At 43.1% G+C, this 72,089-nt stretch overlaps 2 protein-coding genes and 1 long non-coding RNA gene across 4 annotated transcripts; all 3 read right to left on the bottom strand.

Annotated features, from left to right (window-relative positions):
* Positions 1–6,674: 6,674 nt before the first annotated feature.
* LOC308081133 (uncharacterized protein) lies at positions 6,675–7,895 on the bottom strand. The gene is made up of 3 exons (XM_080457527.1): positions 7,809–7,895; positions 7,450–7,609; positions 6,675–7,062 (listed from the first exon to the last, which is right to left on the bottom strand). The coding sequence occupies exons 1-3, from the start codon at positions 7,848–7,850 to the stop codon at positions 6,899–6,901; spliced, it is 366 nt and encodes a 121-aa protein (XP_080313653.1). The 5' UTR covers positions 7,851–7,895; the 3' UTR covers positions 6,675–6,898.
* Positions 7,896–13,042: 5,147 nt separating this feature from the next.
* Positions 13,043–23,318, bottom strand: LOC308081135 (uncharacterized protein). 2 transcript variants are annotated; one of them, XM_080457528.1, is made up of 10 exons: positions 23,181–23,318; positions 22,765–22,917; positions 22,334–22,407; positions 19,310–19,514; positions 18,800–18,899; positions 17,921–18,594; positions 16,663–16,862; positions 16,344–16,503; positions 14,746–14,899; positions 13,043–13,959 (listed from the first exon to the last, which is right to left on the bottom strand). In XM_080457528.1, exons 4-10 carry the CDS (start codon positions 19,503–19,505, stop codon positions 13,956–13,958), a joined length of 1,488 nt encoding a protein of 495 aa, XP_080313654.1. In that variant the 5' UTR covers positions 19,506–19,514; positions 22,334–22,407; positions 22,765–22,917; positions 23,181–23,318; the 3' UTR covers positions 13,043–13,955. The 2 variants fall into 2 exon arrangements, with proteins under 2 accessions (XP_080313654.1, XP_080313655.1); XM_080457529.1 differs by lacking the exons at positions 22,334–22,407; positions 22,765–22,917; positions 23,181–23,318 and adding an exon at positions 21,143–21,281.
* A 36,415-nt stretch (positions 23,319–59,733) lies between these two features.
* Positions 59,734–60,610, bottom strand: LOC308081136. The gene is made up of 4 exons (XR_013932802.1): positions 60,548–60,610; positions 60,275–60,366; positions 59,955–60,073; positions 59,734–59,846 (listed from the first exon to the last, which is right to left on the bottom strand). It is a non-coding gene; the product is annotated as an uncharacterized lncRNA (long non-coding RNA).
* Between the last annotated feature and the right edge of the window lie 11,479 nt (positions 60,611–72,089).

Below are 72,089 nucleotides of genomic sequence, written 5' to 3' on the forward strand. Positions count from 1 at the left end.
ATAGCTTTTTGGTCTCCTCGTATGGAAGTCCATAGGTCCAAAAATTAAATAATAAATACCACAATGAAATAAATAATAAACACAATGATATAAATACAAAATACAATTAAATAAATACAAAATACAATTAAATAAATAAATGTATTTATTTATTGTGTATTTTTTTATATATCATTGGGTTTTCTATTTATTTCTTTGTGGTTCTTATTTATTTCATTGTAACTTTTAATGTCAACCTATATATATTACATGATGCCACTTTTAGCTATTTAATCAAGTCCATTGGTCCAAAAATTAAAAAATAAATATCGCAATGAAATTAATAAAATCCACAATGAATTAGATAAAAAACACAATGATATAAATAAAAATACAATTAAATAAATAAAAAATACAATTAAATAAATACATTTATTTATTTATTCTGTAATGTTTTTTATTTTATTGCGTTTTATATTTATTTCATTGTGACTTTTAATGTCAACCTATATATATTACATGTTGCCACTTTTAGCTATTTCATAAGGTACATTGGTCCAAAAATGTTATAACAAATACCACAATGAAATATATAAAAAACATCATGCTATAAATAAAAAATGCAAATAAATAAATAAATACATTTATTTATTTTTTAGTGTTTTTCATTTAATTGTGCTTTTTATTTATTTATTTTGGTATTTATTAAATGGGTTTTTTATTTCATGCTGTCTTTTCAAAAGAATGGCTTCCATTTACCCAATCATGGTTTGACATCGCCGTCTGTCAATCAACAGGAACGGGGCGGGACCATAGGGCGGGACCTAATTTCTGATTGGGTAATCCCTGGCTCTGGATTACTTTGGTCTGTCTGTAAAACTGAAGCCAGCTCCGCCATTTTTAAATCCCACTGAATATCACTAGTGTTTTTATCTGTAGATAAAGTAGGCCTATTATAATCGATTTGTAGTAAAAGTTATGGCATAATGTGAATGAGAATGACTTGAGGGATGTGATGTTTACTTTAGATTAGATAGTTGTTGTTTTTTTCGCGGACCCCCCGAGGACCCCCCCGCGATTTCCTCCCTCACTAAAATGATAGCCTACTTACTTGTTAATGTTTTTTTTTCTTCACACATTTGGTAGAGAGAGAGAGAGAGAGAGAGAGAGAGAGAGAGAGAGAGAGAGAGAGAGAGAGAGAGAGAGAGAGAGTCAACGAGGTGGTCAGCAGTGTAAATGGCTCTTACAATTTAAATAAGGCTACAATGACCAGTTACAGATACACTTCATCCACCTGAAAGGTGCGAATAGTTGCTAGGCTACTATACTTTTTGGGAGAGATGTTCAGCAATAAAAATGACCCAAAAAATTACAGTATCAGTATGCTCAGGTTTAAAAACGTGACAGTGCTTACAGACAAATGATATGCTTGGCTTGATTAATAAGCTAAATTGAAAAAAGAAAGAAAAAAACAGATTACAGGACAACAATATCAGATATCCCCATCATGCAAGAATAAAGACAGTAAACTCAAATAGCATTCAATGTGGGTTAATAATGAAAAAATATGTAATCAGTTACTTCAACTTGATTATCTATACAACCGTACTTTTCCATATGCTCACATTATGACATTATTATACAACATTTTATTAGCTTCGAAATAAGTCTAAACAGTGATATGTCCGACGTTGTATGAATGATCTTTATAGTTAAAGTTACTTAATAAATGATGTCGTCATTAACCTCGGACTTAGACACAGAATGATCATATTATCCCACTAAAGGGTTTTCCCTCGGCTATTTTACTAAAACGTAGTCCTATCTATCTGTGAATCTTAGAACAGACTAGTATACATTTTATTATAAATCCTGTTGGATTTACTTCTTGTCAATCTGCCGGTTGAGAGAGGCAACTGTCTTAATGTCAACAGACACTCTCGCATAATATGTGTGGTGTGGTGGCCGGTGGTGTGGTGTCTTAGGTTCGCACCTAAGACAATAGACAGGATAGCTAGAAGTGTTATCTTGATCAATTCACTGCAGCTGGCAGTCACCGCTACAATCTTCCCAAATAGCTTTTTGGTCTCCTCGTATGGAAGTCCATAGGTCCAAAAATTAAATAATAAATACCACAATGAAATAAATAATAAACACAATGATATAAATACAAAATACAATTAAATAAATAAATGTATTTATTTATTGTGTATTTTTTTATATATCATTGGGTTTTCTATTTATTTCTTTGTGGTTCTTATTTATTTCATTGTAACTTTTAATGTCAACCTATATATATTACATGATGCCACTTTTAGCTATTTAATCAAGTCCATTGGTCCAAAAATTAAAAAATAAATATCGCAATGAAATTAATAAAATCCACAATGAATTAGATAAAAAACACAATGATATAAATAAAAATACAATTAAATAAATAAAAAATACAATTAAATAAATACATTTATTTATTTATTCTGTAATGTTTTTTTATTTTATTGCGTTTTATATTTATTTCATTGTGACTTTTAATGTCAACCTATATATATTACATGTTGCCACTTTTAGCTATTTCATAAGGTACATTGGTCCAAAAATGTTATAACAAATACCACAATGAAATATATAAAAAACATCATGCTATAAATAAAAAATGCAAATAAATAAATAAATACATTTATTTATTTTTTAGTGCTTTTCATTTAATTGTGCTTTTTATTTATTTATTTTGGTATTTATTAAATGGGTTTTTTATTTCATGCTGTCTTTTCAAAAGAATGGCTTCCATTTACCCAATCATGGTTTGACATCGCCGTCTGTCAATCAACAGGAACGGGGCGGGACCATAGGGCGGGACCTAATTTCTGATTGGGTAATCCCTGGCTCTGGATTACTTTGGTCTGTCTGTAAAACTGAAGCCAGCTCCGCCATTTTTAAATCCCACTGAATATCACTAGTGTTTTTATCTGTAGATAAAGTAGGCCTATTATAATCGATTTGTAGTAAAAGTTATGGCATATGTGAATGAGAATGACTTGAGGGATGTGATGTTTACTTTAGATTAGATAGTTGTTGTTTTTTTCGCGGACCCCCCGAGGACCCCCCCGCGATTTCCTCCCTCACTAAAATGATAGCCTACTTACTTGTTAATGTTTTTTTTTCTTCACACATTTGGTAGAGAGAGAGAGAGAGAGAGAGAGAGAGAGAGAGAGAGAGAGAGAGAGAGAGAGAGAGAGAGAGAGAGAGAGAGTCAACGAGGTGGTCAGCAGTGTAAATGGCTCTTACAATTTAAATAAGGCTACAATGACCAGTTACAGATACACTTCATCCACCTGAAAGGTGCGAATAGTTGCTAGGCTACTATACTTTTTGGGAGGGATGTTCAGCAATAAAAATGACCCAAAAAATGACAGTATCAGTATGCTCAGGTTTAAAAACGTGACAGTGCTTACAGACAAATGATATGCTTGGCTTGATTAATAAGCTAAATTGAAAAAAGAAAGAAAAAAACAGATTACAGGACAACAATATCAGATATCCCCATCATGCAAGAATAAAGACAGTAAACTCAAATAGCATTCAATGTGGGTTAATAATGAAAAAAATATGTAATCAGTTACTTCAACTTGATTATCTATACAACCGTACTTTTCCATATGCTCACATTATGACATTATTATACAACATTTTATTAGCTTCGAAATAAGTCTAAACAGTGATATGTCCGACGTTGTATGAATGATCTTTATAGTTAAAGTTACTTAATAAATGATGTCGTCATTAACCTCGGACTTAGACACAGAATGATCATATTATCCCACTAAAGGGTTTTCCCTCGGCTATTTTACTAAAACGTAGTCCTATCTATCTGTGAATCTTAGAACAGACTAGTATACATTTTATTATAAATCCTGTTGGATTTACTTCTTGTCAATCTGCCGGTTGAGAGAGGCAACTGTCTTAATGTCAACAGACACTCTCGCATAATATGTGTGGTGTGGTGGCCGGTGGTGTGGTGTCTTAGGCTATATCCACACGGAGACGATTTTAGGTGAAACCGCATAAGTTTTTAATCGTTTGCACGTTTTGGCCACACGGAGCCGGCGTTTTAGGTCTGCAATACGCTTATTTTTGAAAACGGGTCCCAGAGTGAATAAATCTGAAAACGCCACCCTTGCGTCTCCGTGTGTACAACCAAATACGGCAATACGCATCTTTCCTGAACCGATGACGCTATAGCTCCACCTCTCGCTTAAACCCGCCCCCCCCCCCGTGCCCCCACCCCCCCCCCCCCCGTGCCCCCACCCCCCCCCCCCCGTGCCCCCACCCCCCGAAGACGCCACCCTTGCGTCTCCGTGTGTACAAACAAATACGCATCTTTCCTGAAACGATGACGCTATAGCTCCACCCCGACACCCCCCCCCCGACCCTGCATGCGCCCCCCCCGACCGACCCCCCCCCGACCCTGCATGCGCCGCCGCCCGCCCCCCCCCCAACAACAAACACCCCGACCCTGTCAGCGTTGCGTTCGTTTTTAACGCGATGGGGCTTTTACAGCACTGCTCCTACACTACCACCTTCAGCAACAAGTGGACATGGAGTAAATGTACTTAGTTACTTTCCGCTTAGTTACTTTCACGTGCATATAAATGAGCCATGCGGTCTTATAAGAATGAAAACAAACCATGGCCATGGATCACATGACGGTCGTCTGTTACGACGATCATGGATGAACTTCACTTTGTTTGCACTTTCTCCATTTATAACCCGTTCATCTACATAAACGTTCATATTTCTAATATAAAGTGCTGACCCCATGGCCACGGATGTTACAATTATGTATGGGCCCGCATAAGTACACCTATCTTCCGTATTGTTCAATAAAAATCATTTTAATCCGATTGGTGGCCATTGACTTCGATTTTTTTCCATTGACTTTCATTCACGCGACCCTACCGGTTGGGAGGAGTATTGCACTCTAATACATTATAACTCTATGAGAAAATGGCTGCCGATTGGATTAAAATGCTTTTTATTGAACAATACGGAAGATACGGGTACTTATACCCACTCGAAGTGAATTTTAACATCCATGGCCATGAGTTAAGCACTTTATATTTGAAATCTGAACGTTTATGTAGATGTACGGGTTGTAAATAGAGAAAGTACAAACACCAGGTTGAATTCAGCCAGGACGCTAGTGACGACGGTCGCAACCTAGCTGATGCATCTCGACAGTGGTGGAAAAAGTACTCAAATGTTTTACTTGAGTAAAAGTATCAATACTGCAATATAGAAATACTCCCAGCCAACATGTCCATCTGGGCCCCAGGTGGGTTTTAACTGGGCAGATGGGCATGGGTTACATCTGGTTTTGCACATGGGTTCCACCAAGCACCCACTTGTGGTAGCCCATATGGGCTTAAGTGGGTTTCTAACTGGGTCTTAGGTGGGTTCCAAATGGGCAATTTTATGTCGGAACCATGTGGGCGCCACCTGTGTTTGCCTATATGGGCTTGAACTGGGACCTGAATGGGCCTTAAGTGGGTTCCAGCTGGGCAAAAGTGGGTTTCTGACTGGGTCTTAGGTGGGGTCCAAATGGGCAATTTGATTTCGGAACCATGTGGGCGCCACCTGTGTTTGCCTATATGGGCTTGAACTGGGACCTGAATGGGCCTTAAGTGGGTTCCAGCTGGGCAAAAGTGGGTTTCTGACTGGGTCTTGGGTGGGGTCCAAATGGGCAATTTGATTTCGGAACCATGTGGGCGCCACCTGTGTTTGCCTATATGGGCTTGAACTGGGACCTGAATGGGCATTAAGTGGGTTCCAGCTGGGCAAATTACATGTGACCCATGTAGGCCACACTTGTGTTGGCCCATTTAGGGCTCCAACTGGTTTTGTACATGGGTTCCACCAAGCACCCACTTGTGTTAGCCCATGTGGGCTTAAGTGGGTTTCTGACTGTGTCTTAGGTGGGGTCCAAATGGGCAATTTGATGTCGGACCCATGTGGGCCTCACCTGTGTTAGCCCATATGGGCTTAAGTGGGTCCTGACTGGGTCTTAGGTGGGGTCCAAATGGCCAATTGTATGTCACACCCATCTAGGCCTCACCTGTGTTTGCCCATATGGGCTTGAAGTGGGATCTGAATGGGCCTTAGGTGGAGTCCAACTGGGCACGTTTGAGACCCATGTAGATCCCACTTCTAGCAGCCCAAGTGGGTAACATCCGGGCCCTTTGCCAACATGGGTTTCAAGTTGGTCCTGAAGGGATTTAAATAGGAGAATTAAACAGTATATTGACAAGAACCATATTTAACTACTGCTAAGTTTTACCAGGGTGAAAAAACAATATCAGACAATATATCTTTTGACAATGTTTATTTCTTTTAACTTTCGGCCTCCTGGTTTTTAATAAACCAAATACAAATGTAAAAAAAACAAATACAAAATGCTTTGGTAATTGTAAAATATAAAATGTATAAATGAAAATAAAGTGCAAAAGCTTTCAGAAATTGTGAAAAAATAAATAATAATAAAAATAATATATATAAATGAAAATAAAGTGTAGACAGTATTATTGGGCCAATATATCTTCAACTCTCGTAAACAATCCCTTTAACTCTCGTAAATTATCATTAAGATATAACTCTTGTAAAAATGACAAATAACAGTGCAAACTCTAAAGTAACAACTTAAATGTTCTGGACACAAACTAATGAGGAACCCATATCTCTTAACTCAACTTCAACAAAAGGAGGGTTCTTCTCATGAGGTAGTTAATTATTCCAGCAGAGGGCCATTTCAGCCAACAAATCCTGAATGATAAACACACCACAAACTCTGTGTGTGTGTGTGTGTGTGTGTGTGTGTGTGTGTGTGTGTGTGTGTGTGTGTGTGTGTGTGTGTGTGTGTGTGGGCCTATTGGGCCTGTTCCTGATTTTCCTGTGTGTTTTCGAGGGATCTCCTAGCTCGTAGGGTCCGGTTTCCACCACGGTCTCGAGCTCCGGTGAACCATTTGGACACGGCCAACTCTGCATCCTTCTGGTTTATATGCTGCGTGACGGCGTTCTTCTTTATTGCCCCTAAAAATAAATGACAAGAAGCCAACTTAGTAATGCTGGCTTGATTTTTACATTATGAAACCTTATAAGACAGACTTTTCAAAAGTTTTATATCGCTGAGAAATGTGTATGCTTTTTAAAAACAACCGAGTCAAATCTGAGAACAGTTCAAGCTATTCACACGGCCAAGTGCTACAGGAAAAATGCAGGATTATGTATAGAACCTGACAGCTAAGGTGGCTAAGATGTTCTGATGCATTATTGAGGATTCTTTGCTGAACAGAAAAAGAAAACGGAACAATAATTTTAAATGTCTTGAGCTATGGTGGCAATTTAGTTTTCATGTAGAACAACAAAGTTCAGGTGGCACCATCATATGTTATGGCAATAACACAAAATCTAATTTACCATATAGAACCTCAAAAAGTGCCAGTCCTCGGAACTCCTTCTTGCCACTGCGTCCGAAAAGGTTATGCTCGAGTGCCAGCTTATTGGTCAGGAGGAAACCCATCATCCTCCTGACACAACGGTCCACGGAAGTCCCCCCAATGTCTGCAACCATGGCAACCTGAGTATGATAAAAGTCACAGGAAGGAAATTCTGTATTAAGTGAACAGCTAAGATGTCAATGCCCGTTGTGTGCATGCACTCAAAGGGCAGTTTAACAGACTACCAATGTGATTAGAAAATACAAGCACATTTTGAAGTGAATAAGAGATTTAGAAAATACAAGTACATTTTGAAGTGAATAAGAGATTTGAACTTACAACTGCAGACTTAAAGTCAGGGTCACCCAGCTTTAAGTTCATGGACTCGAGATCTGCCACCGTGTCCAGCGGGAGGGAACACAGCTCCTTCAGGCAACTCCAGCGCTGGCAGAGATTGTTTCTCCTTCAGCAGTATGTTCAGCATCTGCCCATGGACCTTCTGAGTGCTCTTTACTTGCTCTAGGAGTCTCACGAGCTGGGTGAACATGTGTTCTTCCATGCCTGGTGCTCGTGGTGCTGGACTCGGGCTGCTCATCGGGGTTCCAGCTGTGGGTCGCCTTATTGGGGTTCCGGCTGTGGGTTGACTAGGGGTTCCAGTGGGGTGGCTCATTGGGGTTCTAGCTGTGGGTCGACTCATAGGGGTTCCAGTGCGGTGGCTCATCTGGGTCCCAGTGGGGCGGCTCTGTGTCACAGTTAATAATAATAAACTTTATTTGTAAAGCACCTTTCATGACATGAAATGCAGCTCAAGGTGCTTACAATTACAGTAAAGTAAAACTAATTTAGCGATAAAGCAAAAAAAGGTAAGCAAAAGCATAAAACCACATTTAAAAATCAACCAAAAGCCAGAGTGAAGAAATAGGTCTTCAGCTGTGCTTTAAAGCTATTCACAGAGGCTGCCTGCCTCAGGTGTAATGGGAGTTTATTGGGGTGCTCACGTTTGTGGGTTCAGTGGGGCGGCTGATCAGGTTTGCAGTTGGGCGGCTTGCTCTTGGTCTTCCAACTGGGGTGTCCACACTCTGGATTCCAACGGGACTGGGGGTTCTTCTGGGACTCGGGGTTCCTAAACATAATGTAACATTTCAAGATGTTAAATTCTCTGTATATTTTATAAAAAATTACAAAATCTAATTCCATACTTTACATCAGAGGTCTTCAACAGGGGGTCCGGGACCCCTAGGGGGTCCTCAGAGTTACTACAGGGGGTCCGCCAAATCTTTGTGTGATTTTTACATTAACCACTTCACCCAAGCATCCCTATTCTGAGGAGAACTTTAGCCAAAAATAGCAGATCTACAAGCGCACAACGCCGTTGTGCGCTTGTAGATCTGCTATTTTCTGCAAAGTGGTTTGGTGTAGGGGAAAAAAAGAGCAGACTAAGTACAGAGTGAAAGGTCAGGTTTACTAAGTATTGTTTAAGTGCATGGTTAAATGTCTGGAAATACACATTAACATGAATCCAACATGATAGTGCTGTGAAACAAGTCTATGCAGCTGCCGATTAAATCTATGAAAAAATTAATATTTACACAATATATAATGGGGGTCCCTGCTTTATCTCGCTCTCAGCTAAGGGGTCCTTGGCCTGAAAACGTTGAAGACCCCCTGCTTTACATACTTGTCTGAGAAGAGGGAGATACACCGGGGCTGCTGCTTGGGCTGCTGCTTGGGCTGCTGCTCGACTGCGGCTCCTGTGTCTTTTGGGGGGGGGGGGGGGGGCGGGCAGCTCACTTTCTTGGACAGTGCACAGGGAGGTGTAGGTGGTAGCTGGTCATCATCGAAAGCTTCCGATTCCTCCTCACTCGTAAGTGCCTCCCTCTGTTTTGGCGTTGGCCTACATTCAGTTAAAAACATAAATTTTAGCAAACATAAAAAAGTAACTTTAAGCAGTAGTTCTCAAAATGGAGTCCGGGGACCCCCATGGGTCCTTGAGGGGGTTCCAGAGCATTCCCAGCAAAATCTATTAAAAAAGTACAGGCAAGAGGGACAAATCAGTTTTACCATGCATACATCAACCATTTGAAAATTGCTGATCTACATGCTCACAACACGTCGCAATGCAAGGCGTGGTGAGCTTGTAGATCGGTTATCTTCATTTCTTTTGTAACGATGAAATAGGGCATTCATTTACGAAAAAACTAAAAGTTTAATTATGGAGATACAAGGTTTCTGCCCGACGGCAACAATATCATGAATAACAGTGATCAAAGCTACAGAAACAACACATTAAATAATGAGTTGATATTTAATTTATACAATCATGCTGTTTGTTGTGCATGGTGAGGGCTTGCATGTCAAACAGCTCATATATGAGAAATATAGCATGACATGACATGGAGGAGCGAGCGAGCAGGAGTGTGAGGAATTGGAATGTGGTCGTCAGTCTAACCTGCTTGCTTCCTCCGGACTCGCATCTAATCTTCACCTCCTGGCTCGGAGGTGGGACTAATGCGTCTAATAATTATAATGGGTTAGATACAGGGGGAAATTCCAGGTTTCAGGGGTCCTTGAGGGGGTCCTCAGATAAATCCCCAGATAAATGAAGGCTAGTTAGGAACCAAATGGACCCTTATGTTGCTGTAACTCTCAGGGTTTATATGGTGGTCCGTGGTCTAATGCAGGGGTTCTCAAAGTGGGGTCCGGGTCGACCTCCTGGTGGCGCTATAATAGGGCAATGTTAAAAGGGTGGCATTTGTTCCTCAACGTAGCGCGAATGTGCGTGCAACGTTTCACCGCAATCGGACGCTGCGTGTATGAAGGCTTAATATCAAAATACTTGTTTTACATAAGTCGGCCTCCTGGTGGCGCTATAAAAGGCATATGTAAAAAATGCAGGGCAAAGGTTTTTCCTTGGCCTCTAGGGAGTGCGCATACAAAGTTGTACACAGATCGGTGCAATTATAGGCAAAAACAAGAATCGGCCCGATTATAGCGCCAACATGAGGCTAATTTGAAAAATTGCAAGTTTCATTTCTTCCTCGGCCTAGTGGGAATGTGTTTTCACAATTTCACGGAAATTGCACGCTCTGTTCATGATTTGAGGCATTTTGTTCAAAACGGAGCACGCCTGCATACTTTGGAAGCTAATTTTAGCCAATCAGGATGGAATATGAAAAATCTGAAAGGCCCGTTTTGTTTAATGACTATAGAGCACCGAAGTCCTGACGTCACTCGTTCATCCCCAGGTTTGCGGAAGTAATTTCTCTATGGAGAATAACATTGGGTCATCTTAGAATCGTCTCATATAAGAATTGTGGTCCAAAAATAAACACAGCGTGTCGGCGTTATTGTCAGGGAGGAGGTTCTGTATAGTTTATGATAGTCAGTCACTTATATTTGATACAGTCTGTTTCTGGCGAAAATGTAACTAATTTGGCGGAAGTAACATTAGCGTTTTTTCACCGTCAGTTGATGCTTCATATCCATAAGAGTCAACCCGCCGTGGTCATTTGTTTATTTTTGGAACACAGTTCTTATTTGACGCGATATTAAATACGTCTATGGGATTCAGAAAGGGGGTGGAAAACTGCGAACCAGGTAGACAAACATAGGATGTGTAAATGACGTCAGACTTCGGCGGTCTATAGAGATACTCTGTACTGATTTGCAGGATTTTTTGACAAAATCTGTAGGAGTACGGTCAAAAAAATGTGTTTAGCATGAATTGGCCTCCTGGTGGCGCTATAAAAGGCCCATGAGAAGAATCTGGGGCAGAGGTTCTGCTCCGGCATCCAGGGAGTGTGTGTGCACAGTTTCGCTGCGATCAAGGCAACGGTGCCGGAGATTAACTGTACACAGACCGAATGACACGGAAGGACGGCCGGACAGACAGGGTGCAAAACATACTCTCTTGTCATGCCTTTCGGCCTGGGGAGACAATAAGGGTGGCTGAGAGCATCACATAGCTATATCTAGCCTATTATTAAGTCTACTTACCATGATTACAGTGGTCAGTTGACTCCAACACTGCCAAGCAGCTTCCACAAAAGCCTAAAATGTGAGAACACAAAACATGAACTATGAATGCTCTAACACAGACAAAGCACATAAAAAAAAATCACCAAAAAAAAATCACTTACCCTACCTTTAAAAAGAAAAAAGTGTGTGTGTGTGGGGGGGACAGATAAATCATGGTAGGTTTTTCTCTAGTAAAAGCTTCACTGTGCCTTAATTAAAATTTCCTTTGGCAAAAGGATTACCCAAAGTATATGAAGCAGTTTCCATTAACTAACCTTGGCAGTGGTGTAAAGTAACTAAGTACATTTACTCAAGTGCTGTACTTAAGTACAATTTTGAGGTACTTTCACTTCACAGAAATACTTCCAATTTTAAGTACTTTTACTTCTACTCAACTACATCTCAGAGGCAAATATTGTACTTTTACCCCACTACAATTGTTTGAAAAGAAAAAAAAACTTTGTAGATTTTGATTAGTATTACAAAACATACATTAGCCACTTCAGCCATTTGAAATAAGCAGATCTACAAGCTCACAATGCATCGCATTGCAAAACATTGTGAGCTTGTAGATCTGCTATTTTCAAAAGTTTTTTCTGCATTTCAAAACTTGAAATTAGACATTCTGCATAATGAGTACTTTTACTTTTGATACTTTAAGTACATTTTGATAACAAAAACTAGCATTCTAGCTAACATTATGCATTCCCTGCAAGCGAGCCTGCACTGGCCCCGTAAGGGGCCACTTAGGGCTTGCCTAAGGGCCCACCGTGGGCTGCCCACACAGGGCCCCAGAGGGCTTGCTCATTGGCAAAGTGTGGGGCCCTAAGTGCTGGCCCTGCATGGGCAGCCCTCACTTGGCCCTCAGGAAGCCCTCAGGAAGCCCAAACTCAGCCCTCAGGAAGCCCCCAGGAAGCCCAAACTCAGCCCTCACTCAGCCCTCAGGAAGCCCCCATTCAGCCCTCAGGAAGCCCCATTAAACTTTAACACCAAAATACCTATATTCCATTAATCTAAAATCTATTAGACATATGCAGTCATTTCATGTCAGATTTGATGTTTGCTTTATTCCATGAATACAGTAAAACAAATGTACAACTCTTGTTTTATCAGTCAAGGCATAACAACTGTGATCTGTTTTTTTCTTGCCAGCACACATGCTGTTCCGTTCATGTTGCTATGGAATCAGAAACTTGTAATGACTATGTAATGCAATATAACAGCAATTAATGACAGAGAACCCAGTAATTAATATCAGAGAACACAAACAAACACAATGGAATACAGTGTAACACAACAGGTACATTTTCTTCTTTTTAAATACAAAACATAAAGTTTTTAAGTTAACCACTTTCAACCTGCCGTCCCTATTTAGAGCATATCATAGGCAAATGTCAACAAGCTCACAACACAGTTACACACTGTGAGAACAAATAAATAAATAACACACACAACTAAAACTATTGTTTCAGGCAAGCCTGCCCACACGGAAGAATTGATCTTCAGAGTGAATATCAGTAGCTGGGGCCTTAAAGCAAAAGGCTGTCTTTCCAAGTTCACACTGTACTCTGGGAACCTTAAGCATAAAATGAGGCCCTTTCTTCTAATCTAGTATTTTTGTGGAAGCTACAGTATGTGATGAAGTCATTTTGGCATTGGACAATTGAGGCGTTTGTTGTTGTTTTTTTCTTTGAAACCTTCCCGGGGCCCCAGGTGGGCGGTCTACCGCTGTCGTCACTGGTGTACCCAGCTCACCTTGCCATCACAGAGAATAAATTGAAGAGGCATGCTCTCTGACTCTGCAGCTTGGATTCCTCCTAGATAGGGTACTCCATCATTTAGGAGCACAGTATGTGTGAAGGCAGCGCTTCCAAGTTTACAAGAGGGCCTGTGGGAATATTGCCTCCACAAATCTTGCCATTGTCCTTCAACTTAAGAGATATCAACACGCTGAGCTTGCAAACCACACCAACGGCAATATATATTTACATTCAGCTAAATGAGCTTGCATGAAAACCTTTAGAGGTAGCACCAGCACCACTATAGCACCAGCACATCAGTCCAATTATCATGTGGAGTTCAAAGTTGAAGAGTTCAATCGGTTTCCTTATGGTGCCTTATAAATTGATCAGCATTTACAGTATCCATTTTTTTGTCATACATCTTTGGACCATGAGAATAATAACACTCATTGTTTACACATAAAATGTACATTGATGAAAATGACATTTGTTTTTTACTAGTGTTTTTTCGACAGGTATCACTTTCTACTCTCCAAACAACTCACAGAATGTTTTTCAGTTGTCACTGCTTATTGGTCATTAATGTTCATTAGCCAACTGCTGAATGGCTAAGTGTGATAAATCTGCAATCCATATGAAATCTTGAGATGAACCCTGACACACACTCCCTGTGGCTGTAAACGGCGTGTCCATCAGTCATACAACGGTCACCCACTCCAACCTCCTGTCACCTGGAAATATATTGGGAAAAAAAAGTTTTAACATACATAAATACATACATACATATTTATTTATACTTACCGTAAATTTCGGACTATAAGCCGTGACTTTTTTCGACCCTGCGGCTTATATAACGGTGCGGCTAATCTATGGATTTTTACAGCTAACGGCCACTAGGGGACCTTCTAAATCTATGGATTTTACAGGTTACAGTCCACCACTATATAAATAAAGTGTATTATTATGATCTAATGTTGACCCCCCCACCCCCACCACCGGGGCTCCGCTCCCCCCCGCGCACCTCTCGGTCCGCACACCGCTCAGAAAAAAGAAAAGAAAAGTATTTTGCTGCGTGTCTAAATAACTTTCTCTTTTATCCCAAAATGGGTCCCAATCAGTACCCACCATAGAGGCAAGGCAGGCGGCCGCCTGCCCAACTAAAATCTAGCGTCCCCTAGAAAATAAAGTAAAAGACTGAAAAACAGGCAGTGAAAAAAAGCTTAAAAGCTTAAATGTGGAATAAATAATGGACTAGAGGAGAGTGGAGAATGAGTGAGGAAGAGACGGACAAAAACGACAGAAGAAAGTGGTTGTCTCTAGTAGTCTACATCTCTTTTCCGACAGTCCCCTCTGTGCACGAACCCTTACATATGGTAATTAAACATTAAAAACACCCACGGCTTATAGTCCAGTGCGGCTTATATATGTACAAATCATTCAATTTAGCTGCTGCGGCTTATATTCAGGTGCGCCTTATAGTGCGAAAATTACGGTAAATAATCATGGTCAAAGCTTACTCTTCCACTGGGGCCTCACTGCTAGCCAGCTGTCGGTGAAATCGCTCCTTTCGTCCACCCGCTCTGTCTCGCGAATTCCGCAGCCACACCTTTATCTCCTTTTCCACATCAGATTCCAGAGGACTAGGCTGAATGCGGCACTTTCTTACAGCCTCTGAAACATAAAAACAAATAGGCTTATATGAAACAATTATTTTTGTAGTAAGCAATTTCTTATTCGTTGCTGTCGGGCAGATCTTGTATCAACATCCTTCAACTTTTTATGTTTTTTTGTTCCGTTTTTGTAAATGAAAGCCCTACTTAAGACTAAATAACAACTCTACTGGAACACAAGTTGTTTTTTCCATTTCCTGAAAAGTCATGGTATAGACATACACGGTTTTTAACTTGCTATGCTATTTCTATTTGCTAGCTATTTCAAAGATTGTATTTTTTTTACCCTACTGCCTGTTTTCTAATACTCAACCTGTGGTACGCGAGGCCCCCTCTGATGGTACGCAGAGCAACCTCCCCAAAAAAGAAAAATGTGGGGACTAAGATATAAAATAATATAAAAACATATAAAATAATATAAAAACATAATACTATCGAAACACTCGCTATGAATTATTAATAACTTTACCATATGGAAAATGGAATATGCTACATTAGATATGGAAATGGGTTTTAAAAACAAGTTTTGCTTTCCTGTATATTAATGTTGTCAGTGCCGTGTTTATGTTGGCTTTGTGTCAAGTGATGCGGCCGCGATGGTAACTGGAAAACTCGCCTCAAAACACCTTATAAGAAGGTTATGGCACCGTTTTAATGAGGTTAAGTTTAGGAATAAGGTTAGGTTTAGGCGTAGTTTACTGAGGTTATGTTCAGAAAGAAAAGGTGAATACCGCCGGGGCGAGTGTTTTGGTATTTGCAACAATCACAAGGATCACAACAAGCTAAACGATGGCGAGATACTAATAAACAGCGCAGTTAAAATGATGCAATCGTGGCTCAAAACTGGGACTAAGTGTGGATCAAGAGGAGAATCTTTTGACCAGCAGCACGTAGAAACTGAATTGGTGGATGTGTAGGGTCACACGTCACAGAACAACACTTGCTCCAGGAGCGCCAGTGAAATCGCACCCAGACTCCCAGCACCAATTGGTGCCGATTAAATGGCACAATAACCCAGTTAATATGACGCGGAAACTGTGATTCAACAGAACTGGAGTGGGGCAGAGTAGCCTACAGTGTGGTATGATAATGAGTCATTCATACATGAAACCCATTTCAAACGGCATCTTACAACCAAACACATGTAGCCTACTGAAAAGAGTTGATTTCTTAACCCTTTAAGACCGGGAACGCATCAATTTTTTTGGATTTATTTTGGCCATTCAAAAATAGCAGATATACAAGCTCACAGAGCTTGTAGATCTGTGATTTTGGAAAAATAGTGTACTTTGTGTGAAAAGGTTGAGAACCACTGCTCTATAATAAGTAAATACATTTCCCATAAGTGTTTGAATTTGACTTCAAATACGAGTTTGACTAACAAATGAGTAAGTGTTTGATTAGGGTGAAAATTATAAATTTTGAATTGAGCTATTTAGACTTACCGGTTACAACCCTCTTTAGTCTCAAGGACTGAAAAGGTCTCTTTTGATTTGCGCCGTTCCAATTTAATTGTTTGGCTAGAGAATGGCCAATCAATGTCGTCATTATCCTTCTTGTTGCAGCCTGGACATCACACCCACCAATGGCTCCTAGATAGGCAATCTGACAGGAAGTGAAATAGACAGGAAATAAAACATTATTGGCTTTGGTAAAAACAAATGATAGAAAGCATAACAGGTTAGGGGAACTGTATGTAGAATTGCTAAGTGATTACAAAATTGTCAATTTTTAGATAGCATACAATATCATTTATTTATATACCAAATCTTTCCGACACCGATGGTCTTCAATTTGTTGCTCCAAGACATCCATGTCCTCGTTGGTTTGAAGGGGCAATGTGATGTCATCAGGCAACGTGATCTCTCCTTGATTGGAGCGGGAGATATTTGCCACTGCCTTCTCCAGCGCAGTCAGCCTCTCCTTAATTTCTTCCAGCGTGTTAATTAAGTATCTGTCAATACCTGAGAAGGAAAAACTATAATTAGAAACTGAACAGAAACTGTTGTAACACAGAGCATAGCATCATCAGCACCTCTTAGCTGGGGAGTGCCATCGGATATCATTTTCTATTGATATGATTATCAATTATACAACAGGTTGTTCTGACCGAGCTTTCTGATTGGTTGAAATGGGCTCGCTAGCAGTGTTCAAACGAGCATGACAGCACACCTGGCCGTGCTCAAATATACATATCAGTATAATATGAATATGAGCTGTGCCGGGTCCTTCAGCGCTGCTTACGGAACTCTGCTCTGCCTCGTTCCTGCAGCAATGCTGTGCCGATAATCACGGTAAAGCACACCCTCTCCTGTAATATTGCATAATTCCATTACTGTCTGATGATGTGCCATTACCGTGCTTCGAGGTTCGTGGATTTACACAAAAGCCAAATCCTAAACTATCCTCCATGGTAAAGAATGGAGCTAGAGCAGTACCTTTTTAACCCATTCAGACCGGGATAACCTGCTGTTATACCTTTCAATCTGGGAACGACCTCATTCATTTCTGACACTCTTAAAGCCCCCTTTATACTTCACCATATGACAGAGTTGGATGCCGAAAATAGCAGATCTGCAAGCTCGCAGCGCGTCTCGAATGAGGGCTGCGAGCTTGCAGATCTGCTATTTTCCAGCCTAAGTCGTGTCGCAACGGTGAAACATAAACGTGGCTTTAGGATTTAGAAGGCGTTTTCAGAATCATCCTCAAGTCTAAATGGGTTAACAGGACGGAGCTACAATGTAAAATCCTCTGTTAATTTAACTATTATAATGCAATAGACACAAATAGTCCATTTGGGTTACATTTGTAAACTACAGATTTTACAATGGAAGCTGCCATTCTTAGTTAGCTGTTAAAGTGTGTTGTGTGGGAAGCTAGTCCAAGTGATTAATTCAACATTATGGTTGTCCTGAAACAAACTGTTTGCAGACGTAAACATACATGAACCATGCTAAATCCAGATGTGATGTTTGTGGGCAGTCCTGTCTCCCTATGTATCTATTGGGGCTATCAAACATACCTGCTGCTGATGATGCACGCCTCAGAGCAGGGGGTACGGCCACAGGTGGAAGGTGGCTCACAGATGAAAGGTGACTGGCCGGTGGTGGACTCGCTGTTGACAGGTGACTGGCCGGTGGTAGGTGACTCGCCGGTGGTAGGTGACTGGCCCACGGTGGTAGGGGACTCGGCGTTGACAGGTGACTGACCGGTGGTAGGTGACTCTGCGTTGACAGGTGACTGACAGGTGGTAGGTGACTCTGCGTTGACAGGTGACTGACAGGTGGTAGGTGACTCTGCGTTGACAGGTGACTGACAGGTGGTAGGTGACTCTGCGTTGACAGGTGACTGACAGGTGGTAGGTCACTCTGCGTTGACAGGTGACTGACAGGTGGTAGGTGACTCTGCGTTGACAGGTGACTGACAGGTGGTAGGTGACTCTGCGTTGACGGGTGACTGGCCCACTGTGGTAGGTGACTCGCGGTTGACAGATGACTGGCCGGTGGTAGGGGACTCGGCATTGGCAGGGGACTCTCCAGTGGCAGGGGACTCGCTGATGCACGGTGACTTGAAGACAGCAAACCCATTGGTGGTGGTGGGACTGGTGGCTGGTGTACTACTGCAGCTGTTACAACTTCAGACTGTCTGGCCCGTTTTGGTGGCGCACGCTCAGGCTCAGTGTAGCGTTTAGTAGCTCTGTGGGAAATGAGGAGCAACAATCTAAGAATGCATTTTAGCACACAAACTGAATGACTGGTTCATACTACTTTAGCCATAGTAATAGCTCTCATGTTCTTGTTCAGAACATATAGAAGAATGCACCAGTACTACAATCCTTATATAATATTATTTAAACAGCTTTGCATAAAGACAAATAAAAAAATACAAAATGAACACTTACTGTCTTGACCGCTGACTGCGACCCAATTCTTCGGGTTCACTTTCAATAATCAAACTTGTTTCTGCCTTTTTGGCTTTAGACCTTGCCTTTTCATAATCCACTGTAACAAAATAAGTGTAAGAAAGAAAGAAAGTGTCAGTAAGAAACAAAGTAAGTGTCACGCTTTGCATCAATTTAGGCAATGAACTATCAGCTATTCTATTAGTTATAGCAATTACTTTAAGAATCAAATAAGTACATTCTTTTTAAATGCTTTAATAAAAAAAGTTATCGATTAAGCACTTAAGGACCACTTCAGCCATTTTCAACCAATCTCCATATAATTGGTCCTAACTAATGCTCATTATAACATGGTACCATGTTTGTCTACTTGGTCTGTCTCTCAGAGAAGGGCTGTCGACAAAATGCTACCATTTTATAATGGCGAGGACCAATTATATGAAGATGCGTCGAAAATGGCTCAAGTGGGCCTTTGAATTTAATGGCTCCCAAATCTTGAAAAAAAAATACCTGCTGTTGCCAAAATTTTGATTTCATGTGCTGTCCACGTGAACATGGGAACATCATGCGTCACCAAAGCTGCCTTGATTTTGCTGGGGTCATTGTAAGGTGGCCACATAGTCATTGATGAGTCCTGATTAAGCCATTTGCTGCTCACAATCCCTACCGAGTTATCCAGGAACTCCACAATTGTGTACAACGCCATTAGGAGGAGCTGAAAATGAATACATAAACAAAAGGAGGAAAAAAGGTGCAAAAAAAAACAAAAAGAAAGAAAGAAAACTCAGTAGCTATGGAGGAAAGGAATAGCTGCCCATTCTGTGTCCATGGGGAGCAAAACATATTTTCTTGTTATATCTGACAAACAGATTATTTGGTCTGTACTTTCAAGATGACTTGCTTTATAAATGCCAATGTCTTTTGAATCTAGAGGACTTGAGTAAAGAGAATCTAGCTTGGAAAACCTCCTGAACATGATGTACTTTCTATCCGACTTTTCATCACATAGTATGTTCTGTACCAGTCCCAAATTCCCATGAACCATCACACAGTTGTCCCCTGTAGTTGTGGCAACACAGAACTCCTGAAACACAGCCTTTTTATACTGTGTACAGTGAGGCAGGTATGGTATTGATGGGCCACAAGAGTGTTTCATTTTCAGCAAAGGTGTCTTGCTGTCTGTCTGCTTTGCTTTTTTTGTTGAAAAAAAGGTCCGCTCAAGTGTAATTATGTGAAATATCTGTTTAAGAACAAATTGTGGTTTGCGAGTTGCTTTTTTCAATTTCCTCATATAGTTTTCAAATGGAAAAGCTGACACTCCATCTAAAGCTCCATACCTCCTAACATCATCAGCCAAATGAGTCAAATTGTGCACATTATAGATCAATTCATCAATACCATACAACTGCTCAAATTCACATAAGAAATGTTTCATGAGATTATCAGCATAGTCACAATAATAATTGCACAAGGCAGGACAGAGCATCATGTACATGGCAATGGAAAAATTCATGAAATTATTGTAGTGGGAGGAGGGAAGAAACTCTTTTAAGACAATCGGACCTGTATAAAGTAAGAACTGGCGACACTCAGTGGCTTTCCATGTGTCTACGTGCGCTAAACTTCTTGGCTTTCTTTGAAACTCGATTGGGATGTGTTGCCTTAGCTGCTGCAACCTGGCAGAAATGGCCTTCACCGCCTGAGAGCCCAATCTACATGACAAATCACCCTTCATCCAAAAGAATATCAATCTTCGAGTCACTCCGAGGCAAACAAGGTGCATGTAGTCCAAAATGAACATTGTGACCATTCCTATGCTAAGCCGTGCAAGGGGAGAGTTGCCCTTGTGGTGATCCTCATCCTTCTGCCTAGAGAACTGATCATCTGTACGTAGTGTAGCCGTCTTCTCTGGGAAAGTCATGTGATGTTTGACATAGACTCCCTCTTGAGTGCAGCGCTCACAACCAAAGTACCCATTGTGTCCCTTAATGTTTTTGATAAAGGCTCTTGCAGGAGCATCACAAATTAAACAGTCAATCTTCAATCTGAAATTTTTTCCTGCCAACTCAAAGCCTCCTTCAAGCCTGGCTACCTCCTGCACAAAGTCATCTAAATACTGCTCTAAATCAAGAGGCTTGCCGTTGCCACAAAAGATGCCAATTACAAAAGGTTCTTTTTCAAATGACACTTTGCCTAAAATTGGCCACAACTGTAGAGAGCTCTTCTTGAACAAAGACAATCCATCAACATTAATTTGGAGGCCAATAGTGTTGCCAACACTGTTGATGAGACTTGTTGAAATTGTCTGTAGGTAAGAAAGAATGCCAAAATGTAAATATTCACCTCCTTTTATGTTTTTAACATTGGCTACTATTTTTGCTGTTTGCAGCAGGGTGCGAGCTTGCTTTGGCAAATTTGGATGGAACTCCTGCAGTGTACAAAGAAGATCTGAGAGTGTATTCTGTGGCACATCGTTCCTCAGAGCCCACTCACACAGCAACTTGGCCAATTTTGTACATTCATCTTCAACTGTATCACATTCATCACTACTGTCACCTTCTTCCTCTGCATCACTCTCATCACTACTCTCTATACCATCTGGGACTGTATCATTCACAAGTGTAGTATCACAGTCATCATCAAATGAATTTAGGCAGTCCATGAAAACTTCATCTTCCTCATCGTTGACATTAAAGGTCAGATTGGATTCAGGATTCACTTCTCCCAATATTTCACTTGTATTTATCTCTTGAACTGAGGATGAATCAAAAGAAGATAGGATCCTTAGTGTGCGCCGGCGCTTGGTCCAGTAACTGCTGGAAGCCATGACAAAGAGTGCCCTACAGGAGCAAGGAAGGATGCAGGTCGAAGGTGGCTCTCAGGTTCTCTGAAAGCTGGTGTGAGTAGGCTCCCTGGGGGAAAATGATCATGTATATATTGAGAATTGTATGAAGGAATTGACATATCTGGGGTCAACTATCAAAAGTAATGGGGAGTGTGGATGAGAAGTGAAGAGGAGTGCATGCAGGGTGGAACGGATGGAGTAAAGTGATGGAGGAATCTGTGACAAAAAGGTACCATTAAGAGCGAGGGAGAAGATGTATAGAACGGTAGTGAGACCAGCCATGTTGCACAGCCTGGAAACGGTGACACTGACAAAAAGACAGGAGGCAGAGCTGGTGGAATTGAGGATGCTACGATTCTCACTAGGAGTGACAAGGATGGACATGGATCAGAAATGACTACATTAGAGGATCGGCCCAGGTTTGGAGATAAAGCAAGAGGCGATGTTGAGATGGTTTGGACAGTAGGGAAGAGGGGAACATTGGGAGAAGGATGCTGAACGTGGAACTGCCAGGAAAGAGAAGGCCAAAGAGGAGGTTTATGGATGTGATGAAAGACGACATGCAGGTGGCAACACAACCAGATGGAAACTGAAGATCTGCTGTGGTGACCCCAATAGGAATTAACCGAAAGAAGTAGTAAGAAGATGGTTTAAGTGGTTAGTTATTTTTACAGTCAACTAAAACATACCTGCTGATGGAGAGTATCCCTGAACTCAAGTGAGCCTGGTCTGGGCTGTCTCCCAGTTGACAGAAGATGGCTTCCTGTGGGCAAATGATGGTGTATGTCAGGGGTGTCCAAAAGTATTTTTCAAAGAGGGACATATAAGAAAATATGAAAATACTTCAGGGTTTAAACAAATAATTGGTCTATAGGCTGCAAGATTTGTGTTTTTTTGTAAGGGTCCAAATCATTTTTTCAAGAGTTTGTTTTAAAAGAGCCAATCTACAAGCCAATGTATATGAGATTTAAGTTAGGGCTGTCATTACAAATTTAGGTTGACGTTTAATTGTCACACAAACAATTGCGATTAGACGATTATATAATAATTGTGACAGTCCTATCCCTGGCCACCGTTGACATGGGCTGGGGGAAGGCCTGTGTTGGTGGACGTGTAATACCTTGGTTAACGTCTTGGACAGAAGGGAGGGTAGGTGGGAGAGGAATACTGCAGGGTGCTGGATGAATTGAGAATGGTCTGTAGTCTGGGGAGTGCTCTTGTGTCGACGGTCAGCCAAACAGCACAGTACTGGCGTTGGTCAGACTGTTGGTCCCTGTGCACAAAAGATGGATTTATTGAGCATGGAATGATCAATAGTGGCTCTCAAATGTCAAGCATTATATTCAAATTAACAAAATAATTAACTAACAAACTTTTCGAGACAATAGAGAAATGTGCCGTATCCCTGGGACCCAAACCAGTGAAAATAGCTGATCTACAAGCTCACACAGCGTCGCTTTGCGCCACATTGTGAGCTTGCAGATCAGCTGAAACGTGCAATTCACCAATACAACAGTGTTGTTGACCAACGTGTACCTTTGAAATAGGAATACTGCAGGGTGCTGGATGAATTGAGAATGGTCTGTAGTCTGGAAGTGCGTGGTGACCGACGAGGCTCTCAGTCGCTCAGGGAGATGATCCGTGACTCTCTCTCTTGTGTCGACGGTCAGCCAAACAGCGGTCCCTGTGCACAAAAGATGGATTCATAGAGCATGGAATGATCTACAATAGTGGCTCTCAAATGTCAAGCATTATACAGGGTCCCTGCACCATTTTTAAAGTCAAATTTAAGACTTTTTAAGACCCTTTTAAGACCTCAACAAATGTAATTTAATATTCTTCCTATATTGAAATTGGCTAATGGGAGTGCAGGCCAGCAGGTGGTAAAACGTCTATTAATCCCGTCATTTTTTAAACGTCATTTCAAGATTTTTGGCTATTCAAAAATAGCAGATCAACAAGCTCATAGCGCGGTGTAAAATCAATGTTAATTTAACTAAAGAGTGTACAAATGGTTCAATTTGTACACTCTAGAGTTACAGACCCATAAGGGTCCATTTGGTTCCTAACTATCTATTATTTAGCTGGGGACCCCCTGGAACTCCCTCAAGGACCCCTGGGGGTCCCCTGACCCCACTTTGAGAACCACTGCACACTCTGTGTGTGTATGTAAGCACAACAGCATCCAAGTTGATTTACTTCAGATCAGTCAAACATTTTTCTTATCACTTGAAACTGTTGCCTGATGACAGCTGAGGGTGAAGCGTTCCTCGTTTGTATTCCACATTGTAACCGGTGACATCCGTTCTATAGCATACATTTGTCGTTAGTAGTACTGCCAAACAGTGCTCAACTACAACTACTGCTAACTTTATCAACCAAAACAGTCACGGGCTATGATTTTGTCTAATGCCCACTTAAATGAGCTTCTGAGCTTACATAGACACCTGGAGCAAATGAATTAACGAGCGACACAACTGAGTGAATGAATGAGAGAGGGAGAAGAGAGACAGGGGAGGGCGGGGCTATTAGCCTATGGAACACACACGTACTGCAGTGCCTGCGTCTCTCAACCGCTCAACTCAGTGGGAGAGATGGAGGAGCGTACTGATTTATCTTTATGGAAAATTCAACACTAGAATACGCACAGATGTTTATGGCTTCCATTTCCCATGAGCCTTAAAACATAATCTTCAAATGTAATACCTACGGTCAAATTTGGTCAAATTTAAGACAAATTAAGACCTTAAATTCCTGATTTTTTTTTAAGACAATTTAAGACTTTAAGGACCCACGGGAACCCCGTTATATTCAAATTAACAAAATAATTAACTAACAAACTTTTCGAGACAATAGAGAAATGTGCCGTATCCCTGGGACCCAAACCAGTGAAAATAGCTGATCTACAAGCTCTCACAGCGTCGCTTTGTGCCGCATTGTGAGCTTGTAGATCAGCTGAAACGTGCAATTCACCAATAAATACAACAGTGTTGTTGACCAACGTGTACCTTTGAAATAGGAGTACCGCAGGGTGCTGGATGAATTGAGAATGGTCTGTAGTCTGGAAGTGCGTGGTGACCGACGAGGCTCTCAGTCGCTCAGGGAGATGATCCGTGACTCTCTCTTGTGTCAACGGTCAGCCAAACAGCGTCCGAGGCTATTTGGTCCCGCTGCAGATTCCAGTAGAATTGGTCAGGATCTGGAGTCAACAACTTCACCAGGTCCTGATTTCCAACCAGGACCAGAGAGTGGGGGAGGCAATGCCACAGCAGTTGACTCTGGCAGGGATTTCCACAGGGACCTGGGTTTTACCTAGGGCTGTCACGATTACAAATTTAAGTTGACGATTAATTGTCACTCAAATAATTGTGATTAACGATATAATTGTGTGTTTGACATTGATTGAAACATTATGAAGCCTTTTAGGCTTCGTAATAAACAAATTGCACAGGGCAGATATGACAAATAACTGAAATAAACAAAGAAATTATTGACATATTTGATCATTTATATACATAAAAAAAAAGCAGAAATGGCTGATCTACAAATAATGGTGAATGAATGCTAATCTTCAAGCTTAGAACGCGTCACAAAGTGACGCGTTCTAAGCTTGTAGATCTGCCATTTCTGCTTTTTTTAATATTTTAAAATGTGTGAAAATCCTTCATCATGGAATCAAGCAATCATCAATCCTTCAACATGGAAACGATTATGACGATAATAATAATAATTGTGACATCATAATTACGTAACAAATACTCTGTTACAAGCAAAAGTCCGGAATTAAATATGTACTTGAGTAAAAGTACAAAAGTAAGAGTACTCATATGCAGAATGTCCCATTTCAAGTTTTCAAAACGTATAAAAACCTTTTGAAAATAGCAGATCTACAAGCTCACAATAAGTCCCGATACGAGGCATTGTGAGCTTGTAGATCTGCTATTTTCAAAAAGCTGAGAGAGAGATGAAGCAGGGTCCACCCAACTAATACTTAGTAAACTTGACATTTGGCTCACATGTGCTTGAAGTTTTGATGTAGAGGCAAAAAAAAAAAAACACCTTCACCAAAAATGGCAGATCTATGTGTCATAATGTGTCAGCTTAGCTTGTAAATCGGCTATTTTGGCCTTTTTAAGATCGCCTATTTTGATCGGTAGATCAGCTATTTTGGCCGATCTACATGCTGATCTACAAGCTTGTAGATCGGCTATTTTCTGTGAATTGTCCCACCAGAATAGGGACGCATGGGGATCAAGTGGTTAGTGTAAAAAAAAAAGAGAAAACGCTCATAGTTTTGGGGGACCCCCTGTAGTAACTCTGAGGACCCCATAGGGGTCACAGACCCCCTGTTGAAGACCCCTGGCCAACCATTTTCATTGGTCTGAGGTGTAGCATTCGCCAGCGAGTATCTGCAAAATTTAAATGTGGTTTGAAGTAATAATGGTACAGTCTACACAGTATGTATATTATTAAAGCTTATACTATGATAGTGGCATATAATGGAGAATATAATGGAGAAAATAGACAACATATTCGTCAATCAAAATTATTTGCATGACAATTAATCGTGTCCAGAAATTCATAATCATGACAGTCCTAGTTATTATATGCCAGGGGTTATCACCATGCTGTCTTGTGGTGGACATTTTGGTCAAAATTCCATTTTTGCCACAGACATACAAAATTAGTGGACAATAATATTACCAGAAACACATAAAGAGCCAGCCCTGAATGACCATAACAGGTCTGTAACTCTTAGAGTGTACACATGGTCCATTTAGTCTCAGAGTTATGGTGGTCCTTGCAAATAAAACATTTGAGAACCGCTAGTGGACTCATAATGTGCATATAGTCATAGTAAATCAGAGTCATACATATTCTGAAGAAAACCTGGAGACTGACATTCAGTAATTGGGTCTTATGATCAAAATAAGAACATTATAATGATGTGTAAATCAAAACTTTGCCTCTCTTTTTCAAGAGTTTGTTTTAAAAGGCTGATCTACAAGCCCATTTTCAAAACCTGCTGACAGCTTTGAAGACAAACAAACAGACGGACGGAAGGGTGGACGGACAGATGGACAGCTGGCTCGGTGGCTGACAAGTGGCACACTACTGGCGTTGGTCAGACTGTTGGTCCCTGTGCACAAAAGATGGATTTATTGAGCATGGAATGATCTACAATAGTGGCTCTCAAATGTCAAGCATTATATTCAAATTAACAAAATAATTAACTAACAAACTTTTCGAGACAATAGAGAAATGTGCCGTATCCCTGGGACCCAAACTAGTGTAAGTAGCTGATCTACAAGCTCACACAGCGTCGCTTTGCGCCGCATTGTGAGCTTGTAGATCAGATGAAACGTGCAATTCACCAATACAACAGTGTTGTTGACCAACGTGTACCTTTGAAATAAGCAATTTATCATGTTTAAGTCTGGTTTATTAGGCTAAGCTGACGTCAACTAAAGTTAGCTGCTAGCAGCTGCTAGCAGCTAACTACTAGCCACAACATCAGCTGTAGCTACAAACAAACCTAGTACTACACGACGGAAATGATATCTGAATTTGCTAAATGTACTCAAATATAACCTCAACACAACATCACACTTAAATTGTAACAAATATTTGCTGTTAAATGTAATTATTAATAATTAAAAACTCACCTTCAACGATTAGAAATAAACGACGCAGTTTCGCTTTCTTTTCTCCTCTTCTCTCCTCCCGCGGTTTGGAACAAACAGCAGCAGTGACTTGTAGAAGGGCTCCTCTTTCCTACTGCCCAGCCAATCATATTGCTACATTTTGCCAGATTGACAGTTCAGCGACAAATGAGAACAAATCAAGAGGAGAGAGGTGGGACATCCATCCAGACAGGCGGAGTGATACTGAGGCTCAGGCTCGAGGCTCTACAGTGAGAGGTTGTAGAACGCGGAGTGATATGCGTTCTAGAAAAAAATAGTTCCAAGCTCTGGCGCAAACTGGACACTTGCTTATAGATGTTTTTCCCGCATGAGTTGTTCTTAGACGCTAGAAAATAATGCCTTGTATTTTTTATGTTCAAAGTTAATTTAAAGCAAATGTGTGGTTGCCTGAAGTACACAGTGGTTGTAATGAGTAATGACTTAATGACAACATTGATTATGAAATATTCATGGGATCCCCATACACAATGATAGTAATATATAATAATATAATATAATATTTATATATATATATATATATATATATATATATATATATATATATATATGTATATGTATATGTATATATATATATATATATATATATATATATATATATATATATATATATATATATATATATTGTCTCTTGTATTGGTGAATTATATACATATGCATATGCATATGCATATGCATATGTGTGTGTGTGTGTGTGTGTGTGTGTGTGTGTGTGTGTGTGTGTGTGTGTGTGTGTGTGTGCGCGTGTACACGCGCACACACACACACACACACACACACACACACACACACACACACACACACACACACACTCTCTCACTGGCACATAGTAATAGAGTTAGCACTGCTTAAAAAAAAGAAAAGAAAGGGGAAAAGAGCGGCAAAATGATTATGTAATGTAATATGGGCTGCCCAAACAAAAACCCATGGGGCCCAAAGGTACAAATCTGCTCTTGGCCCTGAACGGACAGACCCGCACTGGCCCACTATGCAGCTAGCCCCAGCTCAGCCCGCAACTGTGGGCTGCCCACAGCAAGCCCACGGTGAGACCACAGCTGTGGGCCTCACCTGGGCAAACCTGCGATGGGCCTGTGCAGGCTTGGTGCGGGCTTGGCATAGCCCTCACTGCCCACACATAGCCTGCATGGGCCCCACAGGGGCGCGCTTGCAGGGTTGCTTTTTCCCCCCCATAACCACTAGCATTCCTATGAGGGAAACATCCGCCCAATTCTCCCAAAATAGCAGATATACAAGCCAAAATAAATAAAGTACATTTTTAATTCCGGACTTTTACTTGTAAAAGAGTATTTCTACATTGCAGTATTGATACTTTTACTTAAGTAGACGAAGTGAGTACTTTTTTTCTTTTTTTTTAACACTGAACCTTGGATAGGCTGGCTTGATGCTGCTCAAATGCAATCTAAAGCCAGCCTGGTATATCCGGTAAATTTACACATACACACACATGCAAACATGATGTCGTTTCCGTATCCGCTCTAGACCGGAACTGTTACCTACTAAGTGAATTGATACCAGACCAGTCCAGTTAGCCAGTTAGCTCCGTTCATTCTTTTTCTTTTGGTTCACCATTATAAATTAACGAACTGCTTCACAGTGGTGCTGGTTACAACTATGCTTATGCAATTATTAAAAACGCTAAAAATCTATAATTTTATACACACAGATAAACTAATGAGAATGCATTTTAATCCCGAAACTTGTCAAAATGGCGGGCAACGTGAACTAGCATGCTAGCTAATATTATGCATTGCTCTCCGGACTAAGTTGCCACGGCAATATAATATATAATAATAATAATAATAATAATAATAATAATAATAATAATAATAATAATAATACGTTTAATCAAACGATGACAGCCAGATGATGGTATCTGAACGGGATAATACATACTATTCTCCATACTAGGACTCACTTACCAGTTAGCTATCATGCTAATAATGACTACCAAGCATAGACTGTGCAACCAAGCTAGGCTAACAAGCCACAATGAACCACATAATTCACAAAACATTTAGTCAAAGGATGACAGCCAGATGATGGTATCTGAACGGCATAATAAATGGTGGTACAAACTATATTACTGGCCCCAAAAAATGGAGGGAAAACAGCTTGTTGTTACTTAAATACATACATATCTCTCAGTTCACTGCTCCAACACTCCGTCTCCTTGGAGTGTATCCAATCCGAGAAATAGATCGGGAGATTCTGGAACTACTTCTTTTAATGTCCAACAACCTTTTATTGATTTTATTTTGGTTTGTTTCATCTAAAAATCTCATTCTAACGAAGGGTTGGCGTAAGGTTAATCCACCGGGCGGTTTGAGAATTCAAACGGGAATGACTGACGTGACGTCAGTTCCTGTAGTTGCCAGTGTTTCCATATTTTGCGAAAGAAATAAGCAGACAGGTCTATGAAAACAAGCCGAAAACTGTGTATTGGCATAAGGTCATGTGGTGACTAAAGGCCACATGGCCTATATATACATATATAAAATTAAGGGATCAAAGCTTTCCCTTTATTTTAATTTTTTTGTATATTGAAAATAGCCGATCTACAAGCTCACAACGCGTCTTCAAACAAGCCGCTTATAATAAGCAGACATGGCAACACTGCCGTGGGCTTACGATGCACGGCTGCAATGCATTCAGGGACTTGAAGTTGACTTTAAAAGTGTTAATGATACACACTGTTTTTAGCCAAACGCGGTAATGTCCGCTCTGCATTAGTTATCGACGCAAGTCGCGTTATTACTCTCGTAATTTTCATGTATTGTACATCCCAAAATAAAATGTATTAACCATGTTATGGTGCTGTAATGACTTTATATTTGCGCAACATAATACTGTTGCGCATTTTCTTCTTCGTTGGTTTAAACAATGACACGGTTGCCAGATTCTTGAGAGAGAAATAAGCAACCAGTTCAATGAAAACAAGCCCAAAGATTTAACCGACTATTAGGCTATATGAGCACTTTAAACCTATATGCATCGGCTATTTGAAAATAGACAATTTGGAAATAGCCGATCTACAAGCTCACAACAAAATAGTAATAACAAATAAAAAGCAGCTACCAATATTTGCAAGCAACTTTACAGAAAACGAGGTCGCTTATAATTAGTATACATGGCAACACTAGTTAGAAACAGATCTGCTATGAAAATAGCAGATCTACAAGCTCACAACGCGTCGCCGCATTGTGAGCTATTTTGTATTTTGATTGAATACTTTATTTAGAAAATACATTAATGAAACCAAATGGACCCATTTGGGTATTTTTTTCATGTAAGCCAGTAGTGAAAAAAACAATTATTGTTCTTCAACCCAACTTTTTGTTACTTGTAATTGAATTTATCTGCAGGTAGGAACCAACAATCTGATACAGTACCAAACTGACACAGAGGCAGTTATACTTATTATAGGCAGGACAATTATTAAAGGTTTTTTAAGGTTTATATTATGTGTAATAAACCTTGTCTCAGGTATGAGAAATGTAAAGAGCCCGCCCACAGAATATTTCTACTGTAAGCATTAATAACGGAGGCAGAACTTCCAATGGACATTAACAGGATACTTTATTTATTTAACTATACTAAAGCAGAAAACACTAATAAAAGACGAGAGGTAACCATAGGCAAATCGTATTACAATTCATTGAATGATCAGTTATAAACTATAATCCTAATTAAAACAGCTCGAGCATGAATTCATGAACACCTAGAATATAATCAAACACATTTACTAGAAACTCTAAAACTACTACTTAACTTTCCAAGGATAGGAAACCCCCCAACGGGTCTGGGCTTTGGCGCTGGGTCAGCAGACTTTGAATGACAGTTTTGTGTGAGTTGCCCCAGCCAGCACGCCCACGTGGGACCCATATGGTTTCAATGCGGGCTACTTGGGTACCAAGTGGGAATGGGCTTGAACTGGGCAAATTATGAGGGTCCCAAATGGTCTGCATATGGGCTAACTGGGCACGGGCTTGAACTGGGCAAGCCCATGCCGGGCCCACATGGTCTGCATATGGGCTAACTGGGAGTGGGATGGAAGTGGGCAAGCCCATGTGGTTCCCACATGGTCTGCATGTGGGCTAACCGGCATGGGTTGGAAGTGGGCAAGCTCTAGCCTCTATGTAGATGAGACGTAAACGTAATCTATCTGTGTGTGTGTGTGTGTGTGTGTGTGTGTGTGTGTGTGTGTGTGTGTGTGTGCGCGTGTGTGCGTGTGTGCGTGCGTAGGTTTGCTGTGTTCAGCGCATAGATATCGATTCACATAGGACTGTTCTGACTGCTGCTGCTCATTCCAACTGCAGAGCTTCACTTTCTATGCTTATTATGTCTATGCTGACTGAGCTACGCTTCCACGCTCGACGGGATCATCGATGTACAAGCCCACAAGCGTTGTGGAGGCGAGTTGTTGTGCGTTTGTAGATCGGCGATTTTTGACGCGCGATACCGTCGTGCGTCGAAGTATAAACCAAGCTCATTGAGCCATGAAAAGCATCACAACTCATTGAGTTCTCAACGGATTTACACACGGTTTGGTTTGTAGGATACAGGATTATTCTGGCTGTAAACATAATATAGTATAGCCTAACTTATAAAACAAAAAAACTTTTTGTCTGTTAGTTATTGCAGTGAAAGGATATGAATCATATAATACAGCAGTATTTTATTATTAGTCAAAAAGGTACAAAAAGGTATGCTTGCACATATTTTTACAAATTGGTACCACCCGTGACCATATATATATTTTTTTGTATTACTATGTCATAGCTTATATTTTGGTATGATAAATTAGCCAATATAGTAGCACAAACCTACCCCCATGCCCACTTAGCCCATATATAGCCCTTATGGAACCCACTTTTTTGATACCAGTCCTAACCCATGCACACTTCGCCCGTACACACAGATAAACTAATGAGAATGCATTTTAATCCCGAAACTTGTCAAAATGGCGGGCAACGTGAACTAGCATGCTAGCTAATATTATGCATTGCTCTCCGGACTAAGTTGCCACGGCAATATAATATATAATAATAATAATAATAATAATAATAATAATAATAATAATAATAATAATAATAATAATACGTTTAATCAAACGATGACAGCCAGATGATGGTATCTGAACGGGATAATACATACTATTCTCCATACTAGGACTCACTTACCAGTTAGCTATCATGCTAATAATGACTACCAAGCATAGACTGTGCAACCAAGCTAGGCTAACAAGCCACAATGAACCACATAATTCACAAAACATTTAGTCAAAGGATGACAGCCAGATGATGGTATCTGAACGGCATAATAAATGGTGGTACAAACTATATTACTGGCCCCAAAAAATGGAGGGAAAACAGCTTGTTGTTACTTAAATACATACATATCTCTCAGTTCACTGCTCCAACACTCCGTCTCCTTGGAGTGTATCCAATCCGAGAAATAGATCGGGAGATTCTGGAACTACTTCTTTTAATGTCCAACAACCTTTTATTGATTTTATTTTGGTTTGTTTCATCTAAAAATCTCATTCTAACGAAGGGTTGGCGTAAGGTTAATCCACCGGGCGGTTTGAGAATTCAAACGGGAATGACTGACGTGACGTCAGTTCCTGTAGTTGCCAGTGTTTCCATATTTTGCGAAAGAAATAAGCAGACAGGTCTATGAAAACAAGCCGAAAACTGTGTATTGGCATAAGGTCATGTGGTGACTAAAGGCCACATGGCCTATATATACATATATAAAATTAAGGGATCAAAGCTTTCCCTTTATTTTAATTTTTTTGTATATTGAAAATAGCCGATCTACAAGCTCACAACGCGTCTTCAAACAAGCCGCTTATAATAAGCAGACATGGCAACACTGCCGTGGGCTTACGATGCACGGCTGCAATGCATTCAGGGACTTGAAGTTGACTTTAAAAGTGTTAATGATACACACTGTTTTTAGCCAAACGCGGTAATGTCCGCTCTGCATTAGTTATCGACGCAAGTCGCGTTATTACTCTCGTAATTTTCATGTATTGTACATCCCAAAATAAAATGTATTAACCATGTTATGGTGCTGTAATGACTTTATATTTGCGCAACATAATACTGTTGCGCATTTTCTTCTTCGTTGGTTTAAACAATGACACGGTTGCCAGATTCTTGAGAGAGAAATAAGCAACCAGTTCAATGAAAACAAGCCCAAAGATTTAACCGACTATTAGGCTATATGAGCACTTTAAACCTATATGCATCGGCTATTTGAAAATAGACAATTTGGAAATAGCCGATCTACAAGCTCACAACAAAATAGTAATAACAAATAAAAAGCAGCTACCAATATTTGCAAGCAACTTTACAGAAAACGAGGTCGCTTATAATTAGTATACATGGCAACACTAGTTAGAAACAGATCTGCTATGAAAATAGCAGATCTACAAGCTCACAACGCGTCGCCGCATTGTGAGCTATTTTGTATTTTGATTGAATACTTTATTTAGAAAATACATTAATGAAACCAAATGGACCCATTTGGGTATTTTTTTCATGTAAGCCAGTAGTGAAAAAAACAATTATTGTTCTTCAACCCAACTTTTTGTTACTTGTAATTGAATTTATCTGCAGGTAGGAACCAACAATCTGATACAGTACCAAACTGACACAGAGGCAGTTATACTTATTATAGGCAGGACAATTATTAAAGGTTTTTTAAGGTTTATATTATGTGTAATAAACCTTGTCTCAGGTATGAGAAATGTAAAGAGCCCGCCCACAGAATATTTCTACTGTAAGCATTAATAACGGAGGCAGAACTTCCAATGGACATTAACAGGATACTTTATTTATTTAACTATACTAAAGCAGAAAACACTAATAAAAGACGAGAGGTAACCATAGGCAAATCGTATTACAATTCATTGAATGATCAGTTATAAACTATAATCCTAATTAAAACAGCTCGAGCATGAATTCATGAACACCTAGAATATAATCAAACACATTTACTAGAAACTCTAAAACTACTACTTAACTTTCCAAGGATAGGAAACCCCCCAACGGGTCTGGGCTTTGGCGCTGGGTCAGCAGACTTTGAATGACAGTTTTGTGTGAGTTGCCCCAGCCAGCACGCCCACGTGGGACCCATATGGTTTCAATGCGGGCTACTTGGGTACCAAGTGGGAATGGGCTTGAACTGGGCAAATTATGAGGGTCCCAAATGGTCTGCATATGGGCTAACTGGGCACGGGCTTGAACTGGGCAAGCCCATGCCGGGCCCACATGGTCTGCATATGGGCTAACTGGGAGTGGGATGGAAGTGGGCAAGCCCATGTGGTTCCCACATGGTCTGCATGTGGGCTAACCGGCATGGGTTGGAAGTGGGCAAGCTCTAGCCTCTATGTAGATGAGACGTAAACGTAATCTATCTGTGTGTGTGTGTGTGTGTGTGTGTGTGTGTGTGTGTGTGTGTGTGTGTGTGCGCGTGTGTGCGTGTGTGCGTGCGTAGGTTTGCTGTGTTCAGCGCATAGATATCGATTCACATAGGACTGTTCTGACTGCTGCTGCTCATTCCAACTGCAGAGCTTCACTTTCTATGCTTATTATGTCTATGCTGACTGAGCTACGCTTCCACGCTCGACGGGATCATCGATGTACAAGCCCACAAGCGTTGTGGAGGCGAGTTGTTGTGCGTTTGTAGATCGGCGATTTTTGACGCGCGATACCGTCGTGCGTCGAAGTATAAACCAAGCTCATTGAGCCATGAAAAGCATCACAACTCATTGAGTTCTCAACGGATTTACACACGGTTTGGTTTGTAGGATACAGGATTATTCTGGCTGTAAACATAATATAGTATAGCCTAACTTATAAAACAAAAAAACTTTTTGTCTGTTAGTTATTGCAGTGAAAGGATATGAATCATATAATACAGCAGTATTTTATTATTAGTCAAAAAGGTACAAAAAGGTATGCTTGCACATATTTTTACAAATTGGTACCACCCGTGACCATATATATATTTTTTTGTATTACTATGTCATAGCTTATATTTTGGTATGATAAATTAGCCAATATAGTAGCACAAACCTACCCCCATGCCCACTTAGCCCATATATAGCCCTTATGGAACCCACTTTTTTGATACCAGTCCTAACCCATGCACACTTCGCCCGTACATAGCCCATATGGAACCCAGACATGGGTGACCAGTTCTAACCCATGCCCACTTAGCCCACACATAACCCTTATGGGACCCAGACATGGGTGACCAGTTCTAACCCATGCCCACTTAGCCCGTACATAGCCCATATGGAACCCACTTTTGTGATACCAGTTCTAACCCTCTAATCGCTTTAAAAATATATATGTATATATATATTCCCACTTGCTTTTTGACGCTGAATCCAACGGTCTCAAAGCTGCACGAGCCCTAGGGGCCAAGATAATCATAAATAACTGTCTCAAAGGCTTGGAAAAGTCATTTTTCAAAATCAAACACCAGATTCTGGGTCAGTGTGTTGCCCAGAACGCGCCCATATAACTTTTGTCATACACAGCCTTACGGTTCTCCTTAATTAGCTGGGGTCAAGAGGCTATCTTCTGCGCGTTATATCTCGATAACGATGCGTTTTTGGAATCCGCCTTTTGGATATGTCGTACAGCTCATTAAGGCGCACGTGTGGATGCCCTTGGTGTCCCAATCCGACATTCCTACGAGAAATTTGTTTTTAAAAGTTTGCATTCACTATGGTCTAAAGGTCTAACACTCTATGTAGCTCCCTGAAAGTAGAGGACTCTGCGTGGGAGTGTCGTACGAGAAAGGCGAAGACATCGACGCGTGCGCCTCTGCGAGCTTTACAACATATCCGAAAGGCGGATTCTAAAAACGTATCGTTATCGAGATATTACGCTTTATTGCGCGTTCTAAGTCGACATTTGGTGACCAGTTCTAACCCATGCCCACTTAGCCCACACATAACCCTTATGGGACCCAGACATGGGTGACCAGTTCTAACACATGCCCACTTAGCCCACACATAGCCCATATGGAACACACTTTTGTGCTACCAGTTCTAACCCATGCCCACTTAGCCCATACATAGCCCTTATGGGACCCAGACATGGGTGACCAGTTCTAATCCATGCCCACTTAGCCCGTACGAAACCCATATGAGACCCAGACATGGGTGACCAGTTCTAACCCATGCCCACTTAGCTCGTACAAAGCCCATATGAGACCAAGTACAGGGTGATCAGTTCTAACCCAAGCCCACTTAGCCCATATATAGCCCATATGGAACCCACTTTTGTGACACCAGTTCTAACCCGTGCCCACTTAGCACGTACATAGCCCATATGGGACACAGAAAAGGGTGACCAGTTCCAACCCATGCCCACTTAGCCCACATATAGCCCATATGAGACCCAGACATGGGTGACCAGTTCTAACCCATGCCCACTTAGCCCATGCATAGCCCATATGAGACCCAGACATGGGTAACCAGTTCTAACCCATGCCCACTTAGCCCACACATAGCCCATATGGAACCCACTTTTGTGATACCAGTTCTAACCCATGCCCACTTAGCCCATACATAGCCCTTATGGGACCCAGACATGGGTGACCAGTTCTAACCCATGCCCACTTAACCCACATATAGCCCATATGAGACCCAGACATGGATGACCAGTTCTAACCCATGCCCACTTAGCCCATGCATAGCCCATATGAGACCCAGACATGGGTAACCAGTTCTAACCCATGCCCACTTAGCCCACACATAGCCCATATGGAACCCACTTTTGTGATACCAGTTCTAACCCATGCCCACTTAGCCCATACATAGCCCTTATGGGACCCAGACATGGGTGACCAGTTCTAACCCATGCCCACTTAACCCACATATAGCCCATATGAGACCCAGACATGGATGACCAGTTCTAACCCATGCCCACTTAGCCCGTACAAAGCCCATATGAGACCAAGTACAGGGTGACCAGTTCTAACCCAAGCCCACTTAGGCCTTATATAGCCCATATGGAACCCACTTTGTTACACCAGTTCTAACCCATAACCACTTAGCCCGTACATAGCCCATATGGGACACAGAAAAGGGTGACCAGTTCCAACCCATGCCCACTTAGCCCACATATAGCCCATATGAGACCCAGACATGGGTGGCCAGTTCTAACCCATGCCCACTTAGCCCACACATAGCCCATATGGAACCCACTTTCGTGATACCAGTTCTAACCCATGCCCACTTAGCCCATACATAGCCCATATGAGACCCAGACATGGGTGACCAGTTCTAACCCATGCCCACTTAGCCCACACATAGCCCATATGGAACCCACTTTTGTGATACCAGTTCTAACCCATGCCCACTTAGCCCATACATAGCCCATATGAGACCCAGACATGTGTGACCAGTTCTAACCCATGCCCACTTAGCCCACATATAGCCCATATGAGACCCAGACATATTTGACCAGTTCTAACCCATGCCCACTTAGCCCACACATAACCCTTATGGGACCCAGACGTGGGTGACCAGTTCTAACCCATGCCCACTTAGCCCACACATAACCCACATAGAACCCACCAAACTTGCCCAGTTCAAGCCCGCGCCCACTTAGCCCATATAGAACCTATATGGAACCCACTACAATTGCCCAGTTCAAGCCCATGCCCGCTTGGTACCCAAGTAGCCCACATGTGCCCCACATGGGGCCCAGGTGGACATGTTGGCTGGGCTCTTACAGGTAAAAGTCCGGAATTCAAAATGTACTTGAGTAAAAGTACAAAAGTATTGGCATAAAAATGTACTTAAAGTACGAAAAGTAAAAGTACTAATTATGCAGAATGTCCCATTTCAAGTTTTAAATTTATTTTGAAAATAGCCGATCTACAAGGTGTCGCGATGTGACGCATTGTGAGCTTGTACAACGGTTATTTTCAAATGGCCGAAATGTATGAAGGGCTGAAGTGGTTAATGTATGTTTTGTAATAATAATGAAAATAGCCTATACAAAGTAACTAGTAACTAAAGTTTTCAAATAGTTGTAGAGGAGTAAAAGTATAATATTTGCCTCTGAGATGTAGTGGAGTAGAAGCAAAAGTGCTGAAAATTGGAAATACTCCAGTAAAGTAAAAGTACCTCAAAATTGTACTTAAGTACAGTACTTAAGTAAATGTAATGTAAATGTAAAGTCCATGATTGGGAGGAAATTATGATTGATCATCTGTCCACTAAATTGGACTGCATGCATCACTGGCTCTATTCCAACTACAATTCATACTTTTGCTGCCACAGTTTGCTCTTGAAAATGCTTCATCTGCAGTTACCTTTTCTGGATATAAATCAATGTATTCATGTTATTAGAAAGTAACCTGCATTGTTTGTATCAAAAATAATATTTTATGCATATTTGTTTACATTATGGGAGTACATTTGTGTCTATTTATATTTTGTAGAGGTCATGTGCAGCTTATTATAGACCTAGGACTACAGGATAGTGGAGTAACTATTATATGACTAAAGTGAGGATGATGATAGTGGCCAGTGGTGATCAGTGGCTGCCAGAAAAAGAAGGATAAGCAAATATGATTAGCAGTAACAGTGAAGCTGTATGATGATGATGATAATAACAATAATAATAATAATACGGGTAATAATAATAATAATAATAATAATAATAATAATAATAATAATAATAATAACCTATTTGAACCTACAAGGGAAATTCAGTTTTGACCCAAGTGGTCAGACTTCAGCAAAAACCTAACTGTGTGATGGGTGATGGTTGATTGAAGTAGTCTCACCTGGCCTGAGTCAAACTAATTGGACTCACAGTGCCCAACTCTGAGTCCAATTAGTCCAATTAGTTTGTCTCAGGCCAGGTCAGCCATCCCCCATCCCACACAAACAAAAACAATCCCCATGGAGCTATTTGAATTGATTACAGTTGTAATAAAAAAACTGTTGCAGTAGGTTATCAGCAGTCATTACTGTTGGAACACATAACATGTTGCCTATCCAATCATTTTGGCATATAATCCTTTTTGCTAAAATGCACAGAGAAAGAAATAGGTGTGTGTGTGTGTGTGTGTGTGTGTGTGTGTGTGTGTGTGTGTGTGTGTGTGTGTGTGTGTGTGTGTGTGTGTTTTGCATCATCAGGCTATTATTGTGGGTAGCCTACTTGTGTTGTTGTGGAGTGGAGCTCTTGCTATAACAAAGTATAGGCATATAGTAGTGTCATTACTGTAACCTGGTATCTGGAATGTGATGCTGTTGCTGCAGGGTGAACTATATAGGTAGCTTATGAGGCGCAGTTTATGGAGCTAGTTCAGGCCAGGCAACTCAAGGGATTGGGGCAACCGATCAGGTGACTAGGTCACATGCACTTTTCCTCCTGATCGGGTGGTTATAGGTACTGCTCTGTTACCTGCTCACTCTGGCTTCCCTGTCTTGCTAAGCTGACGTGTGTCACTGCTGCTGCTGCTGCTGCTGCTATTGCTGAGATCTGCTACCGCTGCTCGCTGCTTACCTGCTGCTGCCCATGAAAGTCATCCCACCCGCCTCCCCGGCATCCACCTGTAGGCTCTGTTTCTAGATCCCCATGGGGGTTTAATTCATTCCCTGTAAATGCTAATTGGCATGTAACATTCATTAAAATGTTATCCTTACAGGGAATGAATGGATTCAGAGGCCTGACGCCAAACTATGCTTCCTCTTGTTTCTATACCATGCTCAAGCTTGCAAATATATATTGCTAATAAATATATATTCTAATCCAATCTAAGAGTTGTCTGACTGAAATAGTATAATAGATTTCTTAGCCCCCCACCCAAAATCACCACCAACCGCCACCATTATTTTGATGAACATTTTCTACAAAAATAACAGAGGACATTGTGAGTAACTCTCCCAACACTCTCTTTCAGATGTATTTCAGTAATACAGTCTCTTCAGTTTTACTGACCTATATCCTGTACTATATCGCTTCACCAAGTCCATCTTGTATGAACATTGTGAAACACATTGCCGTGTCCAAGGCACCCCTGAGACCAGGTTTGCCCCTGGAAACCACTGGCCCCAGCATACAGACACAAAACAATGCAAACAGATGCCATGATGTTGCATGCACAGGAACATCCAAGTACATCTGCATAAAATGCTTGCAGGCTTTGTGCCCTAGGTGCTTAGTCAATTTAGTTTGACTCAGGCCAGGTGCGACTACTTCAATCTAGCCTGCACTAGTCTGGCCATGCCAGGCTAACTTCAATCAGCCATCACCCATCACACAGTTTGGTTTTCACTAGACAGTAAGCACTCATGTTGGTGTTCAATTTAGAGTTATTTTGGTTTTCACTTGACAGTAGAAACACTATTATTATGTGTTTTGTGTTTGTTGAGCCGAGGAGTCAAGAGAAAGTTAATAAATAGTATTAGAATATGTTAGAAATGTGAAACATTTAGTTTTACAGCATTGGTTGTATTTTATCCTTATTCTTTTCAGTTAAAAACACAAATGCATGCCGTCCTCCTGAGTGGACAGGTCAATAACTCCTTAAAAAATTGTTGTTTAAAAATGTTTTAAGTGCAGTTGTTATATTTATGTCTAAAGACACATAAAAACACTTAGTAACATTTTTTTTTCTCAGGTTATCATAATTCATGCGTGAAAGGGTTAAAATAATACTTGTTGTGTGCTTACATAGATGTTTATAATGTTCTAATTTACTGTTGAAAGGTCACTAAGTGCTACAATAATTGTTCCCCATCCTGATGAAACCAGGTATAAAAAGATTCAAAGAAATTGTCATTGTAGAGAAAACAGCCTATCTGCAAGCTCACAGGTCACATCAAGATGCATTGTGAACTTATAGATCACAATTTATTAAAGTCTGTGTTATTCCATTGTAATTTCAGCGTTTATAAATTATTTTATATACTGATTTTATATTGTTTTATCTCGATTATCATGCAGATGTTTTATTACCGGTATCTTACTCTTTAAATCACTTTGTAACCTAATTTGGAAGAGCGTTGAGAACCACTGCTCTAGATCACACTTTATCACACTCTGGGTCACACTTGGAGTAGGATGGTGGTAATTTTCATCTCCTAACATTGTGAACATTTCATGTTAGTGTCTTCACGGTTTGAAAGCTCTTCCAAACTTGGTGAAAACTTTTGAATATATGCACTTCTTTACTAAGCAACACAGTCACTCGATGAGCATGAATTAAGCAGAACTGAGCTCATGATGTTTTTATGTGTCAAACTCTTTTCTTTGTCCATGTATTTTTCTCTCTAAGTCATGACGAAGCCCAAATCAAAGCCCTGCCTGCATGCGGAGGAGTGAATACTGCCAGCAGTAAAACATGCCAGTCATGTTTTGTGACTCTGAAGAAAAATAAGGCTTCAATAGCAAATGGCTATGGTGAAAACATTCTCAAGCACAGGAATGCAAGCTGTGTGCTAAAGTCATGTGCTGTTACAGGTAGGCCTATTTTATTTATGTATTATTTTTTAAAGGAAATCATTCATGTTTAATTTAGAGTTGATAGTCTGTATTGATGAACTTGTTGAAAATACCAATATAAGGTTACAAAGTGTTTATCGTTAAAACATTTTGTGTACAGGTACAGAAGTTTAGACATTAAAATAACATTCTATACAGGGGTCTTCAATGTTTTTCAGGCCAGGGACCCCTTAGCTAGGGGACAGATGAAGTAGGGACCCCTACTACAGTCTGCATTATGTTGCAGAATGCAGATTAAACTTGTTCATTGATTTCATAGAAAGCTTCATAGAGTTGTTTGACAGCACTATAATCAGTGTTGTGTAACTATTATGAGTTGGACTCATTTTACTCATAGGTCATTTGTCAGTGTCCAGTTATAAGCAAACACAGGAGTAGCAGCATTGATGAGGTGCTGCACAATACATATGAAAAGGAGAGAGGAGGTTGCACCTCGTAACCCTGATGCAAACTTATTTTTTACTTTTATGGAGTGATGACCAACGTTTGTGGTAGAGTGTCCGTCCTGAAATTGGGAGGTCGGGGTTCGATTCCCGAACAGGTCCTACAATTACTGTAAAAATGGGGCCCAATGCCTCCCTGCTTGGCACTCAGCATCAAGTGTTGGATGGGGGGGGGTTAGATCAACAAATGATTCCCAAGTGCAGCACGGCTGTGGATCACCGCTCCAAAAGATGGGTCAAATGTGGAGAACAAATTTAGCATACAGCAATGTAAGTGACAAATATTGGGACTTTAACTTTTTACTTATTTGGGATAGCTGTAAAGTGTAATGACAAGTTTCCTTTGTATTGTTCATCACACGGTCACTGCCTGTCAATGTGTAAGTGTTAACATTTAGTTTATTTTGTGTATTTGTAGATTGAAAAGCTTCAACACCTGGGCTACGAAGCGATCCTCTTCATTGCAAAGGAGAAGAAGGGGGTTAATATTGATGCCGACATCATCACCCACATGTGTTGTGGTGGAGCAGATGATCCCATTAAAGTCTTCATAGACAAAATTAAGAAAGTCTATGTGCACATTGTTGCAAGTAAGGCAAATTCTGTTTTCATGAATTGATATATTGGAGTATGCTGTCATTGAGTGATCTGTTTTAGCTAAATCATGCAAGTTAACACTCGCATGACTGAGGTTTCATACTCCTCCACCAAGCCTGAAAAATGATCATTTTGATCCCCAAATCAGGCTATCCTATTGGCCACTGTCTCCCTCTGTTCTCCAGACTAGTTCACACTTTCTCCCCCAAACAGTGGGGGGTTCCATTGTCTTCTAAAAAGCAGAGAGTTGAAAATGGGTTGCCAAATTTTGAGAGCGAAATAAGCAGGCATGTCTATGAAAGTGTAGGCAGTAGGCTAGTGTGTATTTCTATCTGTCTCCTATATGTCATCATGATTTGTGATTTGTGTATGTGGGGATCTCATTTTTACTTCCATGCAGTGTTGATTTCGTTAACGAAAACGAAACGAAATATGTTCGTCAACGCACATTTTTCAAAGGACGAAGACGAGACGAGACCACCACCCATGAATAAACAATAACTGGGACTAAATCATTATGCAATTTCGTTGACTAATAAAGACGAGACGAAAATGTAATTCACTAAATAAAGACTGGACTAAACTCTATGGTCATTTTAGTTCACGAACAAAGACGAGACAAAATATTATATCATATATTTATTATATGATTTTGTCACTCCCTGATCCTTTGATGCACAGCGCAGGCATGCTGTTCCTCACTCACACACACACCCCCTTTTAAAGTTGCAGCCGCGCACGCACACACACACACACACACACACACACACACACACACACACAGAGTCACACCACCGTCAAATGAATGGCAGGAGGATTCAGATTTCAGAGCGAAACTTTACAAAATAAAACGGTAAAATGCTTTGCACGGGGCTCGGGAGAAAGAGAAGAGGTGATATGGACACATTTTCGCTACATCGATGTGGAGAACAAAACACAATGCTTGATTTTATCCGAAGGCAAGCAATGTGGGAAAAACGCAACAACTTGAAGAGACACAAGCGTTCACCACAAAGAGATCGAGTTATAAGTTAACAAAAGGTTTGGTGGTGGTTGTTTACAACGTAACATTAAACGTGGTGTTGCGTGTCGGCTTAATGTTCCAACAAAAACACTAATCCGACCCCAAAGTGCCCAAACTAATGCTGACGAACTTACGTTAGGGAGGAGGAGAGGAGTAGCGATAAACTTACACCTGGTGTTTGCACTTTCTCCATTTACAGCCCGTACATCTACACAAACGTTCAGATTTCAAATATAAAGTGCTTACCTCATGGCCAGGGATGTTACAATTCTATTCGGGTAACCCATAAGTACCCATATTCTCCGTATTGTCCAATAAAAAACATTTAAATCCGATCGGTGGCCATTTTCTCCGTATTTTCTCCATGCTTTCAACTACGTGACCCTATCGGTTGGGAGGTGTAATTGCACTCTGATACACTATAACTCTATGAGAAAATGACCGCCAATCGGATTAAAATGCTTTTCATTGAACAATACAGAAGTTACGGGTACTTATACCCACCCGAAGTAAATTGTAACATCCGTGGCCACGGAATAAAAACTTTATATTTGAAATCCGAACGTTTATGTAGATGTACGGGCTGTAAATGGAGAAAGTGCAAAAAACAGGTTGAAGTTTCGTCATCACTGTCATGAGGGGGGTATAAGTGGGGGGATGGTGGCTGGAGTATTTTGGGTGGTTTGGGGACAGTGGATACCAGGAGAGACAGGCGGCTGGGGCTGCTGTGACGAGGAAGACAGCTATGGAGTAGTACACCCTATGGAGGCACCCATCCGTGACTGGGTTTGAGTCGGAATGGGACTCAAACCCAGTCAATCGGAGCAGTGTGTTTGCATGTGTTTGGATTCAGTCTCTTTTAATGTTAAGGGACATGAATGTAAACTGCATGTTCACCTCACATCATGTTGTAGTTTTAAGTTTATAAGATACAGGTAATGTTGTTTACAGTGCCTACAGTGAAGCCTAAGACAACGGGAATGAAAACCTTTAGCATAAGGTTTGGTAAGAGGAGGACGGATGGAGGTAGGAGGGATTAAAGGGAGGGGGGAGGGGGGAGGAGAGCAGGCACAGGGGGGTGAGGGGAATGCATGGGGGTTGACATTTTTCAATTTCCACTGTTTGAAAACCAAAAAATAAAACAACCATACGTACAATCAGAAAAACAAACTTTAACATACACAGTAAGATACAGTTCAGTCGTCAATCGGAGCAGTGTGTTTGGATTCAGTCTCTTTTAATGTTAAGGGACATGAATGGAAACTGCATGTTCACCTCGTATCATGTTGTAGTTTTAAGTTTATAAGATGCAGGTAATGTTGTTTACAGTGCCCACCTTTTCTGAATTTGGTGTGTGCATGTGTATGTAAATCTGTTGAGAAAAGTCCCCGTGTATTGTGGACAGTCATTGTCATGGCCGCACTTCTGACGTTGTGGCTGCTGCGTGAAGGACCATGTGCCGGCTGCGTGACGTCAGAGTAGTGCGACATGGACGGACCTGCGGGTGATGAGGAAACCCTCGCTGCTGCGGTGTAAAAGTTTGTAGAGTTGGCCTTTGTTAGTTGTACTGGAAAAAGGAACGCTCTTTTTTCTCAGCACTCTCTTCAGTCCGGCAACTGTCCATTCTGACGGAGGCGGGATGATCGTCCTGGACAGGGCAGTGGGGGCAGACGTTCTCAGCGAAGCCAGCCGTGGAGGAGGGCGATGGGGGGAGAGCTGAGTGGTGGCTGGAGAAGCGCGGGGTCTCCGTGGAGAACGCCCCCGACATATGTTGTACCAACTCCATATAATTCAGGCATTATGGAAGGACAAGGATTTCTTAGGTATTTGGGGGGCCCAAAACATTTTAGGGGGCCCAAAACATTTTGGGGGTTCAAGGTTCAACTTTATTATTGTCCCAAAAGGGCAAATGGGTTTACAACAAGAGTCAGACCTGGTTGCTGATTGTCTCGCATAATCTGGCAACACTGCTAGTGGCAAACAGGTCATGTGACAGGTCTAAGCCAATGGGGAGCCACTAGCAGTGATGCTTATTTCTCTCGCAGCATCTAGCAACACTGCTCGGCTAGAACGGAGCAGTGAACGGCGTCTGCAGAAGTAACTAAGTACATTTACTCAAGTAGGCTACTTTACTTAAATGTTGTCCTATATATTACTCTGTGTCACAGTGATTTGAACCGACGGCAGGCATAGTAGCCACAGAGGCGAGAGACGTGTCTAGCGCCCTCTTAAGACTTAAAAAATAAGTAGGAAAAAAAAAGGCTTCTCGGCTTATATTGGAAGGGAGGTTTTTAATTGCTTTTTTCAACGGCACCCCCGGTCATTAATAGAGAGACAGCTTTTAATTGAATAGAGGTTACTATTAGAGGATTTACGGTATGTATGGGGAGCTTCTCTGCCAAACAACTTTTATTGGCGTTGTGTCGCTCCCCATCTGAAAAGCCATGTGAGCCATTTCCTGTTGTGTTGTTCCCCTGGCATCTTTGCACTTCTTTGCCAGTTTCAGTTTGTATGATTGTCTCGTCACTTTCCTTCTGTCCCTGTGGATTGGTCAGTATCATCTTCAGATTGACATTGGTGTAAAGGGAATCCAGAAGAGTCTCATCAGATCGAATCTGGTGTAGCCGGGACACTCTCAATGTTAGGTCGGACACCTCCTGGGACAGCCGAAGACATCCATCGCAGGTAGGTGTGGGTGGAGTTGGGGGTGCTTCAGTATGACTTCAGGTTAGCTCAAACTGTTTGGTGTGTTTTCACGCTCTCGCACTGGGTCATCACTGCCATGGAGGTCTGCTGCATCGGTCCAGTTGTATGTGTTTGTGTGCGGTTAATGATTTCCCCAGGCCTCCAGTGTTCTGGCGTCCGCCCGGTCCCCGCCCTTTGTGGTCTGTTGTCCGCAGCCTCAATAACACCTATATCACATTTGTGTTGTCAGCTTACATCCAAACATAGGTTCCTGCAGCGGCCGTGGTGTTGCTCCACGCGGGCTGGAGGATGCGACAATAAGCGGGTGGGATTTCAAGAAGGAAAACAGTAAGAAAAGTGAGCCGGGCTGCTGCTCCCCCCTTGTTGCTTTCCAGCACAAGTGTCTGGTGGTACACATACACACACGCACACACACACAGGCATACACACGCACACCCACACACTAACAGCCAACAAGCTATTCCTCCCTCCGCACTAAGGCGACTTCTCCTTCTCTTTGTCCGTTTTTAGGATGTGTTCTCTTCTCTCCTGGTGTTTTTCTGCACACAAAACAAAACAAACAAAATGCTGTTCCAGTTCCACCTTTTTTTCTTCTTTTTTGAGTGTGTGTGCAGTGGGCTGCTTGCCACGACAGGGGGAAATGGAAAGGAATGGAGATAAATAGTATACTACGTTCGCTCCTCCCTCCCGCTTATGTACAGTAAGTAAGTGAGGAGAGTTAGCACTCTGACTGTCTGTCTGTCTGTCGCCCCGCATATACTACAGCTATTTATTTAAACTATCTACATAACTCTACAGGACCGACATTGTAGAGCACGAGCAGCACCACCACGTCTGAGGGTGGGAAGGTCCCTAACATGGTCTTAGGGCAAGTAGAACATGATCTTTACCTGCTAAATGGGCAAATGATTTTAAGAACTTAGTATCAGCTCCTGTTAGCTTCAAATTGTATGCAGAGATTCATGAGCTCTGGGCCAGTAAGTAAAATAGTAAAAGAAAAATGGCAGGATACATCCTGAATTCCAATGTCCAAACAGACAACATGTAAAAAAAAAATAAGGAATGAAAAGTGAATGTGTCGCTTTAAATGTTCCATTGGACGCTCTTTCTAGAGGAAGCTTTTCCCGGTCCAGGTCCTGTTCTCTGATCTGTTTTGCCTTATTGCATTACATTACATTACATTACATTACATTACATTACATTACGGTCATTTAGCAGACGCTTTTATCCAAAGCGCTTTTATCCTTATGTTCCTCAGCAATGTTAGAAAGTACAGCACGGCTGTTGCTGATCCATTTATTGAATCCACCCTGACGCAGGTCTAAGGCCTCGAAAAATGTTCAGGCAATTTAAATCCACAATTTCAGAGCTGGGGGCAATAATCATCTCACATTTTACAAAAGGCTTCGACAAACAAGGTTACAAACAAGGACATACATACAACCGTGTTCATGCCATTGCTCTGAAATACCACTGTTGGAGGTTCTTGGTAGTCTCTTTAACACAAGTATCATAATTGACAAGACTGACAGCATACAGACACAGTCTGCTTGAATAAAAAAAATAGTCTCTTGTGATGTTAAGGGACATGAATGGATACTGCACGTTCACCTCACATCATGTTGTAGTTTCAAGTTTATAAGATGCAGGTAATGTTGTTTACAGTGCCCACCTTTTCTGAATTTGGTGTGTGCATGTGTATGTAAATCTGTTGAGAAAAGTCCCCGTGTATTGTGGACAGGCGTTGTCATGGCTGCACTTCTGACGTCGTGGCTGCTGCGTGAAGGACCCCGTGCCGGCTGCGTGGCGTCGGAGTAGCGCGACATGGACGGACCTGCGAGTGATGAGGAAACCCTCCCTGCTGCGGTGTAAAGTTGGTAGAGTTGGCCCTTGTTAGTTGTACTGGAAAAAGGAACGCTCTTCTTTCTCAGCGCTCTCTTCAGTCCGCCACTGTCCATTCTGACGGAGGCGGGATGATCGTCGTGGACGGGGCCGTGGGGGCAGACACTCTCAGCAAAGCCAGCCATGGAGGAGGGTAATGGGGGAGGGGGAGAGCTGCCCCTGACATATGTTGTACCAACTCTATATAATTCAGGCATGTTAACAGGGCAGGGGTGGAAAATCCTAGGCACACAATGTGCAGGGTATTTGGGTATAATTCACAACTACAACTACTACTTTTGTATTTGAAACTTTAAATTTCTCTAAATATTTAAACTTTCACGACAGCCTAAGTACAAATATCATTTATGAAAAGCCTAGTATAGGCTACAGTGAAATCGGACTGAATGACTCAAACTTTTTTTTACTCTCTTGGTGTTTTGTTGTAGGGGATTATCTGGCACACTGTTATAAAAGACAAATTGTATCATGAGTGAAACGGCTATAGTCCTTGGGAAACCATAAAGCTACCTAGGCATACATCTAAATGAGTTGACATATTTACATTTCCTTACAGATTACAAATTCTTATAGGCCTAAGCAATATATTTCTGGAATGCATAGTAGCTGAAACTCCACAAGATATTCCTCTACACTTATTTAGTGAGAACATTCCTGCTGGCGCCCCCCCCCGCTTTCAACTCCCTAGGAAAACCTTTTGCGGGAAAACCACAGTGTTAGGCTGTCAGGGTTCTCTGCAGGCCAGTCAATTTCTTCCTTAAACAATTTCTCTATGGGGAGCTTCTTTGCCAAACAACTTTTATAGGCGTTGTGTCGCTCCCCATCTGAAAAGCCTTTTACAGTTAACTGCTGCGATGTTGTGAGTGGTGATGTGATGATGTGAGCCATTTCCTGCTGTGTTGTTCCACTGGCATATTTGCGCTTCTTTGCCAGTTTCCTGTCTTTAACCAGCAGCATGCTACCAACACCAGTAATATGAACACCAGAACTACATGATGTCGGCTATCTTCACCACCCAGTCAGGTTTGACATGGACTGGACTCATCCCTGGCTCTTCCACAATCTGGCATGCACTTATAGATTCAACTTTAGGCTGGGTTGTTTTGAGCAGGGCAGTGATGGTTGTTGCTGTTTCATTCAGAAAGGCGTCGGACTCTAATGTAGGGACTGAAATATTGGCGGTTACATCATGTGTCATTGCTGGTGGATGCTTGTATTGAGAGCTGGAAGGTGACATCATGTTTAAGTTGGGGAAGCAGGTGGCGATGGGTGGCGTTGGAGGGAAAGAACACCATCAACCTCAGTCGCTGGAAAGGCACTGATGGATATAATGAATATACACCAGTATAGCTGATCCCATTTTGTCAAAAAATAAAACAACCATACGTACAAACAGAAAAAACAAACTTTAACATACAGTACACAGTAAGGTACAGTTCTGGCGTCAATGTCGACAGTATGTTTGCATGTGTTTGGATTCAGTCTCTTTTAATATTAAGGTAGGGTGACCATACGTCCTCTTTTACCCGGACATGTCCTCTTTTGAGGTGCTGTCCGGCCTGTCCGGGGGGAGTTTATAAAATCCTTCAAATGTCCGGTGTTTTGGGATTTTTTATTTTTTTTACACTGAAAGCGCTAAATATGGTCCTTCCGTAACCCTGGTTCCGCAACACGGCTGCTGACAGGCTGCTGGAGGCACACGTGACTCACGTGTGCCTCCAGCAGCCTGTCAGCAGACGTGACCAAACACACACACTCACACACACACTCACTCACTCACTCACACAGACACACACGGAACAGTGTCGCGCTCAGCGCTGCCTATCATTGCTCCCCGAAAAAGTTACACAGACAGACAGAGGCGGAGAAAATACCGAAACGCAAATGTAACTTCACGGATGAAATGCGCAAAAAGTACCCGTGTTTTCGTCTGGGTCGTGACAAATGCGAAGCAGAGTGTACTGTTTGCAAAAAGCAGGAACATATGTCTCCGTGGCAAATAAGGGTAGAGATGTTATTTTGAAGAATGGGGTACCTAAACATTAAATAACAGGCTACTTCTCTTTTTTCTTTTTGTTTAATTAACAGGTTTTGAGGCATTTTTTACATTTTTACATTATAGACATGAGAGAGGTTATTTTGAAGAATGGGGTACCGAAACATTAAATAACAGGCTACTTCTCTATTTTCTTTTGTTTAATTAAAAGGTTTTGAGGCATTTTTTACATTTTTAAATTATAGACATGAGAGAGGTTATTTTGAAGAATGGCTCCCCCAAAATAATTAAATAACATAACCCTAACCTAACCCTAACCTTAAAACCGAAATAAAGTTAAAAAAAAACAGTTACAAAATCCACCCAAAATCCACCCATTTTTGCCCCAAAAAACGGCCAGAACCGCCCCAAAAAACGGCCAAAACCGCCCAGAACCGCCCCAAAAAATCGCGCGCACGGAACGCATGCGCGCGCGCAGCGCGCGTGCATTCGTTAGGTGTCCTCTTTTTGGGAATTCAGAATATGGTCACCCTAATTAAGGGACATGAATGGAAACTGCACGTTCACCTCACATCATGTTGTTGTTTTAAGTTTATACGATGCAGGTAATGTTGTTTACAGTGCCCACCTTTTCTGAATTTGGTGTGTGCATGTGTATGTATTGTCATGACCACACTTCTGATGGACACCATCAACCCCAGTCGCTGGAAAGGCACTGATGGATATAATGAATATACACCAGTATAGCTGATCTCATTTTGTATGATAACTCCATTGGGCTCAGCTGGTTCCTTCTAGTACAGAAGTGCCTCCCATTGACTTGCTTGTACTTAGTTTTTAAGTCAGACCAAAATGCAACTGAAGTCCTAGAAAATAGAAATGTAATTTTAAACTATCAATAAAGCTGGAGGCGCACCAACACATTATGATATAATAAAACATTGAGAAAAAGAAATAGTCTACCCTTTTCTGTATGCTGTCAAAAAAGGAAAGGTAGTCCCGTTATGCTACAGATGCCTGTAGTTCCGAAAGTCTGGAAAAAAGTAATCGATGGGGCGAAACAATGTATTCAACCAGGATTTTAATCAAGCCTGTCTGTGACTCCATAATAGAATAAAACGTTAATGATCGGGAAGATGGAGGCGCGTGCTTCTTCTTCTTTGGTGTTTTATGGTATTTGGCATCCAGATTTTTTTTGCATTACCGCCACCTACATTACGTATTTCTGCTGGGTTTCAGCTTCTGAGTGCAATTATATACGGTACCCTGCCAAAATATCCCTTTCACAACAGTGTCCATTTCATGACTCCGGCATTAATGTCTGAGTCGGTGCAAATTCCTCTCTTAATTAACATGTCAACCAGATCTTCTCCACTTATCTCAGCAATGTCAGGCAATGTCTAGGAACCGCCTAGCTGCATCCAGCACCATCTTTATTCTCCCGACCTTCCCTTCCAGACTCTTCACAGCTTCCACATAGTCATGTTCTTTTCCTTCCTTTATTCTTTTCGGACACTGTGCAGATCCTGCATAATGGTTTCCATCACAGTTGGTACATTTGGCTGGTACTTGATCATCTTCACACTCCATGTTGCATTCTATCTATCCACTCCTCCCACACTCTCTGTCTCCCCTGCACACTGCAGCCACATACTCCTGGCAGCAGAAACACCTCAGTGGTGCTGCCTCGAACGGCCTAACTCTATAGCACATAATCAATGTATAATCTGTCTGGCATCGACTCGCTTAGTTCCTTCTGTCCTTCTCTGTATCATGACATCCTCCTGGCCTCATACACACTGTCACCATCAACAATCGCTTCCATGTCAACTGCCATTGGCACGCCACTAATTAATCCCTTCTTCCTTGGCCATTCTTTCACTCGGAAACAAGTTACCTCGCTCCTGTTGTACCTCCTTATCGTCAACATTCCTTCATCTGCTGTTTGGTCCTGCACTCTATTATCACCATTACACTCCTACCCTCATCGACCTTATTTTTCCCACTCTGTCCGTTATAAACTTGCCTACTGCATTTGGATCACTGAATATGCCTTTTGTTTTTGTCACTGCTCTCTTTACAATCATGTCTCTCTTCAAAATTGTATTTACATGTTGAGCTGGATGTATCCTTTTTTCCTTTTTCTTTTTTTGTGATATCCTCTCTTATCCTTCTCACTTTGTACTTCGCGGTCTGAATCATTTGAATGAGACACCATGCAAAGGCATTCTGAAAGATTGTCGAATAATTTGGGTCTGCTTTTGCATCCAAAGGTTAATCTGACAGCAAAGTAGTTTTTGGACTGCCAGTACACACCGAAAAGGTGCCATGAGTCTGGGTGGAGTGGGAGTACTTTGAATGCTGACGTGATGTCGGCCTTTGACAGCCAGGCACCACGCCCAGCGTGCCGGATCAGAAAAATAGCATGATCTACGATTGAATAGTGGAGGGTGAAGGCGGAACTGGGGATGAGACTATTGATACTGGGGATGGATGAACCGTGTGGGGAAGAGAGATTAATCGTTTCTTCCCCGAGCCTACTTTCTGGTGGCTACTCCTATCGGACTTATACGGTGAATGGAAAAAGGGGGGGAATCAAATGGACCGATCATCAAACCCTGCTTGACTTCTTTGTAAGCAGGGTGGTGACAATTTCGGGTTCTGCTAATGCAGACAGGAGGTTATACATGAGTGGGATTGATCGGGAAGTGTAATAAGACCGGGTGAAAAACCATAGTTGAGCCCCTAAGAAAAAACGGACGAATGAGGGATCTGGTTGGAATGAAAGCTTCTTGGCTAACTACTGCTAACTTACTGCAAACAAATTGCCGTAAGTTTAAGTATATTTAATTTAAAAAAGGAAAGACAAATTCATTAAAACTGGAGAGCAGCTCTATTTATTTTCTCTTTTAATTCCCTAAATTGTCAGATTGTGCTGGAGCTCTTCTTTTATACCCAAACTTGACGTTTGCAGTGAGCCAACGCATTGCATCGCATTGATGTTGATTGGCCAGATGATGTGACAGTCAGCTTTTTGATGGTTTGGTGGTACAGGCATGGGCTCCGCTGCAGTACGTGCAGACATGCAGGAGCATGACGTTGTGGGTGCGGATTCATCTAAAAAGGGGTTGACTTAATAATAATGTTCCACTGCCCAGCTGTGACGTTTAAGAACAGTACAATGAGGGGCTGTCATCTGCTGAAGTGCAATGTACATTTGGTTGAAATTGTTGCATATCATTCGGGAACCAACAAACATGACCTTCCTACCGTGCCACATTCTTGTCGTTTGTGGGGAATTGTGAAAAAATTACGTTTCTGAAAATGGAAAAAGCTAGAGTGAATTTGGTAGGAGTGAGGGTGTTGTGGGGTGAGGTAGTGGATGAGAGATCGCAGAGGGTAATTGAGATGCCTCCGCAATCTACTGTCCGGGGTTGGAAGGTGTGAGTGGATGGTTTTAGGATTGATGCTATTTCTATGTGGCTGGGCGGTGGCCGGAGAATCGCATGGTCTACCTGGAGAACGCCCCGACCGGGCAGAAGGAGAAGGGGAATCGACCTGGCGTTGGGAGGTGGGATGCCGGCATTGGTGTGGAGGAGGAAGAGGAGTTGGAGGAGGAGCAGGGAGAGCACGGCCCGATCCATGCTGGCCGACCGGGTTCCCCTCCCGGGCGATGGGGAGGTGGAATTGGAGGTAGCTGTGAAGTGCGGCCCGACCGGGACCGCTGGCTGCTCCGGGACCTCCGGCTGTGGGCAGGAGAGGCGGAACAAAAACACCACCTTGCCTTATTCTATGTCTTAAGGCAGCAGCAAATATTACTACTGCTCTGCCAGATATGAGCTCAACATAAATGATTTCTGAACCATTTAAGTTAATATCTATATACTTTTTATACATAAGGAAAAGTAATTTATAAACCGTGTATGTATGTATGCATGTGTGTGGGTCTCGGACCGTGGTGGAATTCCACCGGTGTTCGGTAGACATTTGTTGACCGAGGCTTCTCACCTAGAGAATGTAACCTACGGGAAAGCGGTCTTTCGGCCATGGCGGCGGAAGCGCTGGACGAGAAATCCTCCTCGTCGGAGGCTTGGAGTATAATGTGAAAATCCATTAGAGGTAAGGCAAGTTTACTAATACTTGGCTTTTACGATATGCGTTTGGCACTGTGCTACGTAACAAAGTACAATGCACAAGTCACAGGCGGACCTGGCAGGTTTAACCCTTCCATTGTGTTAGGGTCATTTTTGACCCGTTTTCAAGTTTAAATAGGTAAAAAGTACCCTTTACATTTCTTTATTCGAACAACGCTTCATGATATCCTCAGAAATAGCCATTTTAACACAACAAAATTATGTATCATCATTTTTAGTTAATTCTGATGGTCTCTATAAAAAAAGTGACACTTGTTGGTGTTAAGGTCCGAAATGACCCGGAAGAGAAGTGTCAAGTGTGGCTCATTTCCCCCCAAATTTTTAATATTCAATGTTTACATGTTTGAGAGTGAGAGAGACTAAATTAGCATTTGCTATCAGGAGTAAAATAAAGTTTGAGTTTATGAAAAATAAATGACTTTTTACCTTCTATGGTATACGGGTCATTTCGGACACTAACACCACTAGTGTCACTATTTTTAATAATATTGAAATTTTTTTAAGTTAAAAAACTAAAACAAGTATTTTTTTAATACATTTTTTTGGGAAGTGTGTTCTAATTATTATTCTTAATTATTCTAGTATAGCTAGATAACATCATTATCCATTGCCTTCATTATAGGAAATTTAATGAGTGAATTTTAACATTTTTATAATAGAAAACGAGATATATTGAAAGATGAAACCCTAGCCCTAACCCAACATAATATTTTAAAAAGTGTTTACATGGATATGAATGCATTACAAGTCAGCTATGAGATGGGAAAACAATTATAAATATAGCTGCAAGCAGCGATAACACAGGGCCAGGTTTTGCAGAGAGAAAAAAGTAAAGTAATTTGCAGAATAAGCCATAGAAGCATAGAACACTCAACTTGAGAGAAAAAAAGGCAGGCAGGCAGGCAGGCAGGCAGGCAGGCAGGCAGGCAGGCAGGCAGGCAGGCAGACAGACAGACAGACAGACAGACAGACAGACAGACAGACAGACAGACAGACAGACAGAAAGAGACACAGACAGACAGAGACACAGACATAGACACAGACAGACAGAGACACAGACAGAGAGACAGACATACAGACAGACAGACAGACAGACAGACAGACAGACAGACAGACAGACAGACAGACAGACAGACAGACAGACAGACAGACAGACAGAGACACAGAGTGAGAGACAGACAGACAGACAGACAGAGACACAGAGTGAGAGACAGACAGACAGCCAGAGACACAGAGTGAGAGACAGACAGACAGACAGACAGACAGACAGACAGACAGACAGACAGACAGACAGACAGAGACACAGAGTGAGAGACAGACACAGAGACAGAGACACAGAGTGAGAGACAGACAGAGACACATAGACACAGTGTGAGAGACATACAGAGACACAGAGTGAGAGACTGACAGAGACACAGAGACACAGAGTGAGAGACAGACAGAGACACAGAGTGAGAGACAGACAGAGACACAGAGTGAGAGACAGACAGAGACACAGAGTGAGAGACAGACAGAGACACAGAGACACAGAGTGAGAGACAGACAGAGACACAGAGACACAGAGTGAGAGACAGACAGAGACACAGAGACACAGAGTGAGAGACAGAGTGAGACACAGAGTGAGAGACAGACAGAGACACAGAGTGAGAGACAGACATAGACACAGAGACACAGAGACAGAGAGACAGAGAGACAGCGAGACACAGAGACAGAGAGACACAGAGACACAGAGACATAGAGACAGAGAGACACAGAGACAGAGAGACACAGAGACACAGAGACAGAGAGACAGAGACACACAGAGACAGAGAGACACAGAGACAGAGAGACACAGAGACAGAGAGACACAGAGACAGAGTGAGAGACAGACAGACAGACAGACAGAGACACAGAGTGAGAGACAGACAGACATACAGACAGAGTGAGAGACAGACAGACAGACAGACAGACAGACAGACAGAGTGAGAGACAGACAGACAGACAGACAGACAGACAGACAGACAGACAGACAGACAGACAGACAGACAGACAGACAGACAGACAGACAGACAGAGTGAGACACAGAGTGAGAGACAGACAGACAGACAGAGACACAGAGTGAGAGACAGACAGAGACACAGAGACAGAGAGACAGAGACACAGAGAGACAGACAGACAGACAGACAGAGACACAGAGAGACAGACAGACAGAGTGAGAGACAGACAGACAGACAGACAGACAGAGTGAGACACAGACAGACAGACAGAGTGAGACACAGAGTGAGAGACAGACAGACAGACAGAGACACAGAGACACAGAGACAGAGAGACACAGAGACACAGAGACAGAGAGACAGAGAGACACAGAGACAGAGAGACAGAGAGACACAGAGACACAGAGACAGAGAGACAGAGAGACACAGAGACAGAGAGACACAGAGTGAGAGACACAGAGACAGAGAGACAGACACAAAAAGCAAAGTGCAATAATAGCACAATAATACATGGAAACGGAATAGATTGAAATTGAGACAAAGCAAATGATTCCAACAGGTGAAATTACTTTTAAGCTCGACCCAGCTGAGGTGGACATACATAGGACGCAGGGGGGCAATCCCAGGTTAAGAACCTCACACATGGACACCTCAACCTTTTGCTATTGACAGGAATCGAACGCTCGACCTTCGGACTCACAGGCTGAGACACGACCTGTAGTGCTATAGCTTCGTCCAGGCTGAAGTTGTCTGTTGAAGATCATACATTTTTGCCTTCTGTCATGAACCAAGCCCCTGGCTGAAACTGGTGAAAGTAGCTGATCTACAAGCTCAGAAACACGTTGCTATCTGAAAAGTTGTGAGATTGTAGATCGGCTATTTTCACAATGAAGTACGTCATACATTGAAAAAACATACTCTCAAATAAGCATTTCATGTTATCTTTACCGTTTGCACATGTATTCATTGATACAGTCATGTTTTTTGCAATTCAACTTAAATGAGTCTGCATCAAGTGAGGCTTGAACCGGCAACCTTGCGGTCGTGTGGCACTCACTTAAGGGAGAAGCCATTGGACCAACAGATAAAATCTGTGAAAAAAGAGATCAGACAGATGATACAGTTTCACGCAAATAGCTGAAAAATCCTGGGTTTAAGTGTTTTTCAAACTGCTTAAAATTGCGGACAATCTAAGGGCGGAGCTTACTGGTCAACGTGATACATGTGTTCCTCATGAGTCAAGGCACATGTGTAAGCAGGTTTAATGGCTGTCGGCCAAACGAGGCATGACTTTTGCCTGTTTAAAGTTCGCATTTAAAAAAAAATGCTATAGCGCCCCCCTTTGACCAATTGGAGTAAGATTGGTTTCAGTGATATTTGGAATGACCCTCAACATTAACACAAAGTTTCAAAGAAATGTGAGTCTGCATGTATGTGTTAGGGGCAGATGAATAATTGTCATAAAACTGCAATGTTCATTGGCTCATTAAAGCTTCATTTTTTCACTTATGGAAAATCTTTGCTGCTTGTTTGTCGGCATAGGTCCAAAGTTCAAACGTTTCGTGCAGATTACTCAAAAAAATCCCAGGAGGATTTTTTTCAAATAATTCAAAATGGTGGGAGATCTAAAGGTCAGAGGTCAAAAGTCAGAGGGTGAAAGTTGTTCAGCATGAAGAGACGCATATGTGTATCCAAGTTTCATGGCTGTAGGTCAAACAGGGCATGAGTTGTACCTGTTCAAAGTTGGCATTTTGCTATAGCGCCACCTTTTGACGAAAGATTGTGAGAATTATTTCTTGATAGTTTTTCATGACCATCTACCATATGGCCAAGTTTCGTAAAAAGCGTATGCACGGTTCAGCCAGAACTGCGAAAATTGGCAGAAACAGAATACAGGCAATATTAAAACAGGTCCAGAGCTGAGCTCTGGCCCCGTAATGAAAATAATACTTTTTTGAGTATTTTGGGCTGATTTAAATCACGGGTCAAATTTGACCCGCTAACACCACAAGTGGATGCAGTTTTCTAACACAATGCAAGGGTTAAACACTCTTATTGGTAGAAGGGGTGGAGTTCAGGTGGAGAGCTAACAGTTACCATGGCATCGGTGCCACTGTGAATGGCAAGGGTGGAGCTATGATCGGATCGTGTTATAAATATTATTGTTCCAGTCGATAGTCGGGACCCTCGACCATCACGCACGCACCCATTGTTAACATCCGCGTCCTCGCCGTGGCGTCTACAGCATCAAGAACTCATGTAATTATGTTTATTGATCCAAAAAAATAAAAACATTATTTATACAAAACAATTGAACAGGAGCACACAGATAAAATCAAATGTTTCAAAGAATCCCTGGATTTTGTTCCAGGGACCCCCAGAAGCAAAGATTTGAGTCTAATCTTGGGTTAAATTGGGTTACAATTGGGTGAAATTCGTGTCTACATATTTACACTAGTACCGGAGATAAGATGTGTGCGTGAAGATAGCAGCAATTTATACTGTGCATGATATACTTATGGATGTTAGTTAAGGTGCTTAGGGGAAAAAAACAATAAAAGACAACAGTCAAGTGCGTTATACATGGGATTAAGGTGCAAAATGTCATTGTGTGTCGACCGCATAATCCACATAAAGTAGACTGACACTGGTATATAGTCAGCAAGTAGTGCCATGAGGGGAAAAAAGTCACTTATACTTGTGTAAAAAAAAAATCAAATCAAATCTAATAAAAAGATGCTGATGCACCCAAAAATATATACAAAAAGGCAGCAAGGCATCCAATTAAATGTCTGACACTACACCGCTGGAGTTCCCAAAATATATCTTGGGTGTCCTTGCTGTGTCCTTACAGCTGGAGGAGTGTAAAAGACCCGTTATGGTCCTCGAACTCGTCAACCACAAGCATTGTGTTCTGGAGAACGCGGGGTCTGGAACAAGGTCCTGGGGGTCTTCTTTCCTGGAGCTCCTTGCACAGCTTTGAAAGCGCTGAACTTCTGGTGGAGGTCTGATAAACCACACTGGCAAACCATCTTCGAAGCCATCTTCCTCATCAGACATGAGCTCTTTGGTTGCAGTACTGTTCCAGAGAATTTCCTCAGCAGGCCGCAACACGGATCTCCTGCCCTCAAACAACTGTAAAAAAACAAACACAAAAAAAATAGAATTACAATTAAACCACAAAACTAAGAAATTGTTTTAACTGTGTGAGTGAGGCCTACCAAAACTGCTCTCCTCACTTACCCGTAATTTTCTCTGTCGTGTCCTCATAGACTTCTGTACCTTTGCTTTCTCCTGTGCATTTTCTGGTTTATTCAGCCGCTCTTTCTTTTGAAATGACTCAAAATAAGTCCGGCAGGATGCTAAAATAGGAAAATACAAGCATGCATTAGTCACCAGAACCATGAATGTGTGCTTTCAATTATAACACAGGGGTTTTTGAATACAAAAAGTAGGCTACCATAAGAAATACAGGTTTGCTGGCTTCTGCAGGTCTAGCCCACTCTATTAAGATGCAAATAGCTTACGTGAATACTGTGAGTGTATTATGCATGTGCGCTTACCTTTTATAAAAACAGGATCAACATTACAGAAACTAATGCTTAGTTCTCCTAAAAGATGAGCCGCAACATCAATATTATGTGGAGAATTTACCCTGTTGGAAGAGAAGAACCGTGTTAGTTTTTATCATTTTTTTCTTTATCAGTTAAAACATTTCACCAGGACAGGAACCCAATCCACAGGCCTACCTCCCCCCACTATAAATCGAATCGGTGGGGCAAGGTCTCCCCTCTTACTAAAGCATGATTGTGATATAGTTGAATTTAGTTACTTACGCTTCTTTTGGATTGTATTTGTGGTTATTCTTCTCCGAGTTGTGTAGATGCCTCACAGCCTCCTGTAAACAGCATGATTATAAAAGGTTAATTTGATGAAATCAATGCTTTTGGCAAAGCACCAAAGGCATACCAAAACGCTCGCCCCAAAACACATGCAAGTAGCAGTATACTTAAATTATCAAGTAAAAGTACATAATTTCTTGCTGAACTTAAACAAAAAGAAGAAAGAAAGAAAAAAGAAGAAGAGAGTGTGTGCTGGAGATTACCTGTTAAAACTCCGAAAGGTCCTCACACATGTACCCCTGGATGCCAACAACTGTAAAATATATAACAGCAATTAAAACTCAGAAAACTTCAACTGAAACAGGAGTGCACAAAAATAGTTAAATGAAGAAGAAGAGTGTGGGTGTGTAGTACCTTTTAAAACTTCCTCGTCAACAGTGGGGAAAACAATGGAAATCTCCCGAGAGACAGCGAGATCCCAAAACGGCGTTGGGGGCGCCGCGCATCTGGCACGACCACCGCGCGTCTGGCACGAGCGCCGAGCCTCAGCCACGAGCGCCGAGCCTCTGCCTCTCCGCCACAGACCGTCAGTTCTCCGCCGCACCCGCCGCGGCGGAGACGCCACGGCGGAACGACTGCCACTGACAGCCACTGACCGCCACGGACCCGCCACAACCCGTCACTGAGCGCCACTGACATCCACGACCGCCACTGACCGCCGCCACAAGCGCCGCCTCCCGCCACGAGCGCCGCCTCCCGCCACGAGCGCCGCCTCCCGCCACGAACGCCAAGCCTGCCGCCACGAACCGTCACTGACCGCCACTGACAGCCACTTTCCGCCACTGACCGTCACTTTCCGCCCGACCCGCCACTCTCAGTGGCGGTCCGCCACTGACAGCCACTCCTCCGCCATGACCGTGGCATATTTTGCGCATTGAGACAGAGGAGCAGTTGAGATTTCATTCGGCCAGATCTTTCTCAATTTTACTTGAATTCTTATAATTTTAATGTTTATATGATCTGTCAAGTTTATATTTTCCGGTCTATCAGTCCCCCCCCCCCTCTACACCGATAACTCTTTGCCAAAAATAGCCGATCTCCAAGCTCACACTCCGCGCATATAGTAAATAAGATGGTTATTATTATTCATATTATTATTATAATGACAAACAGTGAATGTCTGACGGACAGAAAGCCTTCTCGAATGATGCCTCGTTGAAATTATATCAAAACGAAATCAAAGTGAGTGTGCTCCAACGGCCTGGGTCTGTCTGTCTATATCTGTCAAGCTCCTTGCCAAAAATAGCCTACAAGCTCACAACGCCTCGCTGCGAGTGAGCTTGTAGATCGGCTATTTTTGGTGTGAGTGAGTGTGCTCTAACGGCCTGGGTCTGTCTGTCTGTCTGTCTGTCTGCCCCCCGCAGCTTGACAGGTCAGTGACACACACACACACACACACACACACACACACATTTAATATACATGTTGATTAATAATTATCTTATTCATCTAAACACTGACAAGATGCAGCAAGGTGGATCGGCGAAAATAACATGGGAGACAGTTATTCGACCTGAAATCCCAACAAATGATGACACTGATGAAGAGGGCACAGAAGAATGAAGATCTCCATTTATGTTAAAATGTCCATTAAAGTCGGACTTTGATACAATTTTCGGTAATTTGTTTGGAGCCAAAACACATCTCAGACATTTGTCTTTTTTTTTTAAATGGAAATAAATATCATTTAATAACTTCAAAATTAACTTTATTACAGCTTAATTTTTGCATTCGAAAAACATGGCTCTGAAGTCAACAAAATAAAAGAATAAAAATTCGAAGAAAAAAAAGGTTCTGCTAATAACTTTCATTGGCATCAATCCAATCTACAATGTCACAAAGCGTCGCTTGTGTTAGCTTGTAGATCTGGTTATTTCAAAAGATTTGTATGAAATTTGGACATTTTAAAACATTTTTATTACATAGGCCTACAGCTGCTTTACTGGACCGGCCATAATACACGGACTGTGGGGCTCCTTTCTTTAATATCTAATTTCATTGATTGATATGATCATAACGCATAACGTTACAGCTTTGATTATGTGGATTGACTGCCCTTATCAAAGCATCAAGTAATAAAACGTGCATACCCAAGTGCCGCAGTATTTTATTTATTTTGGCTAATCTATTTGAGAACGGGGTAGCCTAATCATGAACGAGTTTAGCCCTGAAACATCAATGTCATATCATGACAGTCATGGATGAACTTCAACCTGTTGTTTGCAATGTCTCCCTTTTTAGACCGTAAATCACATAAACGTTCATATTTCAGGGGGGGGGGGGGGGGGGGGACACCTTCATGCTGTCAGGAACACCACAAATTATATGTAGCTTATTTGGCCATGGACCCCAGAGAGGAGAGAGGGAGAGAGAGAGGGAGAGAGAAATCGCATGGAATATTGTGTTCTGCAGACAAGTAACCTACATAGTGTCCCACTGTCCCAGGCTTGTATTTGTTTCAACTGTAGTGGGTACCGGGCTTTTATTGAAAGGAGGCATGTATAAGAGAGAGGCCTATATTTCTATTTTTCAAACAGACCAGAATGAATAAATCAACATTTTGTGTCAGTTGGAACCTAGTAAAATGTACTGGGTTCATTTATTGAAATCAACTGTGTGAAATAAACCTCGTTGCCACTAGCAGTGTTGCTTAATCTCTCTTGCAACGCTGCTCGCCCAGAACGGACGCTGAGCTGAGCTAAGTACATTTACTCAAGTACTTTACTGAAATGTTGTCTTATACATTACGCTGTGTCACGGTGATTTAAACCGACGGCAGGCGTATATTCACTAGTAAGAGACCACACCTTCTGCTCAGGTTAAACAGCATTTATTGAACCAATGTACAATGAAATATATGTGTATTGCTGGGGAGCCCGAGGCGGGGCGAGACTCAGGGTGGGGGTATAGTCTCGGGAGCCAGGCGACCGCCGCGTTGCTCTGCTCAGGAGCGGTCTGTCTGCTCAGGAGCGGTCTGTCGCCTTCGCTCCGACACTGCCCCCAAAAGGCTGGCTTGAAGGTGGGAAAGGCCGGGAGGTGGAGACGGTGGTCTCTAGGCGGGCAACTGTTGCGTGGTTCCTCCTGGCTTGAAGGTGAGAATGGCCGGGAGGTGGAGACGGCTGGTCTCTTGGCGATGGCCGGTAGGTGGAGCCGGGTGGCTTCTAGGCGGGCAACTGACGAGTGATTCCTCCTGTCCTTGGACCCTCGGTCGGGCGAGGAAAAACTCCCTCCGGGGAGGATGGAGGAAGAAACCTCGGGAAGGATCGCGAAGGAGGGGACCCCCTTCCAGGGCGGACAGGCTAGGAAACGACACGCCAGTTACGGTCGCCGCAGGTGGAGATGGGCGTTGCGCAGGTCTTGGACGTTTGTTCTTATGCAGGAGTGGTAAGCTTCCGAGGACCATCGACCGAGGATGCGGACGACGTGGTCTGACGGGCCGTGTCTGGACATGGTGGAGGCGGCGCCGATCCGGAAGGAGTGGCCGGAGTAAAGCTGAGGTGGAAGGCCGGAAGGGGAGAGGATTTGGCGGAGGTGATGGTGGAACCAGAAGCGGGTGGCGATGGAACCGGGCTCGGTGGTGAACGGGAGTGACATGGCTGGTCGGTTAGGTATTGGATCGGCAGGTTTGGTTGATGACTGTCGCAGGAAATTGGGGAACTCGCAATGGAATCGGTAATGGGTTAGGTGGCGGGAGGTGAGCTGCACCGAGGTTGGAATGTTGGGTGACGAAGGTCCGAGTGAGGACGGAGGAATGACGAGATGTTGGGAGAGTAGGAACGGCCGTTATTGATAGTGACGGCTGGGCTGTGGGCTGCGTTTACCTTATGGGTTAGGACGCTTAGCGCAACGATCTGTAGGCCCCAAAAGGCGCGGCGGAGGCTATTGGTAAGCTCACGGAGTGCGGTTGATGGACGGAGGGGCTGAAGGTGTTGGGACCAGGCGGAGGCGGAGGCGCACCAGTGGCACTGACGGCAGTCGCCAAGCTGAGTGAATGGAGCTGCGTCGGTGTAGCACTGGATGTCGTCAGGGAGAGTATCAAAGCCTTGACAAAGGTGATGCTGTTCCGTTTGTTGGGGAGGTAGTGCTGGAGGGAATCGGAGGTCTGAGAAGACCGACTTGAGCGTGGAAAGGCTGTGTGAGCTGCTTGATAGATGTGCTGGGGCTGGCGGTCCGAACGAGTGCGTGAGCTGCTCGTAGGATGGCTGAGGGGTGATGCGTCCAGGTGAGCGAGGAACGTGAGCTGCTTGTGAGTCGACCTGGGCTACCTCCCTGATTTTGTGTTGAGGTGATCGTGGAGCGAGAACAGCTTGAGGTGAACCTGTGGGTCAAGGGCGCCTTTCTTTTCTTCTTCTTGGCACACGGCACGGGGCGAGGAGGGGAGAGGGGGCGCATGGCGCCGGTCCGAGGGAGGGGGGGGGAGGGAGTGGACGCGGTGCAGTGGGCACCTGAGGGCGTGCTCATGAGGAGTGTGTGCTGCTTGCGGCATGGCCTGGGAGTGACGGACCCCGGTGGCCGTGAACTGCTCGGGGGATGACTTGGAGGTGACGGGTCTGGGTGAACGTGCAATGTGAGAGGCGAACGTGGGCCGAGAACTGTGGTTTTGTTTACAGAGAAATGGCATGCTAAGTTTGTTTGTAAATCCCTTGTGAGTGAGTAGTCTGTACTACTCTGCATTTGTCTTGACGCCGACGTGAGCAGGGCTCCGGGGTAGTGGGCAGTGGGGTGTACCTCGGCCGGGACCTGGAGAAAGCCAGCCGCTACCCCCTTGATGTGGATGAGTCCCAGCGTGTTGTCGTTGAGGTAAAGGTCAACGTGGGCGACGTGATCGCCGTCGATTGCCAAAGCCATCCGCGGCTGCTTGAAGGATAACCTGGATGTGACGGGTCCGGATGAGCATGTGGCATGTCTTGCTTGAAAACCCGATGGTGCTGGGTCCAGGTGATCATGTAACGAAAGCTGCTTGAGGGATGACCTTGAGGTGTTGGGTCCAGGTAGGCGTGGGCGTGCGTAGTGGGATGTTTGGGGGAAACCTGGAGGTAACTGGTCGAAGTGGGCGTGGGTTGCTTAGGGGAAGCCTGGAGGTGAGGGTCCAGGCGGGCGAGCAATGTGGGCTGCTTGGGGGAAGCCTGTGCGGCAAGAGCTGCTGATAGGTCCAGGTAATCCTGAGGCTTCTCTGCTGTGCAGGGGAGGGAGGCGGGACTGGAGAGTGCCGGGTTGCATCCTGTTGAGGTTCGGCGGCTGGGGTAGCTGTGGCTAGGGTGTAGGATGAGGCTGGTGCGGGGAAGGGGTTGAAGCCGAGGGGCAAGAGAGTTGCTGGAGAACAGCTGAGCTGGGTCGGGTAGTGGCGTGGTGTGGGTGGAAGGCGCCGCATGAGGCGGGGAGGCGGGAGGAAGTGAGTGGGCGGCAGAGCGCTTGAGGCGGGGAAATGCCGCCTGGGCGAGAGGTGCCGCCTGAACGAGGGGCGGGGCTTGAGGCAGGGGAAGTGCCGCCTGAGCGAGGGGTGGGCGAGGGGCGGGGCTTGAGGCAGGGAAAGTGCCGCCTGAGCGAGGGGTGGGGCTTGAGGTGGGGAAATGCCGCCTGGGCGAGAGGTGCCGCTTTTTTCGATTGCTGCTGTGCAGGGGGGCGGGGGGGGGAAGGAGGGCGGGTGCGTTTGCTGCACCCTCCAGCGTGCTGGTGAGGGAGAGGAGCGAGCTTGAGGATGAGGCGAAATGTGCCGCCGTGCGAGGGAGGGGGGGGAGGGGGCAGAGGCTGGGAGCGGGGGGGGGGATGCGGGGGGGGGGGGGGGGGGATGCGGGGGAGGGAGGGAGGGAGGAAGGGAGGGAGGCGGTTGGAGATGGGCGGGGTGTGCTGCTGCACCACCCGCCGGCGTGCTGGTGAGGGAGAGGAGTTAGGGAGGTGAGGCGAAGGCATAATGTGCCGCGATGGCTGCCGTGCGGGGGAGGGAGGGGGGGGGAGGCGGTTGGAGTTGGGCGGGGAGCGCTGCTGCACTACCCGCCGGCGTGCTGGTGAGGGAGAGGAGGTAGGGAGGTGAGGAGGAGGCGTAATGTGCCGCGATGGCCGCCGTGCGGGGGGGTAGGAGGTGGGCGAGGTGCGTTGAAGCACCCGCCAGCGAAGGCAAAATGCGCCGCAATGGCTGCCGTGCAAGGGAGGGGGGGAGGCTGGGAGCGGGGGGGGAAGGCTGGGAGCGGGGGGGGGGGAGGCGGGGGTGGGGAGGAGGGAAGGTGGTGGGGAGAAGGCAAGGTACTGGCCAGTGCCTGCCTGTGAGCGAGAGCTGAGGGAACTTACGAGGCTTGCGTCGGGCGGCGTGAAGGTGAGGGAGGGAGGAGGGCCGAGCGCTCACCTGACATTGGGAGGGAGGGTGGGGAGCAGCGGGAGGCGTGGCTGAGGATGACGGGTGGGCAGTTTTGTTCTTCTTGGCACGGCTGGGCTGAGGGAAGCAAACGTTCGTTGTCCGCGCTGGTCCCCCTCCAGGAGAGAACCAGGGAAGAGAACGCTTTCTCCCATTCCTGACAACAGACGTCCAGGAGCGGCCCGGAGTGGGACTCGAACAGCGGGGTCCGTTGGGAACCAGTTTGTCCAGCCTGGACTGCAGCAGAGACTTCCTCCGGAGGACATCCTTTGGGACTCCCTCGATGGTCTCGAGCTTGGACCTTAAGGTGACCAGTTCGGAATCATCTGAGGTAAGTGGCGACATCTAAGGAGAGAGAAATAACTGCCAGTACACAGTCCAATAGATAGATGCTGGTGTTTGTTGTTTAGCCAAGGGCTAAGTGGTTAGCAGCGGCTAGAAAGGCTACTTACACACCTGGACTCCGAAAAGGAGTCCAGTGCGTTGATCAGATGTTGTAGATATTATAGATGTACAGGTAGGATGCGATCCAGAGCGGTACTTACGCACAAGGGTCCCGATAGGGACCCACTGCGTTGAACGGGTCTAGCAGGGGTACACGGTTGTACCGGTGTCGCAGGATAACGAGTGAATTTAGTCGTTATTGATGGTGATCTGGGAGAGGTGCGTTGAAGCACCTGCCAGCGTGCTGGTGAGGGAGCGGGAGAAACTGGACAGTGGGCGGAAGGCAAAATGCGCCGCAATGGCTGCCGTGCGGGGTAGGGGGTTGGAGGTGGGCCGGCGCACGAGGCGTGCGCCGGCCGGCGTGAGGGGAAGGGAAGGGGGGGGAGAATGCATAGAACAATTGAATGCATGGAACAATTAAATGCATGGAACGCTTAAAGCATGGAACGCTTAAATGCATAGAACGATTAAAGCATGGAACGCTTAAATGCACGTGACAAATTAAATGCATGGAACAATTAAATGCACGTAACAAATTAAATGCATGGAACAATTAAATGCATGGAACAATTAAATGCATGGAACAATTAAATGCGTGGAACGCTTAAATGCATGGAACGCTTAAAGCATGAAACGCTTAAATGCATAGAACGATTAAAGCATGGAACGCTTAAATGCACGTGACAAATTAAATGCATGGAACAATTAAATGCACGTAACAAATTAAATGCATGGAACAATTAAATGAGTGGAACGCTTAAATGCATGGAACAATTAAATGAGTGGAACGCTTAAATGCATGGAACGCTTGGGGGGGGGGGGGCTTAAAGCATGGAACGCTTAAATGCGTGGAACGCTTGGGGGGGGGGCTTAAAGCATGGAACGCTTAAATGCATGGAACGCTTGGGGGGGGGGCTTAAAGCATGGAACGCTTAAATGCATGGAACGCTTGGGGGGGGGGGGGGGGGGGGCTTAAAGCATGGAACGCTTAAATGCATGGAACGCTTAAAGCATGGGACGCTTAAATGCACCTGACAAATTAAATGCATGGAGCAATTAAATGCATGGAACGCTTAAATGCATGGAACGCTTAAAGCATGGAACGCTTAAATGCGCGTGACAAATTAAATGCATGGAAAATTAAATGCATGGAACCATTAAATGCATGGAACGCTTGGGGGGGGGGGGGCTTAAAGCATGGAACGCTTAAATGCATGGAACGCTTGGGGGGGGGGGGCTTAAAGCATGGAACGCTTAAATGCATGGAACGCTTGGGGGGGGGGGGAGGGCTTAAAGCATGGAACGCTTAAAGCATGGGACGCTTAAATGCACCTGACAAATTAAATGCATGGAGCAATTAAATGCATGGAACGCTTAAATGCATGGAACGCTTAAATGCATGGAACGCTTAAAGCATGGAACGCTTAAATGCGCGTGACAAATTAAATGCATGGAAAATTAAATGCATGGAACGCTTAAATGCATGGAACGCTTAGATGCATAAAACGATTAAATGCACGAAACAGTAAAGACTGAACAGTGTCGATGAGTTGGAATAGTGTAACTAGAGCGTGGAACGTGGAGCATGGAACGCTTAAATGCGTGGAACGCTTGGGGGGGGGGGCTTAAAGCATGGAACGCTTAAATGCATGGAACGCTTGGGGGGGGGGGGGCTTAAAGCATGGAACGCTTAAATGCATGGAACGCTTGGGGGGGGGGGGGGGGCTTAAAGCATGGAACGCTTAAATGCATGGAACGCTTAAAGCATGGGACGCTTAAATGCACCTGACAAATTAAATGCATGGAGCAATTAAATGCATGGAACGCTTAAATGCATGGAACGCTTAAAGCATGGAACGCTTAAATGCGCGTGACAAATTAAATGCATGGAAAATTAAATGCATGGAACCATTAAATGCATGGAACGCTTGGGGGGGGGGGGGGGCTTAAAGCATGGAACGCTTAAATGCATGGAACGCTGGGGGGGGGGGGGGGCTTAAAGCATGGAACGCTTAAATGCATGGAACGCTTGGGGGGGGGGGGCTTAAAGCATGGGACGCTTAAATGCACCTGACAAATTAAATGCATGGAGCAATTAAATGCATGGAGCAATTAAATGCATGGAACGCTTAAATGCATGGAACGCTTAAAGCATGGAACGCTTAAATGCGCGTGACAAATTAAATGCATGGAAAATTAAATGCATGGAACGCTTAAATGCATGGAACGCTTAGATGCATAAAACGATTAAATGCACGAAACAGTAAAGACTGAACAGTGTCGATGAGTTGGAATAGTGTAACTAGAGCGACCTCCAATGTGGTATTGATGGCTGGAGGTGTTGTTTAGAAGAGCTTGTCTTCTGCGGCGTTCGGGGAGAACTACTGAGGTGATAGACAATGGCTAGAAACGCTTGAACGCTTAAGTGAAAGATCTTTAGTAATTTAGAGGCATGTCAAATGAACATGTGTTAATGTAGGACCTATGAGGCCAGCATGATACAGAAGTTATGGGCTGGAGCTCAACAGACGACTGGCAATTAAAATATAAACAGATTAATCTCATACTTACCTCATACTCACCTATGAGAGAATGTTGTGGTCCACGAATTTGAAGCAATGGATAGCAAAATAGCCGATCTACAAGTGCAGTACTCGTAACCAGTGTTTGTGTATCGTGACACAGAACAAATGTGGATTAATTTGGATTTGCGAGCAGCCAAATCAAACAGGTAGTTGAAACAGTCGCAGGTGTATTTATACTGTGGTGATTGCAGTGTGGATTGGCTGAGAGATAAGCAGCGCAGCTGAACTTGGTAAGGTGATTGCCTTATCAAGTTGAGCAGAGGTTGAGCAGAGGGAGGTCTCTACTCCTGAACATGCGTTGAATACAACTACATTAGTAGCCGAGGCGAGAGTCTTCAGACTTTAAAAAAAAGAGGGAAAAAAAGAGGATTGTAATAGAAGGGTCGGCTTTTAATTGCTTATTTCAAGGCGCTCCCAGTCATTAATAGAGGGCCGGTTTTTAATTGAATAGAGGTCACTATTAGAGGATTTACTCACAACGCCTCGCAGCGTGAGTTGTGAGGTTGTAGATCGGCTATTTTTGGCAAAGAGCTATCAGTGTAGAGGGAAAAAAGACCAGGAGACCTGGTTCTGCCAGACCCAGACTTCACATGACGTGTCAGCCTGTGTCTATGCCCATGAATGGCCGGGCTTCGCACGACGTGTGTCCCTTCTATGCCCATGTATGGACAGACTTTTTTGGGGGACAGAATTTATTTGGGCTGGGGCCGGAGGACAAAGTGACCATGCCCATGTATGGACGAAACAGGTACAAAGCCTCATGCAAGCCCGACCCCTTGGGTCTGGCAAAAAGAGCAGACCACGTAAACAAAAGAGAGAGAGAGAGAGAGAGAGAGAGAGAGAGAGAGAGAGAGAGACGAGAGAGAGAGAGAGAGAGAGAGAGAGAGAGAGAGAGATAGATAGATAGATAATATAATTTATTATTCTTTAATTATTATTTATTCACCTTGGAGGGGACGTGTGGCGAGCGGGGTTGCGCATTTGTGTGTGTGTTACGGCCGCGGACCTTTGACAGACAGACAGACAGACAGACAGACAGACAGACCCAGGCCGTTAGAGCACACTCACTCACACCAAAAATAGCCGATCTACAAGCTCACTCGCAGCAAGGCGTTGTGAGCTTGTAGATAGGCTATTTTTGTCAAGGAGCTTGACAGATATAGACAGACAGACAGACAGACAGACAGACAGACCCAGGTTGTTGGAGCACACTCACTTTGATTTCCTTTTGATATGATTTCAACGGGGCATCATTCGAGAAGGCTTTCTGTCCGTCAGACATTCACTGTTTGTCATTATAATAATAATATGAATAATAATAACCATCTTATTTACTATATGCGCGGAGTGTGAGCTTGGAGATCGGCTATTTTTGGCAAAGAGTTATCGGTGTAGAGGGGGGGGGGGAAGAGGGGGGGGGGGGGAAAGAGCAGACCACGTGCGTAATTACGCACGGAAAACTCCGGCTTGATATCGTTTTACATTATAATAAATTATAAAAAAATATATAATCATTTCATGACTGATAGACCGGAAAATATAAACTTGACAGATCATATAAACATTAAAATTATAAGAATTCAAGTAAAATTGAGAAAGATCTGGCCGAATGAAATCTCAACTGCTCCTCTGTCTCAATGCGCAAAATATGCCACGGTCATGGCGGAGGAGTGGCTGTCAGTGGCGGTCAGTGACGGTTCGTGGCGGCAGGCTTGGCGTTCGTGGCGGGAGGCGGCGCTCGTGGCGGGAGGCGGCGCTCGTGGCGGGAGGCGGCGCTCGTGGCGGGCGGCGGCAAGTGGCCACCGCCGTTTTGGGATTTCGCCCCTCCTGAATCTCCCTGCAAATATAATTTTAGGGGTTAGTGGGATGAAGCAATGCTTTGCCATTGTATTCAATGTAGCCACAGTAAAGACAAACTACAAAGCAATCCAACTTTAGTTACTAACATTTATAAAGTCTGTGTATTTTACTATTACTGCATTATGCTGACAAATTAAATCATGGCATATGAATTGACAAGCCACTTAGCTAGGCCACATGTTTTAAAACAATCTGAACTCATACAGGTAAAGAAACACTAGCTTACAACTGATCAAAC

This window comes from Gymnoscopelus braueri (genome assembly GCF_963280865.1).
Source record: "Gymnoscopelus braueri genome assembly, contig: SCAFFOLD_76, whole genome shotgun sequence".
Classification (NCBI taxonomy): domain Eukaryota; kingdom Metazoa; phylum Chordata; class Actinopteri; order Myctophiformes; family Myctophidae; genus Gymnoscopelus; species Gymnoscopelus braueri.

Coding starts and splice junctions, on each gene's coding strand:
- LOC308081135 (XM_080457528.1), bottom strand. CDS start 19,505: ATGGCGTTGTACACAATTGTGGAGTTCCTGGATAACTCGGTAGGGATT. Junction 18,595..18,799: donor CGCAGTCAGCGGTCAAGACA/GTAAGTGTTCAT, acceptor CATTTCCCACAG/AGCTACTAAACGCTACACTG. Junction 16,863..17,920: donor GCGTGCATCATCAGCAGCAG/GTATGTTTGATA, acceptor TTTCCTTCTCAG/GTATTGACAGATACTTAATT.
- LOC308081133 (XM_080457527.1), bottom strand. CDS start 7,850: ATGAACTTAAAGCTGGGTGACCCTGACTTTAAGTCTGCAGTT. Junction 7,610..7,808: donor CTGACTTTAAGTCTGCAGTT/GTAAGTTCAAAT, acceptor TATCATACTCAG/GTTGCCATGGTTGCAGACAT. Junction 7,063..7,449: donor ACTTTTTGAGGTTCTATATG/GTAAATTAGATT, acceptor ATTTATTTTTAG/GGGCAATAAAGAAGAACGCC.